The sequence below is a fragment of the Pinus tabuliformis genome, chromosome J (genome assembly GCF_031772625.1).
Source record: "Pinus tabuliformis cultivar Carrire ecotype Pingquan chromosome J, CPIR1, whole genome shotgun sequence".
Lineage (NCBI taxonomy): Eukaryota > Viridiplantae > Streptophyta > Pinopsida > Pinales > Pinaceae > Pinus > Pinus tabuliformis.
In genome coordinates, this window is record NC_142295.1 from 744,065,321 (window position 1) to 744,137,409 (window position 72,089).

Sequence of the window (72,089 nt, forward strand, 5' to 3'; positions counted from 1 at the left end):
TATATTTTTCTTTTAATATATATTTTAATCTATGTTTTGTTTTTTTGTTTTTACTTTTTTTTGTGTTTTTCATTGTTTTAATTTTTTTTATTTTTTTTTATTTTATGTTTTCATTATTTTTTTAAATTTAATGTTTTTTCGTGGTCATGATAAAATATTTCATGCCATTATTTCGAAATGTTGAAATTTTACTTTTGAAAAAAAAAAAAAAAAAAAAGTCTTCTTCCAGAATTAACCCTTTTCGTGGGTGTTTTTTGGATAATTTTTGCGCAAAAAATTGGTTTTCACAGCCATTTTTAAAACATGTTGAAAATTTACCCAAGAAAAGAAAAGGTGTTATTCCAGCATCAACACTTTTCACTTTTAGCACTGTTTTTGATGTTTTTTCGGGGTTTTTTGGCCAGAGTTCCCGTTTTGAGTTTATAGTTCCCGTTTCAAAGTTTACATTGTTTTAGCTCGATCATTTTAGAATTATTCAAAAACATGAACAAAGCATAACAACATCATTTACTTTTCTTAATAGTATATTCAGTTTTATTTTAACTTTCTTTACTTTCAGAAAAATGTACATATAATATGAAAGTCATATACAAAATCAACGCTAATTAATTCTCAACTTAGCTCAATCATCTTAGAATAATTAATTCTCAACTTAGCTCGATCATTTTAGAATTATTCAAAAACATGAACAAAGCATAACAACATCATTTACTTTTCTTAATAGTATATTCAGTTTTATTTTAACTTTCTTTACTTTCAGAAAAATCTACATATAATATGAAAGTCTTTTCATAAGAAATATTACTTTTAGAAAAATCTACATATAATATGAAAGTCTTTTCATAAGAAATATACAAAATCAATGGTCATAATTAATTCTCAACTTAGCTCGAAAACATGAACAAAGCATAACAACATCATTTACTTTTCTGAATAGTATAGTCGCTTTTATTTTAACTTTCTTTACTTTCAGAAAAATCTACATATTAACTTTCTTTACTTTCAGAAAAATCTACATATAATATGAAAGTCATTTACTTTTCTGATATACAAAATCAATGCTCATAATTAATTCTCAACTTAGCTCGATCATCTTAGAATTATTAAAATCATGAACAAAGCATAACAACATCATTTCTGAATAGTATAGTCAATAAAAAACTGACTTATAACAACATCATTTACTTTTTAGGGATCATTTACTTTACTACTTTTTAGGAATCATTTACTTTTCTGAATAAAATACAGTGAAAAACTGACTTGAATTGTTGGTCTAGAAAATTAATGCATGAAAACTTGGTCCCCTCATTTTTAATATTGCAAATTAACAAGGAGCAAGGAGTTACTAGCTCGGCAAAAACAACACCGCATCTTTTACGACACCCTATCTTTTACGGAAACAACACCCTATCTACTTTTATGGAAACAAGTCTTTTACGACACCCTATCTTTTATGGAAACAAGTCTTTTACGACACCCTATCTTTTATGGAAACAAGGAGTTACTAGCTCGCCAAAAACAACACCCTATCTTTTTTGGAAAAAAACAACACTCCTAAGGAGTTTCTAGCTCGCCAAAAACACCCTATCCTTTTTGGAAAAAAACAACACTCCTATCTTTTTTGGAAAAAAAAAAACACTCTTTTTAAGGAGTTACTAGCTTGCCAAAAACAACACCCTATCTTTTTTGGAAAAAAACAACACCCCTTTTATGGAAACAATTAATTGACCAATTCCATAATATCATAATAAATCTAAACTCTAAAAATCTATAAAACAGGAAACAATTAATTGACCAATTCCATAATATCATAATAAATCTAAACTCTAAACATCTATAAAACAACACTCCTTTTAAGGAAACAATTATTGACCAATTCCATAATATCATAATAAATCTAAACTCTAAACATCTATAATGTAAAAGAATTAATTAATTGACCAATTTCATAATATCATAATAAATTTAAACTCTAAACATTTATAAATTAAAAGAAACAATTAATTGACCAATTCCATAATATCATAATAAATCTAAACTCTAAACATCTATAATTTCATAATAAATCTAAACATCCAGATTACACCCTATTTTTTTTTAGGGAAACATCTATAATGTAAAAGAAACAATTAATTGACCAATTCCATAATATCATAATAAATCTAAACTCTAAACATCTATAATTTCATAATAAATCTAAACATCCAGATTACACTCTATTTTTTAGGGAAACAATTAATTGACCAATTCCATAATATCATAATAAATCTTAACTCTAACCATCCATAATTTCATAATAAATCTAAACATCCAGATTAGGTCCTAAATCTTAGCTCTAAACATCCATAATTTCATAATAAAACTAAACATCCAGATTAAGTCCTAGATGTCTAGGACTTAGTTAACATTGATTTCCAAACCTCTTAAATATCATAAACAGGACTTGTTACTCGGTAATTAATATTCACCATCACATTACAGCCTCATCTATTTTCATCCAAATGCATTCTAACGTTGATTTTCTAAACTTTTTAAATTTATCATAAACATCATAAATACATATTTGAAATCACTCACTGTCATTAATAAAATATTAATCGACCAATTCCATAATTTCATAATAAATCTATCTAAACATCCAAAAATACATATTTGCAATCACTTACTATCATTAATAAAATTGATAGTAATAAAATGTTAAACATCCATAAATACATATTTGCAATCACTTACTATCATTAATAAAATATTTTTTTGACCAATTCCATAATTTCATAATAAATCTATCTAAATATCCAAATTAGATGCTAAATGTATTAATTGACCAATTCTATAATTTCATAATAAATCTAAAAATCCAGATTAGATGCTAAATGTATTAATTAACCTATTCCATAATTTCATAATAAATCTAAACATCTAGATCCTAGATGACTAGGACTTGTTACTCGGTAATTAATATTCACCATCACATTACAGCCTCATCTATTTTCATCCAAATGCATTCTAACATTGATTTTCCAAACCTCTTAAATTTATCATAAACATCATAAATACATATTTGCAATTAAATTTATCATAAACATCATAAATACAAATAATTACATAAAAACTTCAAATTAAGAGATAGCATACAACCCCAATCCACGCTCAACAAAAACGCGACCTCGACCTAGGAAAAAAGAACATTGATTTTCCAAACCTCTTAAATTTATCATAAACATCATAAATACATATTTGCAATTAAATTTATCATAAACATCATAAATACAAATAATTACATAAAAACTGCAAATTAAGAGATAGCATACAAACCCCAATCCACACTTGACAAAAACACGACCTCGACCTAGGAAAACCTTTTTGAGGTCTTACAGATTCAAAAAGAAAATGGCATGAAAGGGCCTCTAAAAGAAGAAGTTATGAACCTTCATATAGAAGGGGAAATCAAGAAGTTATGAACCCTGATATAGAAGGAGAAATCAAAAATCTAGAGAATAAATAGATTCAAAAAGAAAATGGCAAGAAAGGGGCTCCAAAAGAAGAAGTTATGAACCCTCATATAGAAGGGGAAATCAAGAAGTTATGAACCCTGCTATAGAAGGGGAAATCAAAAATCTAGAGAATAAATAAAAAAGGAGACTTTACAATCGCAAGAAGCAATCATATCAGAAAAACTGCATAAGCGAAAAGAGATCTCAGAGGAAGAAGTAACCCTAGAAGCGGAGGAGGAAACCCGTGATAAGGAACCTACAGAAGAAACAACTTTAGGGCTCGGAGGAGGAGCAACCCCTATCCAAGGCTCGGATGAACAAATAGTACTCTCTAGTTTCAGAACAAATTGACAACTCCATTGGGAATAAGGAGCAGAAAATAGGAAGCACACCTACAATACTAAAGGAATCATAGGCAAGCACCGAGAAAGTATTGACTAGACAAACAAAAAAAAAATGATGAATTGGAGAGATGAAAAAAACAGCCAAGCAACAGAAATTCCAAAATAGGACAGGGGAGATACTCTAAGAAGGAAATCGGACAGGAAGAAGTAAAATTATTAAGAAAAAAAAAATTGTAAGTCAATCTCAAATTGATGACATATTTCAATTATTACACAGTAAATAATTCAAACAGTGAAAATGGAATGTAAATGTATTTTGACCTTGGGAGTGTTTTGGAAAAAATTTACTTGGAACAAAACTGAAATTTTTGTATCATGGAGTAATGATTTGAGAGATTGGATTAAGCTTTTGTGCTCAATGCAGCAAGGATTATTGGTAATTTTGAAGAGATGCAATGGTTCTAGGCCAAACCCCAGTTTGTTTTTTAAAGAAAATTCTCATAAGTCTCTTTGAAAAAAAAAAAATCAATTATTACATAGTAAACCCCTCCAGTCAATAATTCAAACAGTGAAAATGGAATGTAAATGTATTTTGAACTTGGGAGCGTTATGGAAAAAATTTACTTGGAACAAAACTGAAATTTGTGTCATGGAGTAATGGTTTGAGAGATTGGATTAAGCTTTTGTGCTCAATGCAGCAAGGATTATTGGTAATTTTGAAGAGATGCAATGGTTCTAGAAAATTCTCATAGTGAAAATGGAATGTAAATGTATTTTGAACTTGAGAGTGCTATGGAAAAAATTTACTTGGAACAAAACTGAAATTTGTGTATCATGGAGTAATGGTTTGAGTGATTGGATTAAGCTTTTCTGCTCAATGCAGCAAGGATTATTGGTAATTTTGAAGAGATGCAATGGTTCTAGAAAATTCTCATAATCGTCTCTTTGAAAAATAAAAAAGGAAGATGTGTAATTCATTCAAATTTGTAATATTAATATGTTGCATTTAAAATATTAATACTGAAAAGAATTCAATGTAGGTCATAAATGAAAAAATTCAATATGCGGAGTTATATAATTTAAAATGTATTTAAAAATGTATTAATAACATGAGCATATAAAGAAATAATTATTATCGTTAGTACAAATCAAATAATCCACTAGTTTACATTTTAACCCCCTCTTCAAGCATATTTTTTTGGTCAATTTCATCTAAAATCTAGCAAATATTACACCATATAGATTACACAATCCAAGTGCCCAAAAAGATTTTCAAGGCATTAAGTCCATTTTAACATTCAAAAATGCAACTTAAATAATGAAATATTTCAGATGATGTGTGTATTGTTGATATATATATATATATATATAGAGAGAGAGAGAGAGAGAGAGAGAGAGAGAGAGTTGGAATTGCAAGTTTAATTTATGTAGATTACACAATCCAATTGCCCAAGACAATTTTCAAGGCAATAAATCCATTTATACATTCAAAAATGCAATTTAAATAATAAAAAAATTCACATGGTGTGTATAGATAGAGAGATTATCATGAACCTATCATGTGTTGCCCAAGACGATTTTCAAGGCAATAAATCTGTTTATACATTAAAATGCAATTTAAATAATAATAAAAAATTCACATGGTGTGTGTGTGGAGAGAGATATATTAATCATGAATCTATCATGCATTAAATACAGAGAGGAATCAAATCTCTTGATATGCAAAAAAAAAAAAAAAATCAAGTTTTACGCTATAAAAATAGTTTGTACCTCAAAATATTTGATCCTTCTCGACGGATGCTAGATTTGTGGTTAGAATGGATCTATGATTCTGGTTTTTTCAAATTCATGCTCTTCACAAAGGCTTATGAATTTGTAATCATGAATCTATCATGCATTAAACACCGAGAGGAATCAAAACTCTTGATATGCAAAAACAATTTCAATTTTTGCATTATAAAAATGGTTTGTACCTCAAGATATTTGATCCTTCTCGACGGATGCTAGATCTGTAATTAAAATGGATCTATGATTCTGATTTCTTTTTAGATTCATGCTTCACCCAGGCTTATGAATTTGTAAAGGGATGTTTTGATTTTATTTTGTTTTATCTTTGGGCATTATGTTTTTTTGCCCGTAAGTCATATTTATGGTAATAGCCAATCACGTCCCTTCTTTCGTAAGATGCATAGTCACGCTGATAATTTTTGTATCAATATAATTTGAAGCATTAATGTTAATGAAATTTTCTTTTATGAACTTTTGATCTTTCACCTTTTCTCGTCATGTCTGTGCCAATTTTAAATGATATCCCTTCTGCCCTTACTGAGCTCTTCAGAAGTCAAGTTTGACAAAAACTTGCATGAAGCACTAAGGTAGATTGACCAGCCATTAATGACATCGTAAATGTGATAGGAGCAAGCGTTAGGAAAATAATAAGAGTATCCATCACTTAAATCAATGTCACAAAGATAAATACAACATTATTGGTACATTGCACACAAACAACTATTGAAAACTTATCAATTCAAATACAATGAACATAGAAAAAGGTAGTGACTACAAAATTCAGAAGTTCTAAAATATTGAGTATTTTAATGAATTATTTGGCATCCTCGCAACAAACAAAAGCTGACAGCAAAAGTAGGGTAGGTATTCTTCTAGTATCTGACGTAAAATAAGTTTAATACCTTTTTGGAACCATTCGAAATAGCAAGAGTTAATATAAATGCTTGAAACTTCAAATTCAAACCTGTCATCACTTCAACAATGTATATGTTCATTGCATAAATTTCATCATATGGCTCTTCGATCCCCAAGTTGTATTTTTTTCTTCCTAGTCATCTTAAAAAAATGTATATTCTTCTAACATATCCATCCGCCGTTCTTGTGGATGTAGAGCAGTAAGCAATCTAGGCTTCGCAATGGAATATAATCACAAAAATGATAACGGGGGCATGACACTATAAAAAAGGTGTGACCAAATAAATTTTTGTTTTAATTGCCTCTATTGAAAGTTTCCAGAATTTAAACATTTTCTACACATGGTCAACTTTGTTGAACAATTTTCTCAAATTTCCAAAATTATAGAACTTTCACCCAAAAGCAAGCACAAAACTATAAACTCTGAAGTGCATGACGCTATTAGTTAACGTTAGGGTACATACAAAATTCCTACTCATATGACACCCAGCAATAACAATCAGAGCAAGGGTAACTCCTCGTACTCTACATGATGACACAAATACTACCTAGGTCAGCTTTTACTGTTAGACTCTAAAGCAATGGACATGCGCGTAGACAGCTTAACAAGGCTATATGTTTTCATGTTTACTGGGGAATCTACTGTAGTTCTTCCACGTATGTTATCACTAGGGTGTGTACCCTTCAGAATTCCATCATTCTGAATGTGGTGATTTGGTACATGATCACATCAGTTCTTTATATATTGTTGGATACAGCAAGAGCCCTCCAGGGTCATATCACAAAGTGAATCTAAGATCTAAATAAAATACAAGCCAAGGGAAACTACGTAGAGGCACAGCCCTTGAGTTACTTTAATGACTGCACAAAAAATTGATTCTAAGATATTTATTAAAAGGCTCACATTTACATCTTTGCTTATATACTACTTTATGATATGATTCTAATCCCATGAGCTATAACCATTGCAAACATTCTCTGTTTGCACTGTACCTTTTATCTTCCAGCAAATGAAAAATATTGAATATCACAAGCATTTCATTGATTATTTATCAACTAAATGGCACTGAGAACAAACTTGCACATAGAAATTTGATGATCCATCATATACAGCATAAACGTCTAAAGCCTTGAAGCTGATATGGTAGAACCCGAAATTTTATTACCCAACTCCAGTGTACATTGTGTCACTATCAAAGAGAACATGAGAGCTGCATGCAAGCTTTTGCATGATAGATAGATTACTGATCACCGAACATTTCTTACTCTACTTTCCTCTCCTATCCCCAGTGATTTTTGGGCATTTTCTATACCCTTCGGATCTGCCAAAACAAAAAAAAAGATTTACGTCACTATAGAAGAGAATGCTCTTAAAAATATATCTTCAAACAATGTTGATGAAGTCACATTCAGAAAACAAAATGAAATAAAAATTGTTGCTTGTGCAAAAATAGATATGCATTGCCAAGATACTTTGGACAAATGCTAACGATTGATAAAAGCATTACAATTCTTTTTTATTCTAAGCAGTTGAGACTTTAGACATACCTCAGAACTTTATATGTTTCCAAATTCTAATTACAGCTGTGAAGATCCACACCTGCCTGTGTGTGTAACAAGGATGATCCTAACAATCCAAGGCATATTGAATCATCCTCTCTTACAAGAAGACCAAACAAAAAACACTCATTAATCTTTAGGTGCTTTGGGCAAGCCCTGCCCTTATAGGCATCAGGCTTATTATAAATGACTAAATTAAGTTGTCTTACAACAAAATATTGCACTTCTCAAGATAAGGTCCATTAGCCTAATTGTGAGACCCATTGTAATCAGGAGGAGAGCCATTGTCACCTCACCAACTGTCCTCCTGTTTCTGGCCAGCACTCATCCAGCTCAAGGGAGCTTCTCCGTAGTAGATCTTAGTGATCAAATGGACCAGTCAAATCAAGTTGAGAAGCCACCTAAGGCTTCTTGTACTACCACCAATCAAAGTACTGGAACAAAGTGGATCTTTGAGAGAGAATTGCCAGGGTTTATTTATGGATTTGAGTTCAAAGGGAAGATCCCCCAACACAAACAACCAGATATTACAAGGAGAGTAAAACCTAATAAAACTTAAAAGGAAAAAGTGGTGTTGAAGGACAGAAAATCAGTGCCTTAGCTTGAAATATATTTTTGGGGCATATGGGGTCAAGGATTAACTCACAGAAAGAAGATTGGAGTAGATTTAGGTCCACTAGACTAGGGAAGTTCACTCATTGTCCCTATGCCTTTCAATCTTCAAGGACAAGATATGGGAAGGAACCCACTTGCTAATTCTTCAAAGACCTGGGAGAAGGCTAAGTTGCATGGTACAGGGAAGCAGAAACACGTATATGAAATGAGAACGCCCTGGAAATGTGACCCCCCAAAATTTAGGAAATGGGGAAGCATGATCATCCTAGATATTGGCAAAGAGAAACAGTTGAAACCTCCAAAACTCCCTATTAGTCTCATGTCTTCGTTAATAATGGTTGAAACCTCAAAAACTCCACCATATCAAATTGTGGGTCTACTAGAATCCACTCCAACATGTATTTTATTTCAAAGCCAATTTTATGACCTGTAAAGGCCGGCCCTCCTAAATATTGCTGGAATATTATCATTTACAGGCTACTTCTGTTATAGTTCCTTTAGTGCATAAGTCAGCCATGAAATTCAACTTTAATGTTGCAGAAATTATATATATATATATACATCCATACACATACTGTTCATCAATACCTTGCCTTGCTGCTAGAAATGACTGCAATTAGAATCATGCAGTGCTTCACAGTTACATTTTCTAGGTGCAGTTGCATACAAATCATCGCAGTTCTCTCATACAGTTTTTTTTTCACAATACCTCTGTGCATATTATAGACCTCCGTAATAGACTGAATTAGAAGTTGCATACTTCAGAATATTTATACAAGGAATATTTCAAATTGTATTTCCAATTACCTCTCTCCAGAATGAAGGAAAACAACCGGAATGGATACAACCGTGTGGAGACAGATTCCAACAACTGAAGAAATTGCTCATCACAATCTTCAAATTGCAGATCCATGCAAAGACTTTGTTGTGTACACAAATGCTTATGAAGAAGGACTTGGTGGAATTCTCACCCAAAATGGGCATGTAGTGTGCTATGAATCTCGGAAGCTTAAAGAACTTTGAGAAGAATTATGTCACACAAGGTTTAGAGCTTAAAGAACTTTGAGAAGAATTATGTCACACAAGGTTTAGAGCTTGCTACTATAGTGCATGCATTAAAATGTGGAGGCATTATTTTTTATTGGGAGAAAATTCCAGGTAAGAATAGATTATAATGGTCTCAAATATTTGTTTAAGCAACAAAATCTAAATGCCAAGCAAACAAGATCACTAGAGTTTTTTTGTGAGTTTTATTTTGACATCAAGCACCTTAAAGTAAAAGAAAATAAAGTCGTTGATGTACTCAATAAAAGATTACATGTAACAGATGCTACAGTAATTAGCATTTGTAAGTCAAATTTGTATACAAGAACTCTTGAAGCTCTTGTGACAAAAAACACTCATTAGATCATCTTTGCATGCTTTGGGCAAGCCCTGCCCCTACAGGCATCAGCTTATTATAAATGATTAAAATTAAGTTGTGTTACAACAATATATTGCACTTGTCGAAATAAAGTCCAATAGGCTAATTGTGAAACCCATTGTAATCAGGAGGAGAGTCATTGTCACCTCATCGACTCTCCTCCCGCTTCTGGCCAGTTCTCCAGCTCAAGGGAGCTTCTCCCTAGTAGATTTTAGCAATCAAATGGCCCAGTCAAATCAAGTCAAGGGCCACCTAAGGCTTCTACTTCTGCTACCACCAATCAAAGAAACGGTACAAAGTGGATCTTTGAGAGAGGATTGCTAGGGTTTTTAGGGTAATTTCTGGATTTGAGTTCAAAGGGAAGATCCCCAAACACAAACAACCAGGTATTACAAGAAGAGTAAAACCTAATAAAACTTACAAGGAAAAAGTGGTGACGGAGGACAGAAGATCAGTGCCTTAGCTTGAAATATATTTTTGGGGCATATGGGCTCAAGGATCAACTCACATGAAGAAGATTGGAGCAGATTTAGGTTCACTAGACTAGGGAAGTCCACTCATTGTCCCTAGGCCTTTCAATCTTCAACGACAAGATAAGGGAAGGAACCAACTTGATAATTCTTCAAAGACTCAGGAGAAGGCTAAGTTGCATCATACAGGGAAACAGAAACACACATATGAAATGGGTCGCCCTGGAAATGTGACCCTCCAAAATTTAAGAAACGGGGAAGCGAGTGTTGAAAACTGTAGCTAGGTTCGGTCTTCATAATGTCGTGTAATTGTGATTTTTATGTAATTGATGAAAAGAAGAAAAAATAAAATTATTATTATGCTTGTCTCATGGGTTTCATGAGCAAAGAATTTTATTTAGTGATAGCTCTCATTGTGAGCTGTAGGATTTGTCATCTAGTCATAAAAGTCAATTTGAGTCTATGTCATGTATGAAGGACCCTTCTTGGGCATATTACAGTTGTGTATGAGTCATTAATATGTATAGGATAAGCCCTCCAAGACCAAGCGAAGTATCCACCTCATGTCGGCTTGATTATGATGGCAAACAAGTATAAATAGGCAGCTCAGCCTATTTCAGAAAGTCAGATTTTCGGAAAACACAGTCTGAAGTGAGAAGTACAGAATTTCAGAGAATTTCGGTGCATGGAGTCTGAAGTTAATCAGTGCGAAGGTCATCAAATTGAAGCCCTATAATCAGCGAGGAAAAGGGAAGGAGTAGCAAGGTTTTTAGCTCTGTTTTTGGGACTGTTAGCTATAGGAAAAGGACTGAATTGCAGAAGGACTGTTAACCAAATTGCAGAAGTACTGTTAGCTGAATTGCTGAAGGAGGAGAAGCCGAGTCAAGATAGGAGAGTCTCTACCATAAGCGAAGGAAATCTAGGTGCACAAGAAGGCCACCTACATGTACTAGGGCCTCTGAAATAGGGCCGAAGAGCTGCAGGTCTGAAGCAAAGACAAGGAAGCCGAGATCTATAAGGAAGCCGAGGCAGAAGTAGAAGGAGCAGGCAGTTGATTATCTTTGGTATCTTGGTCTTGGAGAGGTTGAATAGGTCAAGGGTCTTGGTCTTCGTATTCGTCAATTGGAATCTCTATAAGAAGAATTTGTGCAGGTTTTCCTCTCAAAGAGTGAGAGGTTTTGGCCCTGGCTGATAGCCTATATCTTGTGTCTCTTGTCTCTTTATGGTTTATGCATTGGTAGTTGTTTAATGAAGAAGAACACTAATAACCTAAGTAAAAGAACTTAATTTAAAAAAGTAAAAAGTACTCACAAGCAGTTACTAGTTGAAGAGAAAACACTTAATTGCTATGCCCTAGATTTCTCAAAATGTTAACGGAGCTAAGGTGACTAAGACAAGGAAGGGCATCTTATCAAGGGGCACTCAACGATCAAATCTTAAGGAAGGCATCAAAGCAAAGATCATCTTGAAGTCAAAGGAAGCATCATAACCCTAGATCAAAGAAGTCTACAAAGAAGTATTGGGGTCATCATCAAGACAAGAAGGCCAAAACCCTACATCTACTCAAGTTGAAGAGATCTACAAATCAAGTTAAAAGACTATTCATCCAAAGGAAGCTAGATCAAAAAAGACTCTCTCGTTGAAACAAGTTCCTTACCATTAAATACATCACCAAGAAGTCATCACTGATCTTCATCAACAAGACTTCACCATCAAAAGGGATCTCCCTCTCTGTGAGATCAAGGATCATTATTGAAGAAAACTATCTTCAACAAAAAGAAGTTTTCTATTCTCTATATCATCATCAACATCAAGGAAGCAGCAAGGAGAAAGAAGCATCCTATCAAGTAAGTATATGACCTTATCTGAATCTGTCAAAATGTATTTTTGCAAGGAGAGCAACAAATTGGTTGGGGCTTCAAACTATCTTGCATGGAAGAAAAGGACAGATCTAAATCTCATTGAAAATGAGGTCATGGATCATGTCAAAGGATCTATCACAAAACCAGGAGAGAAAGATGTTCAAGCTCTTGCCAAGTATATGAAAGGGGAAGTTAGGGCTCAAAGGATTCTCAAATCCATCAAAGATCCCCTCATCCAATATGTATCTAAACCTACAACTTCAAAAGAAATCTATGACAAACTGGTAGAGTTGTATTCCGTAAGCAGTGCTGGAGAATTCATATCACTAAGGCAACAACTCTACAAGCTGAAAATGTCTAAGGAAGGTGGAATAGCCTCATACTTTATGAGGATATTTGAGATCCAAGATCAACTACAAGAATTGGGAGAAGTCATGTCTGATAGTGAAATGACTATAGTGGTATTAAATGCACTACCGGAGGAGTGGGGTAACTTTACTTCAAGTATTTATGGGAAGAAAGAAGCTACTCCATTCCAGGATCTATGGTCACTATGCAAGATTGAAGAATCTAGACTAAAGGCCAAATCTGATGTGGGAGCAGGTGAGCAAAATCAAGCTTATGCTGCAATGACAAGAAGAAAGGGACAATTTGGAAAGTTTGGTCCTCAGAAAAAGAAAAAGAACATGGCTAAAATCCAATGCTATGGGTGTCAAGAATATGGACACTACAAAAGTGTTAATTTTTGGATAACAATGTTATGTTCTATGCTTAGAGCAATTTTACTTCAATTTTCTTTATTAGCCCAATATCATATCCAGTATAGCAATCACATCAACATGATAGTAAAATGCAAATAGAACATAAACAATAACAGTAGAAGACAAGCCAACACAAGAGGACACAAGATATGGCACCAGCCAAGGACAAACCCCAATGTGGGGAAACCCTTGATCAATTCTTCTTATAATTTTTCAAAAGTTCAACAGAGGGAGAGTACAATTTACAATATTCACTTCCCCAAACTGATCAGTCAAAACAGCGGAAATAGAAAGCCCTAATCGAAAAGTCAATGCTAGTCAACAGGACTGAAATTGAACTCCAAAACAGCTCGGTCAACCTTGGTCAACTCGGCCTCCAACAACAAGATAATGTAGCCCAAAACAGTCTGAAAATGACTAGTCAAATTTGGCCAACAAAAGTCAACGCAACCTAAATTAGGGCAGTCAACGTAGGGGTCAAACTGCCTCTATTTTTGTGCCCAAAACAACGGTCTTCCCAAATAGAAGTCTCCCTCACAAAATCGAAGTCAAACAGGGTCAACACTAAATCAAAGTCAGCCTCCTGAAATTTTGGCCTCCTGAAATTTCGGTCAAATATGGTCAACGCAGCAGCTAGAAAATCAAACCTTCCTTCGCACGTGTGGAGAGAGAGAGAGAAGCTGATAAATCTGTACCCAATCAAGAAGAGAGAGAAAGATGAATGAGAGTGATGCCAAAATGAGGAGGCTCCTTGTATTTATACTCTAACGTTAAGGATGAATAGATGTGACTATTAGGCTTCTGAGCCTACATGAGATTGCTGGCCGACCTTGACACTTTGTCCATAATCAAAATAAATTCATAACTTCATTTGTACATGTCAAAATGGAATGATCTTTAGATCAATCCTACACCTCTCAAAAAGAGTAATCCAAGAAAAATATCAGCTGCCTCATAAGAGCCGTCCAAAGTGATGTTTGGCCCTAGTTGCCAAATTTAACAAAAAGAAACTGTCCTAAGATCAAGAAGGACAATAACAAAAGAAAAAGAGAAGAAGCTCATATGACTGAAGAAGTGGAGGACGATGAAAAGAAGAAGTCCAAGATAAAGGAAGTAAGAGATCTCTACTATGACTGAGATAGTCTTCCTCACCTTAGTTCTTTGCAAAGTCCTAAGTCTTTTATTGTAAGATATGGCTATCATGATTCACTGAGTAAGATGCATCAAGGCATCATAGAAGCATTGGGAACAAGAGCTCATGACATCATCATAGGGAAGCATGAAAGATGGTTAGAATCTATGGCAGTCAAGGATATAGATCTTGGGAATCTCATTGGGAACGCAAGTGGCAAGGTCATCTAGTACAAGGTTCATCACACATTTGTCAAAAGGAAACATCTGCTGATGGGGATACTTTAGATCCTCAAGAATCTCTGATGGAATCTTCATTGAAAGGTTCACCGATCATGAGGGGAAGCAAGTGTTTCATCAAAAATTTCAAACTTGTGGAATTCATGGGATAATAGTATGATGACACAAAAATGAAGCAGTTCGAGGGATTGAAGCTCTTTCAATCAAGGAACTTGCTACAGGGAGTTTGGATGACCCAAAGGAAAAATGAGATATGTATGCTTACATATGCTATTGTGGAAGTCATGTCATATGGTTGCAGGTAACATGGATCAATGCTCTATCTTGAGAGCATGATCAAAAGTAAGGATCTCCTCCCTCAAAGGAATGCAGCTCTTGGGAATGTAATGTGAGAAGAAAGGAAGGAATAGATCATGGAATATGCAACCATGGTAAAGGCAATCAACATCCGAAAAACCAAGAAGATTTGACTAGGATATCTCCATGAAAGATATGAAGACTTTGATGAAGTCTAAAAGGAAAAGAGACCCTTGACAATATATATCTTTGGGAGATGTGTTGATATGTATGCAAGATGCTAATGCAAACTAGATGATGTCATGATGAAAGACCATCACAAAGGTATTGTTGATTTTAATGTTCATTCCTTTATTTTTATATCTCAATGGGTTTATGCAGGGCTTGCCAAGGGAAGATCTATGGATGTCTTCCACCACCGATGCACATTTAGTACGATGAAAGATCCTTAAGTAAACATGGCATGAAGAAAGCAGAATGGCATGAAGGAAGGCCAGATATGGACTAATGGATCACTTTTCGATGATGACATGATTGACTCATGGATGAAAGTGATGGATTGTTGGTGCCCTATGTAGAAGTCCCAATCATGAAGACTCCTACATAAAAGAAGTTCATGACAATGTGAGGAGGAGTTCTTCAAGTAGTTGGTTATCCCATCATCTCCACCTGAAGAGTTGTTGTAGGTCCCTAATAAAGAGGGAACCTGGAAACAAGTTCTTACTTCGAAGAAACTTGGAAATTCCTAAGCCAAGAGGGAGCTTAGGTACATTACTTCCATAGGAATGAGTACATTCCTTTATTGGAATAGATATGCCCCCCCTAATTAAGAGGGAGAGATAGACACATCATTCTTGTCTTCAATTGGGAAGACAGAATGGAGGATTGGGTAAACATCTGACACCTGATGCTCTTTGAGGATGTATTAGGGCATCCAAGATAAGAGTAGTCGTAGAGGACCAATATTATTTGAAGACTAGGAATCCAAGATAAGAATAGCCCTGGTGGAATATGTTGAAGAAAGAGTAACTAGGTTCGGTATTTGTAAGTGTAACTTTGTTCTTTGTACTTGACAAGAAAAAGAAATATTATTTTTGTAAACTATTCGAATGAGTTTCTTGCTCATTCCATAGGTCTAGGAAAGTCAAAGCATCTTGAAATATTATTTTTGTAAATTATTCGAATGAGTTTCTTGCTCATTCCATAGGTCTAGGAAAGTCAAAGAATCAAAGTCATGTTAAAGAGCTCATCTTAAGCATGAATATGGGTCAACCTGGTGTCATGTAGCCCTCTAAGATAAGCACAATCCTCCAAAGAAGAAGACTGCCAACAAAAGATGTGAAAGACAGTCAAGTCAGCTTCAAGGTATATATAGATGACATGTCAGCTCAATAAAAGGAAGCAATGGTTCAAGTCGGCTTACATACTGTACAGACCACTATATATATACCCAATAAGGTCTTTGCAAAAGTGAGATAACATATCTCAAATTTTCTCTGTAATTCTTCGTGGGTACAGAACAGTCTCGGACATCTCTACAGCGTTCGATGGTAATCAAAGTGAGTGAGGACAGTTCTAAGACCTCGCAATCTCATAAGGTCTCTATCCTCCGGATGGGAAAGATAATGAAGATCTCGGTGCAGTCAGAAGAACACGCTCACTCTCGGCATACTAAACGAAGTATTTGATCTCAATAATCGCACAGTGCACTCTCAACATGTTATCTAATCACACACTCTAACAAAACATACAATCTCGGCATTACTTCTGAGTCAACGCATAACCATGATCGCTGATATAATCTCTGTCTCAACATAATAGAGCCTCGTTAACTACGATGAAAAGAATCTTGATGATCTCACAAAAGCATACTGAGTCTTGGTATATTCACAATGAATAGAATTCACAGTAATACACTATGGCACATCATACATTCTAGACGAAGTTATAATCTCAGTCTATGTTTTACGAAGACTTACTAACAAGTATTGATTATGAAAAAGATCTTCGTGCAAAGATCTCATCGTTATAGCGTTGATTCAAGTGAAGACATGATCTCAGTAACAGAACAGTGCAGATCACAGTAACAATGGAGCAATATTCATGATCTCATTGTTAGAATTAATATCTCACTGAAGATGCAGCAATGATGACCTCCATGAAGCAGCAATGATGATGATGATCTCAACAACAAGAAGAGGATTGGTGTCTTGGTCTTGGAATGGCCTAGCAGGTCAAAGAGTGTGGTCAAGAAGAGGATTGGTGTCTTGGTCTTGGAGTGGCCTAGCAGGTCAAAGAGTGTGGTCAAGAAGAGGATTGGTGTCTTGGTCTTGGAGTGGCCTAGCAGGTCAAAGAGTGTGGTCTTGTTGTTCGTCAATAGGAATCTCTATAAGAAGAATTTTGTGCGGGTTTTCCTCTCTAAGAGGGAGAGGTTTTGGCCCTGGCAGAATGCCATATCTTGTGCTCTTGTCTCTTTGCTTTGATAGCTATTTGTTGAAGTAAGAAATATACACACTAATGATAATAAGCAAAAGGTTGTGCTAATAATCTAAAGACAAAATGCCTCACAAATAGTTATTATGCAAGAAGAATCTCATTAACTACATCAAACCCTAGATTCTTCAACATGGTATCAGAGCTATGGTTGCAGTCGAAGGAAGGGCAGAAAAAAGACATTCAAGGATCAACTTTCTAGCAAGGCATCAAAGCAAGCTAAACAACATCAAGATCTACATTGCAAAATCAAACCCTAATCTTGATCAAACCCTAGATCAAAGAGCAGTCTACAACAACAAGAGCTCGTGTCTCCATAGTCATCATCAAAAGGCCATCAAGACACTCATCAAGTTGTCCACAAAGCAAGGTAGCTTGAAGGACCTCAAAATGAAGATCGCATCAGCTTGGAGAAAGTCGAAACCCTAGAAGTAGTTCTGATCTACCAGGCAAAGCATATTAAAAGCAAGAAAACGTTGTCGTCATCTTCAAGAAAGCAAGGATCATTTCCTTACCCTAGAAGAAGATCATTCAAGAAGAAGCCCTCTTCAATCTTTATCAACATGATCAAGGTAAGGATTTTGTCTTCACAAAATCAAGTATTTTTTATTAATCAATTTGGTAAAATGACTTCATGATTGCAAGGAGATCTATAGGTCGATAAGTCATCAAAAATCCCTACATAAAATAAGGAGGATTGTTATAATCCTCATAAAAAAGAGAAGTCATTGATGTCTATGGAAAGGTCTCTGAAAGTCAAGCATTGTTTGAAATGCAACAAGAGACTCATAGGAAATCACTCAAAGGTCCTCTCATGCCTATGTAGCAGAAGAGGAGACATAAAGAGAGATATATGAAATTCTAAAAGATATACTCTCTGAATTATAGTAAAGAAGGTCACATCACTTAGACCTACACAAAAATAAAGGTATCAAAGAATGAAGGAATATCTTCATGAGATCTCAATTGGGAGATCTGGGAAATATGATAAGAAGGTAGTCATCATTGAGAAGCAAGGTAACAAATGTCAGTGAACAAGAAGGTTACCCCATCCGGCAATTTGTGGTCTCTATAGAGAAAGACAAGTTGCAGACAAAAGTATTTCAATCATGTGCAGAAGGAAAGGAAAGTCCTCAAATATTATAACGTTCAATGTTGTGAAAAGAATATGGAAAGAAGTTCATATCACCGGAAAGATGGACGAAGCTTAAGAAAAGGGCCAAGGAGTCCCATCATAATCTCCTAAATCTTTAGATATGGCTATGAAATTAAGATACATCCTGGCATCATGAAAGCATTAGAAGCAAGAGCTCGTGGCATCACCATGGAAATCATGGAAAACAAAATCCATGACAATCGAACATGAAGAACATAACTATTGAAACCTCATTGGACATTAAAGTAAAGGAAGAAGTCATCTAGGACAGGTCTCATCATACATCAAGTCAAAGGGGAAACATTTGCCATATAAGGATATACAAGATCCTCAAAATTCTCTGATAGAGTCCTAGTCGAAGGATTCACTAATCAAGAGAGGAAGCAAGTGTTTCATCAGGAACTCCAACTTATGGAATTTATGGGATGATGGTATAATGTCATAAGAGATAAAGCAGATCAAGGGATTGAAGAGACTTCAATCAGGGAAGCTGCTGGAAGAAGCCTAGATGGGCTAAAGATAAAATGAGGTATGTATGCTTGTATTAATTTTTATAATGTCATGTCATATGGTTGCAGGGAATATAGACCATCACTTCTATTTTAAGAAGCATTATCGAGAGAAAATGATCTCCTCCTCTGAAAGGATGCAGAAAGGCATAAGTCACACTAAATGAAATCAACATAATATGTCATCATATAAAGTATGAGGTGGTTGACTACGATTACTCTGATTAGAAACCCCTGAGAATGGAATGTGTGAGGAAGGAAGAGATCGTGAGCTTTGCAACCATGATGAAGGCAATCAACATCCAAAAGACCAAGAAGAGTTGACTAGGAAATCTCCCTGAAATATGAAAAGACTCTGATAGAAGTCTGGAAAAGATAGAGACCATTGACAATGTATATCTTTGGGAAATGTGTCAACAAGTATGCAGGATGTTGATACCTACAGAAAGATGTCATGATAAAGAGCCATCTTGAAAGGTACGATTTGATTTAATGATATGTTTTGATTTCTTGAATAATATCTGGATGAGTTTATGCAGGGCCACTGGAACAAGAGTTGTAAGCGCAAGTACAACTAAAATTTCATGTGGTGGTTGGAAATTCCTAAAAGAAGCATGAGAAAGAAGTAGCCATATCATGAAGGTTCTAGATATGTATCAAGAAGGCCACTTCCCATGAAGAAAGGAGTGACATGACGAACCAAGAAGGAAAGTGATGGATGGCCAAAGCCCTACAAGAAAGAAGCTCAACTAACTTTCATGACATTGAGGAGAGAAGTTGATCAAGCAGTTGAAGGACCCACGAAGAAGAAGTTGTTGATGTATTAAAGAGTCCCTAGCTAAGAGGAAGCTCTGACAGGTCCCTAATCAAGAGGAAGCTTGAATTAGATCACCCTTGATTACAAAGGAGTGACAGTTGTGTTTTTCTATTTCATGTGTCATGCATTAGACTGGGACTAACAGTTGTAAGTCTAGGTGAAGGCCATGAATGGAAATGTAGACACGTGATAGACACAACATTCTTGTCTTCACCTAGGAAGAAAGAATGGAGGGTTGGGTAATCATCTGGCATCTGATACTCTTTGAGGATGTGTAGGGCATCCAGGATAAGAGCATAGTATTAAAAATCAGCCCAGCGAACCAGTTACCGGTCTAACTGGCCGATTAGCAGGCCCACCGGTTGGAACCAGTCAAAAGACCAAGTTAGACACCCTTTGTGGCGAAAAAAGTGACCTAACCAGCCGGTTTAGGACAAAACCGGCCGGTTACCGGTCAAGCCCACTGTGAGCCCAGTTAGCATTTTTTTCAATGTCTTTTAGGGGTTTTGGAGGGAAACTAAGGGTGTTTTCCCTCCAAAAACACCCTCTCCAAGCCTTTAGGAGGCCCCTCTCCCTCTCATTTGTCTCACACATCTGATTTGGAGTGTTTGTGAGTTTGTTTGTGAGCTTAGAGAGTGTTGAATTTTTGTTGGAATAGTCATCTTGGAGTTGGAGTTGGAGCTATTTTGGAGATAGTTTGTAGCTATCAGTGGAGTTGCCATCTTCAAGAGGAGGTTAAGGAAGCTAGTTTGCATTTCCAGGTAAGGATTTTCACTTGAAAATTCCTCATTTGACTGTTGTCCATGAATTAAATTTTTTTATGTGTTATAAATTTATAAACTTCTCACTTCTATCATCTATGCTATCAAATCTCTAGCTCTATGCTATCAAATTTTGTAGCTTGCATGTGCATTTGTTTTCCTACATTTAGCTTTGCTTTTCCATGTTGCTTAGCTGCAATTTTTTTTTTAAATGCAGATTTCTTTGCAAATTGTTATTATTTCAAGCAAACATGGCTCCAAAAGGAAAGGACAGTGCATGGGCTCATTGTGATGTAATTGATGGAAAAATGATATGCAAATTATGCCATAAATCTATTGGAGGTGGGGGTATTCTTAGATTGAAACAACACTTGGCTGGGGTAAGAGGCCAAGTAAAGCCACGTGATGCACCAAATGCAGTGTTAGGTCCTATTAGCGCAGAATACATTGCCAAGCTTGAAAAGTTTTATGAGGATAAGGCTAGGGAGAAGGCCATCCAAGATGACATTGCAAGGAAGAGGGAGTTATTAGAAGCCATGAAAGAGAGTGGGTATGATGATTATGAGATTCAAGACTCAACTTCTATCCCTTCCACCAATGACCCCTTTCACTATCTTCATCCTTCTTGTGGCCAACCATCAAAAGGAACAAAGAGAACAAACATCCAAAGTTTTTTCTCATCTTCTGCCAACATTGCCTCTTCTAATCCCATTTCCTCCCAGCCAAGTCGTCAACCCACTTTGGATCAACATTGGAAAAAACAATGCAAAGAAACTTCTCATCAATACATTGCTAGATGGTGGTATGATTCAGATATCCCATTTAATGTTGCTCGCTCACCTTATTACCAAGCTATGTGGGACTCTGTTATAGCTGCAGGAAAAGGCTTCAAAGGCCCCCTAGTCTACATGACTTGAGGGGAGCTCTTTTGCAAAAAGAGATATCTTCCATTAATGAGTATTTGGTTGAGTTTAAAGATTCATGGCTCAAAACAGGTTGTTCCATCATGTTAGATGGATGGACCGATGGAAAGAACCACACTATCATTAATTTCCTTGTTTCTTGCCCTCAAGGAACCATGTTTGGAAATCAATGGATGCATCTGATAAGGTGAAGGATGCAACCCTTCTATTTGAGCTTTTGGATAACATTATTCAGGAAGTTGGGGAGCAGCATGTTGTGCAGGTCATCACCGATAATGCCTCAAACTATGTTCTTGCTGGAAAGATCCTTGAAACCAAATATAAGACCATATTTTGGAGTCCATGTGTTGCACATTGCATAGACCTCATGCTTGAGGATATAGGCAAAGTGGAGTGGGTAAAAAACATTGTAGAGCATGCCAAGTGCATTACAAAATACATTTACAACCACTCATGGGTATTGAGCCTAATGAGGAAAAACACTAGGGGCAAAGAGCATGTTAGGCCTACAATTACGATATTTGCAACTCACTTCTTCACGTTGCAATGTCTCAATGGTCAACATAAAAACTTGCAGAAAATGTTTTCCTCTAAAGAATGGTCTGAATCTCGGTGGGCTCGTAGACCAGATGGAAAAGACACTAAAAAGAAAGTGTTAGACAGTTATTTTTGGAAAAGGTCTGTAGAGCTTGTGAAAATTACCGAGCCCCTTGTTAAGGTGCTAAGTATGGTGGATGGCGAAAAATTAGCCATGGGCTACATTTATGAGGCTATGGATCAGGCAAAGGAGCAGATATGGGCAGCTTACAAGGACAGGTTAGCTAAATATGGCCGTATATGGGAGATCATTGATAACAGATGGAACAATCAACTCCATCGTCCTATACATGCAGCTGGGTATTTTTTGAACCCAAAGTATCATTATAAAAATCGGCAAGGAGATCTGCATGATAGGGAGGTCAGAGCTGGATTGATTGATTGCTTGGAGCGCATGGTCCCTAGCCACGTAGACCTGTTGGAAATACATAAACAACTTACTGTTTTCACTATGGCAGGTGGTACTTTTGGCAAAAACTTGGCAAAGATGGCAAGAGATGTGGACCAACCAGGAAAGCAATTCCAATTTCCAATTTGTTTTTCTTTTCAAGTTAAAATTGTTTACGTTCTTTACAATTCAAATTATAAACTAAGTTACTAATTAATTTCTTTTACACTAGGGGCAAAGAGCTTGTTAGGCTTGCAATTACGAGATTTGCAACTCACTTCCTCACGTTGCAATGTCTCAATGGTCAACATAAAAACTTGCAGAAAATGTTTTCCTCTAAAGAATGATCTGAATCTCGGTGGGCTCGTAGACCAGATGGAAAAGACACCAAAAAGGAAGTGTTAGACAAGTTATTTTTGGAAAAGGTCTATAGAGCTTGTGAAAATTACCGAGCCCCTTGTTAAGGTGCTAAGGATGGTGGATGGGGAAAAATTGGCCATGGGCTACATTTATGAGGCTATGGATCAGGCAAAGGAGCAGATACGAGCAGCTTACAAGGACAGGTTAGCTAAATATGGCCGTATATGGGAGATCATTGATAACAGATGGAACAATCAACTCCATCGTCCTGTACATGCAGCTGGGTATTTTTTGAACCCAAAGTATCATTATAAAAATCAGCAAGGAGATCTGCATGATGGGGAGGTCAAAGTTGGATTGATTGATTGCTTGGAGCGCATGGTCCCTAGCCACGCATACCAGTTGGAAATACATAGACAACTCACTGTTTTCACTATGGCAGGTGGTACTTTTGGCAAAAACTTGGCAAAGATGGCAAGAGATGTGGACCAACCAGGTAAGCAATTCCAATTTCCAATTTGTTTTTCTTTTCAAGTTAAAATTGTTTACGTTCTTTACAATTCAAATTATAAACTAAGTTACTAATTAATGTCTTTTTCTTTGCAGCACATTGGTGGGAGTCATTTGGTGGCCAGTGTCCTCAATTTCAAAGGTTTGCAATTAGAGTCCTCAGTGAAACTTGCAGTGCTTTAGGTTGTGAGTGCAATTGGTCTACTTTTGAACGCATACACACGAAGAAGAGAAACTGTTTGGAACAAAAACGGTTAAATGATCTTGTTTTCGTGCAATACAACCTTCGACTGAGGAGGAACCAAATGATGAGTAAAACACCTGATCTAGATCCCATTGTGTTGGACGATATTGATCCAACATCAGAATGGGTGGAGGTCACTAAAGAACCTGTGTTTGAGGCTGATTTTGATATCGACATGGCTTTAGCGGGGGATGAAGCAGATTATGTGGCGGCATCAGAACCAAGATCAGTAGCGACATCAAGGAAAGGCAAAGAATCAATGGAAGGCACTAGTCGTGTAGGTCAACAAACTCGTGCTTCCATTAGGTCCACTTCTATTGTTATTGGTGGCATTGATACTAAGGTTGCAGATCAGGCTGGGGCATCCTCAGACTCTAAACCAGATGATGTCTATGTATCTCCTGATGATGATCTTGTGGCTAGTAGTGGTGATGAACTTGATAATTGATCATGTGTACACTGTAGACTTGTAGTAGGCCAATGGCCTCATAGCTTGCAGCATTGTTTTTGGACTTTATAGGCCATTTAGAGCCTCAATGCTTATGTATTTTGCTATTTTGTCGATGATATGTATTGCACTCGGTGCCATTTTGATATATTCACCTTTACATGGTATATAGATGAGCAAACTTTGCATATTTTGTCTCTATTGGCTTGGAATCATGGTTTTAAATCTTAAAAATAGTTTTTTCATTAAAAATTAATTATTTAATGTATTTTTTCTAAAACTGGTTCGTTTAGACCAAACCAGTCCCGGTTAGACCAATTCCGGTCGGTAAACCGGTTCATTAGGTGGACCGGTCCGGTCACCAGTTCCAGTTTTAAAAACATTGGATAAGAGTAGGCAAGAGGACCGATATTCTTTGAGGGCTAGGAACCCAAGACAAGAATAGTCCTAGAAGGTCATACTCAGTGAACATCCGGGTGGGTATGTACCTTGAGAGACAACGATGAAGGTGTCTATAAATCATTGGTCTCACTAGCATTGTAGATCATGGTCTCGTGGAGAGATGGAGCTGTTAATCAAGGCCTTGCACTGTGACAATATTCGTTCTGTGATGCTTTACAGATGGGATTACCAATCCGATTCTTCTTATGAGAAATTCTTCAGATTGAGAATGACCAAGTACCATTGTAAATACCTCCCTCGTTAAGAGGGAGTGTTGAAGAAAGTGTAACTAGGTTCGGTATTTGTAAGTGTAACTTTGTTCTTTGTACTTGACAAGAAAAAGAAATATTATTTTTGTAAATTATTCGAATGAGTTTCTTGCTCATTCCATAGGTCTAGGAAAGTCAAAGAATCAAAGTCATGTTAAAGAGCTCTTCTTGAGCATGAATATAGGTCAACCTAGTGTCATGTAGCCCTCCAAGACAAGCACCATCCTCCAAAGAAGAAGACTACCAGCAAAAGATGTGAAATACAGTCAAGTCGACTTCAAGGTATATATAGAAGACATGTCGACTCAATAAAAGGATGCAACAGTTCAAGTCGGCTTACGCACTATACAGACCAATATATATGTATCCAATAAGGTCTTCGCAAAAGTGAGATAACATATCTCAAATTTTCTTTGTAATTCTTTGTGGTTACAAAACAGAGTCTCGGACATCTCTGCAGCTTTCGATGGTAATCAAAGTGAGTGAGGACAGTTCTAAGACCTCGCAGTCGCAGAAGATCTTTGTCCTTCGGATGGGTAAGATAATGAAGATCTCGGTGTAGTTAGAAGAACACGCTCACTCTCGGCATACTAAACGAAGTCTCTGATCTCAGTAATCGCACAGTGCACTCTCGACATGCTATCTAGTCACGCTCTGACACGACATACAATCTCATCATTACTTTTGAGTCAACGCATAACCTTGATCACTGATATAATCTCCGTCTCGGCATAATAGAGCCTCGACTTAACTACGATGAAAAGAAACTTGATGATCTCACAAAAGCATACTCAGTCTTGGTATATTCACAATGAATAGAATTCACAGTAATACGCTATGGCACATCATACATTCTAGATGAAGTTATAATCTCAGTCTATGTTTTACGAAGACTTGGTAACAAGTATTGATTATGAAAAAGATCTTTGTGCAAGATCTCATCGTTATAGCGCTGATTCAAGTGAAGACATTATCTCAATAACAGAACAGTGAAGATCACAACAACAATAGTGCAGTATTCATGATCTCATTGTTAGAATTAATATCTCAATGAAGATGCAGCAATGATGACCTCCACGAAGCAACAATGATGATGATGATCTCAACAGCGAGAAGAGGATTGGTGTCTTGGTCTTGGAGTGGCCTAGCAAGTCAAGGAGTGTGGTCTTGGTGTTCGTCAATAGGAATCTCTATAGGAAGAAATTTGTGTGGGTTTTCCTCTCCAAGAGGGAGAGGCTTTGGCCCTGGCAGAATACCATATCTTGTGCTCTTGTCTCTTTGCTTTGATAGCTATTTGTTGAAGTAAGAAATACACACACTATTGATAATAAGCAAAAGGTTGTGCTAATAATCTAAAGACAAAATGCCTCACAAATAGTTATTATGCAAGAAGAATCTCATTAACTACATCAAACCCTAGATTCTTCAACAGAACACACCCTAGGAACCCAGGTCGGGTATGTTCCGCGAGAGACAATGATGAGGGTGTCTATACATCATTGGTCTCGCCAGCGTTGTGCTCAGATCTCGTGGACAGATAGAGTTGTTAGTCAAGGGCTTGCTATGTGACAATGTAGGTTGACATGATGTTATACAGATGTGTTACCAATCCGATTCTTCTTATGAGAAATTCTTCAAATTGAGAATGACCAAGTACCATTATGAATACCTCCCTAGTGAAGAGGGAGTGTTGAAAAGTGTAACTAGGTTCGGTCTTCATGATGTTATGTGTAATTGTGATTTTTATGTAATTGATGAAAAGAAGAAAAATAAAATTATCATTATGCTTGTCTCATGAGTTTCATGAGCAAGGAGATTTATTTTAGCGATAACTCCCATTGTGAGCCTTTAGGATTTGTCATCTAATCATAAAAGTGAATTTGAGTCTATGCCATGTATGAAGGACCCTTCTTGGGCATATTACAGTTGTGTGGGAGTCATTAATATGTATAGGATAAGCCCTCCAAGACCAAGCAAAGTATCCTCCTCATGTTGGCTTCAAAAAGATTATTGCGAATTCCAAATGACACGTCGGTTGAGCTTACAGTCATGTCGGCTTAATTATGATGGCAAACAACTATAAATAGGCAGCTCGGCCTATTTCAAAAGTCATATTTTCAGAAAACACAGTCTGAAAAACAAAGTACAGAAATTCAGAGAATTTCGGTGCATGAAGTGTGAAGTTAATCAGTGCGAAGGTCATCAAATTGAAGCCCTATAATCAGTGAGGAAAAAGGAAGGAGCAGCAGGGCTTTTAGCTTTGTTTTTGGGACTGTTAGCTATAGGAAAAGGACCGAATTGCAGAAGGACTGTTAGCTGAATTAATGAAGGAGGAGAAGCCGAGTCAAGATAGGAGAGGTCTCTACCATAAGCGAAGGAAATCTAGGTGCAAAGAAGGCCACCTACATGTACTAGGGCCTCTGAAATAGGGCCGAAGAGCTGCAGGTCTGAAACGAAGACAAGGTAGCCGAGGCAGAAGTAGGAGCAGGCAGTTGATTATCTTTGACTCTAAATACTAAATAAAGGTCAAATCAAGAAGCTTGGTATCTTGGTCTTGGAGAGGTTGAATAGGTCAAGGGTCTTGGTCTTTGTATTCATCAATTGGAATCTCTATAAGAAGAATTTGTGCGGGATTTCCTCTCAAAGAGTGAGAGGTTTTGGCCCTGGCTGATAGCCTATATTTTGTGTCTCGTCTCTTTATGGCTTATGCATTGGTAGTTGTTTGATGAAGAAGAACACTAATAACCTAAGTAAAAGAAGAACCTAATCTAATGAAGTAAAAAGTACTCACAAGCAGTTACTAGTTGAAGAGAAATCACTTAATTGCTATGCCCTAGATTTCTCAACAGCGCGATCATCCTAGATGAGAAACAGATGAAACCTCAAAAACTCCCTATTAGTCTCATGTCTTTGTTAATAACGGTTGAAACCTCAAAAACTCCACCATATCAAATTGTGGGTCGACTAGGATAAACTCCTACATGTATTTTATTTCACAGCCAATTTTATTACCTGTCAAAGTCGGCCCTCCTAAATATTGCTTGAATATTATCATTTATAGGTTAGCTATTCTATATTTCCTTTAGTGCACAAGTCGGCCATGAAATTGAACTTTACTGTTGCAGAAATTATATATTTACATCCATATGCAAATAATGTTCATTAATACCTTGCCTTGCTTCTAAAAGTGACTGCAATTAGAATCATGTGGTGCTTCACAGTTACATTTTCTAGGTGCAGTTGCATACACATCATCACAGTTCCTTCATACAATATTGTTTTCACAATACCTCGGTGCATATTGTAGACCTCCGTAATAGACTGAATTAAAAGAAGTTGCATACTACAGAATATTTATAGAAGGAGTTTTTCAAATTGTATTTCCAAATACCTCTCTCAAAATGAAGGAAAACAACGGGAATGGATACAACCATGTGGAGATAGATTCCAACAATTGAAGAAATTGCTCATCACAATTCTTCAAATTGCAGATCCATGCAAAGACTTTTTTGTGTGCAAAAATGCTTATGAAGGACTTGGTGGAAGTCTCACCCAAAATGGGCATGTAGTGTGCTATGAATCTTGGAAGCTTAAAAAACTTGAAAAAAATTATGTCACACAGGGTTTAGAGCTTGCTACCATGGTGCATGCATTAAAATGTGGAGTCATTATTTTTTATTGGGAGAAAATTCCAATTAAGAATAGATAATAATGGTCTCAAATATTTGTTCAAGCAACAAAATCTCATGCCAAGCAAACAAGATCACTAGAGCTTTTTTGTGAGTTTGATTTTGACATCAAGCACCTTAAAGTGAAAGAAAATAAAGTCGTTCACATACTCAATAGAAGATTACATGTAACAGATGCTACAGTATTTAGCATTTGTAAATCAAATTTGAATACAAGAACTCTTGAAGTTCTTGTGACAATTAACACTACCTTCAAATAAGGGAAGGATTGCAACACCAAAATGTTTAGCAGAAACATGGAGTATAATATAGGAAATGATGGAATTCTTATGCACAAAAATCAGATTTATTTTCCTAATTCCTACGAGTTAAGGAAATCCATCTTGAATGAAATGCATAATGTTCCATATTTTCAACACCCTGGGTACAAAAGGCAATCTCAACAGTGAGGCAAAAAACTTTTGCCCAAGAATGAAAAGAGATGTCATTGAATACATAGCAAGATATATGGGGATGCCAGGAAGTAAATATTAATCATAGTCCATTGTTATCAGAACTGGACTGGCACCAGTGGAACCAGCCGATTTGACTGGTTTGGAGGCAAACCCAATCCAAATCAGTGCTCTGGACCATTTTAGGCCAGTTTGGTACCAAATCAATTTTTTTCACTGAACCAGTTGTTCCTGTACAGTGCCTTATTGTGCAGCTAGGGACCACAAAAACCTAAATTTAAAAAAACAATAAATTAAGTTATTTGCAAGCATAATATCCAACCCTAGGGCCCTACTAATGCCATTTAGAAAGACCTTCCCCCCTCCATTGCACTTACCCTAGTAAGTGAAAGTGGCATTCTCCTTTATCTTTCATTTTCATCCTCGTCACTTTTAATCAAATTTTTAACATTACCATTTATTGTCTCGGGATGTTTGAGAGTAGTTCCAGTCTCATTGGATTTCACAAAGAGAAAGTAGAATTTTAGATCCCATTCAAAATTCAGCAAAATTGACAGTTTTTAAGATTTCATGATTGGTAGGATTTCAATGTCTCCATAGGATTCTGTCATGTATGAGGGTATGGAACTGACATTTTATCAATAGTATGAAGCCCTCTATGTACTCAATGTTGGTGGCATTGATTGTTGAACTCCTCTATCATGACCCTAGTAAAAATGTGCCTTTCACTCAAGCAAATTCACTGATTCGACGTGTCTAGTTTTTTCTATCTTATTTTAATACTTAGAGGATGGTATTGACAATAAAGATCTCAACATAGGCAAGATTTTGAGTGTTTGTAGTTATTTGTTGTAGCAAGATTTTTTGGACTCTAGAGGACATTTAGAGCATCTTTGTTGTTGTATTTTTGGTTCGGGGATGGATTGCACTTGGTGTTATTTTGGTTATGTGCGCCCTTGCTATATGCACTAGAAACTATGCATATTTATGTATAATGGTTTGGATTCATATGAATGCACATGAATATATATGTTTTTTTTACAAAATTTGAATAATATATGTATCTTTGGTCCACTATTTTTTTTCTTGGTTCCAGTCCGGTTCACATTTTGGGATTGACTAGTTCAATGAAGATTAGGTTCACATTTTTGGGATTGACTGGGTCAATGAAGATTAGGTTCAAATTTTTGGGGTCGACCAGCTCAATAACCAATGCAATTCTGATAACATTAGTTGACAACAGAGGATCACAGAAGCCCTAGTGTTAGCAATTTGGCATTACTTGATTTTAAGAAAGTACTTTGTGTGGAGTGTCATGCAAGCTAAGAAACCAGATTTGACCTAAACCCTCTGCGTATCCCAAATCAGGCGAATCGGACACAATGCGGTGGGACGTGTCCTCTGATCATGTCCGGGGACCAAGTCCATCGTGTCCCGACTCTGGGACACGTGTCCCCTTGATTGGTGTGTCGCGCGTCCCATAAAGGACGATTTCGGGCCATTTCACCTCCACTTTTCACTGTCTCTCTTGCTGTGTGTGTGTGAGAGCGAATAGCAAAGGGTTTGGCCCTTGGGAGCATTTTGGAGGCAATTCAAGCAAAATGTAAGTGCATTTTGTTTCTATCTTTTTTGCATTTTTGTACAAGTTTGTGCATTTTTTCTTTATTCTTTTACAGCTCAATCAAGGGCAATGGGGAACGGGCAAAGGAAGGGGAAGAATGTCCCCATTGGAGATGCCCCTAACGTTCCAATTTCATCAGAGTCTGCAAGTGTTCCCTCTATTGGAGGTGGGGCTGCAACAGCAGCTTCAAATGTTGAGGGAAGACAACAAGCTCAAGATAACAAATATCCCTTGTGGAAGTATGTCACAAGAGAGCAAAGGGTCAAGCAGCAAGTTGAAGGGAGGAGGAAATGTTGCTTGGAAATGCAGTTATCAAAGTAAGAGAAATCACCTAATATAGTTGCCCCTAGATTTCTCAACATGTATACAAGGTACCTCCTTTATCAAGTCGGCTTACCCATCCTTTATGTCAGCTTAGATGAAGAGATTCGACCTCATTGGGAGACTATATATAGACGGCTCATTCGACCTAATGTGACACATCCCCAAGTATTTTGATTAGCAATTCATATGCAAATGCAAAGGTGAAGAAAAGAGGTGTGGTAGGGTTGAAACAAGCAACGAAATCCTAGCGAAGAAAGGAGGCATCCAAGCGAAGTTGAAGAAGCTATTTTTCTTGTATTTTTGGCTCACATGTGAATTATAGGACTGATTAGGGTTACTGTAGGTCTGAAGTATTGCAGGACGAATTTCAGAAGTGCAAAGACGGTTGAGACCCTGGTTGACAAGTATTTTGGAGAATTGACTTATGTTGACTTTTGACGAGTTGACTAAAATTTAACTAGTATTCTTGGGAGGTTGACTTGATGGATTAGAGGGGGTCTTTGTATTGGTCAAGGAGTCTTGGTTGTCTCATTTGATTTAGTTCTAAAGGAGGAGAAGAGAATTTATGGATTTTCCCCTAGGAGAGGGGTTTTGCCCTGGCTTGGAGCCTATATCTTGTGTTCATGGTTGTGATCTTGTTTTTTGGCATTTAATTGATGATAAGAACACACACATAATAATCTAAGAAGAAGAACATAATCACAAATAACCGTCGAGAATGGAAAATAGAATAAACTTGTTGCCCTAATGGATTTTCCAACACATGGAGGGGAATCTTCAAATGTAAATAAGAGATAAGCAAACTAAATGAACAAGGTTGTCACATTTTGTTTGATTATTAACACAACACTACATCAATCTACCACAAAAATGACCCCCTTATGGCTATGAACCACCATCACCTATGGATTGGACCATTCAAAATGTTAAAAGTACCCACACAATACAAGAAATCCAAGGCATATTTAGAATCCAAAAGGACAACTTCTCCATGGAAGCTATCATAATGAAACAACAAGGTGACCAACACTAGCTATTAAGACACTTTGGAATTGGAGATATGACCTTTATTCATTGATATCCCTACAAGAAAACAACTCTCTGGGCACAAAGTGAGAACAAATTTCAACCCAAGTTTTGTGGAACTATGGAGTGTGAGCAAAAGTGGATGACTTAGGTTATGTTCTAGAAATTCCTAACAAGGGAAGACCTTATGATGTCTTTCAAACCTAACTATTTAAAGAAGACACTGGGGTGAGGTAGTAACTCAAATAGAGATCCCTCTCTTTAATAGAGCAGGTAGCCTTGAACTAGAGGGCATCTGTGAATGCAATGGATCTCAACAAAAGGAAAGTCATACAAGATAAAATGAAAGGATCTCCTAGAAAAGGAAGCCACTTGGGAGTAAATGCATTTCTACAAAAATACCCAAATTTGTCAATGTTGTAGGGTACTCACCCTCTCAAATAGCATGAAATTCAAAAAAGGTGCAATTTCTCTTTTTACTACCTTTTGCCACAAATCAAGACGTTCCTTCTACACCTTCTCTCACCCTCCAAACCAAAGAACCCTAACTCTTTTCATGCAAGAGGTTTTAGGTCACAGATTGAGGATTTAGCATTGTCTTCCCTTACCAATCTCGTCATAAGTATCACTTCCTTCCTCCCCATTTTCATGTCCACCAATAATAGCAAATTGCAGGAAATGGACTAGATCACTTCAAATACTAGATTCAGTGCAGCCTCAAACTTCTTATCAACCACACCATCTGATCAGTAGAATGGCATCCACAAGACTTTTCAAGTGATCTAGTCAAAAATCCCAATACAGATCCCACCAACCCACCAAACAAAAGAGCACTAGAAAGTACCAAGGCCAAATTCAATCGACACACAACATTCCTCTACATGTTTGCCCACATAAGCAATCTTCCACTCAAAGATTCTTCCCCTTAACCTTGGTTGTTATGAGTGATGAACCTCATTGATCCAAGTCTTTCCCCAGGTTTTCACAGCTAGGGTCCTCAACCTTGAATATTCATCAAACAACATCATTAACATGTGCATTGGTCTCATGATTGATGAATCCCACGTCTCACCCCAACACTCCTTGACAAACACATTATATGCTCGACACAATTTTAATCTTTGTTTTGTATTTGCACTACTTGTGTTTCCATTGACTAATTAGCGAGCTCTTTCTCTTCTTTTAATGAAGTAGTGATATGAATTGCTTTCACACTCCCACTATTTATTCACATAATTTGTACTTCAAGTCTCACTAACGAACTTTGTAGTCACTTGTTGTAAAACAAAAAAAATCATCTTATCTTATTTTATCTTTCATTCTTTAGACATAACAATGCCTTCTAGTATAGATTGTCCACATAATATTTTGAATAAAGTATTTTTGAGTTCAAATTTAGTTCTCTATTCATTCATTGACTTAATCATAAAGTGCACTTGTATTTTCTTTTGCAATTGCACCTCTAAAATCATTTTAGAGGCCAAAATGTTGTTTCCACTATTGAATTCAAGCAATATGATGCTTCCTTTGTTAAAATTGGCAACTAGGGCCAAACTCCATGTGGGTCATCTTATTAATGGAAGCTAATATTTTTCTTGGATCCCTCTCATCGAGAGATGTAGGATTGATCTAAAGAACATCCGATTCCGATAAGTATTCATGGAGATATGAATTTATTTGTGTTTATGGGACAATTCGTCAAGGTCAACCAGCAACCCAATAAACCCCACTTGTGCTCAACATTTTAGTCATTTCAACACCCTTGGGATCTCTTCCTTTCTACTTGTCTTTGGGTTTTAGTAGGAGGAGAGATCCTAAGGGATAACACTGCCCTAATGCAAAGGGCAGAAGCCGGAGCTGTCGGGAATAGCTGAAATTGTCGGAACTGCCAAAAACTGCCGGAACTGCCAGGAGAAGCTGGAACTGTCGAGAAATGTCGGAACTGCCGGAACTGCCAGGAATAGCCGGAACTGCCAGGCACTTCCGGGAATAGCCAGAATTGCCGGAACTGCCAGAAATAGCCGAAACTGCCAGGAATAGCCAGAATTGTCGGAACTACCGGACCTGCCAGAACTACTGGGAAAAGTCGAAACTGTCGGGAATAGCTGGAATTGTCAGAACTGCCGAAACTGTCGGCAACTACCAGAACTGTTGGGAATAGCCGGAATTGCCAGAATTGTCGGAAATGCTGGGAACAGCGAAAATTGCCGAAACTGCCGGAACAGCGAGAGCATCTGTCTCTGAAGGAGAGCAGCATGCAAGGGACAACTAACTAACATTGGGACAGTTGTATGGTACTTAGCAGCAAATACACCAAGCATGCAATGTTACAGCTAGCATGCAAGGGACAGCTAGCATGCAAAGGACAACAAGCAAGCTAGGGACAACAAGCACGCAAGATGCAACCAGCGCATAGGTCAGTATGGCAACATGGTGCAGCAATGGCACATAATGCAGTACAGTGATGGGTACAGTCATGATTAATGAAGCATGATGAGATGCAGCATAGTGATGATGGGTGCAGCATGGTGCAGCACGGTGAGGTGCAGCATGATGACGAAATGCAGCACAATGATAGATGAAGGAGTCACCTTGGAGAATTAGTTGAAGCAGCATGTCTTCAACTGATCTCATGTATCATCTTCTTAGAGATGATCTACGCTCTTATCTAGATAGTCAAAGTGTTGACTTCTGTTGTAAACGTACTATCTTTCTCTCTCTGCTGAACAATTGAAGAACATATAAGAAGAATTGATCAAGGGTTTCCCCACATTAGGGTTTGTCCCTGGCTAGTGCCACATCTTGTGTCCTCTTGTCTTCGCTTGTCTTCTGCAATTTATGTTTATGTTCTATCTACAATTTACTTTAATGCTGATGTGATTGCTAATCTGGAAAAGATATTGAGCTAACTGTGAAAATTGAAATAAATTACTCTAAGCATAGAACGTACCTAAAATTAACATCCTTTATATAGAAAGGCATGTTTCTACATCTTTTCAGTTATTATATTGCAAACTTTAAAGCTTATATAGAGTGGATAGGCATATTTTCAATTATTCCAGCCAACATTTGGCCCCTAACTCTATAAATTGTTTTTTCACTTTGACAACAAAGCTTTTTTAAGGAGAAAGGCTTTGTGTACCTAACCACAACACCTCTAATAGGCATTAGTGCTAAGCCCTATATGAGCCCCATGTGAACACTAAAACCCCTTATTAAGCCCTAAATATTGAGTGATTACATTTCTATTGTTATATTCTTATGTAGACTAGAACCTTTCATGGTCCCATTTTACTATAATTGTACTCCGTCTCGACTTTCCTATATATACACTAAGGAAATCTAGTCTTAGGATCATCATATCTTGTCTTATACATTGTATTCATTGTAAAAGGAGGTTTACCCTTAAAAGTGGATTGTAATTATTGACTTCTCATCATTTTTAAGGCGCATGGTTCACAACATTTGGTATTAGAGTATATGATCTTAGGGTTTTGCTACTTCAAACAAGTCATGTCAGCATTTTCGCTATATATTTTTTTGGGGATGCTTTGGATGGTGAAATTTTGAGCATATTGAGGGGAAAACCCAAGGAACATTTGGCTAAAATTTTAGATTTTGGTTCACTATACTTTCGGAGACATGTTGTGGAAGTTAGGGTTTGTGATTGGTTTTGAAATCTATTTCAAATGAGTCATTTCAAAAAATTCACGATAATTTTTTTCTAGGTTGTTGCAGACAATGAAATTTGGAGACAACCAAGAAGACATTTCAATGTACGTATGGTGAAAATTTCAGATTATGATTTGCTAAACTTTCAAAGATATACCTTGTGGAAGTTAAGGTCTGTGAAAAGTCTTGAAATCAGTTTCAAACAAGTGATTCCAGCATTTTCGCTATAACTTTTTTCTGTGATCCCTCAGACTGAAATTTTCAGAGATCTGAGAAGACATAATGAAGTAGCTTAGGTTAAAATTTCATAATTATATTTGAAGAATTTGACACATGGAACACTATACATTTTTTCTCTTGGGAAGAGGCCAAAAAACAGCAAATTTTGAAAAAGTTCCCATAATTTTCACTTGGCACATCAAATTCTGGTCAAACCTGTGGAATTGCTGAGAAGACATATCAAAGTATTACAGACCAAATTTTCAGATTTAGAAGCGCTTAAATATCAAAGATATATCAAGAAAAAGTTCAAGCATTTAGATATTCTCCAAATTAAAGTTTTAAAGGTACATAACTTACAAGTGACATAACTTTTGATTAAAAGATACAATTTTTTGGGGTCATTGAAAGTTGCGATAAAGATGAGTACTATTATTATTTTCCAACATGCTTCCAAAGAAAGATACCACACCAATTGAAACTCCTAAAGACTCATCCAGAACTCGTGAATAAAGTGAAGACTTAGAATTTAGCTTCTTCCAATTAGAGAAAAAGTCAATGAAATGGATGGTAGTTTGTTGGAAAAGGTGGATTTATCAGGTTTTCAACAAAACCTTAAAAGAGAAAAGATGGACGAAATAGAAAAGAAGATGAATGAAAACAAAGAAGAAATACAAAAATCCATGAATACCATGGAAAAGCGCCTCTTGGAGAGACTTCTTAAAAGGGATATTGAGATCCAAGGAAAACATGAAAATAAGTAAAACAACTATGCTGAACTCAATCACCTATGGGGAGTATTTTATCACAATTGGAGCGAACAAATATTGAATTACAGAACCATAATCATATTTTTTCACTCCAAGTTCCTTATCATCAGGGTTTCAAATTAGCACCAAGGAACTACTACATTATGAAGATCAATATGCGGAAGTGTGATGGTAATAATCCTATAACATGGATATTACAGATGAAGCAATTCTTTGATCTACACCAAGTGGCAACCTTACAAAAGGTAAATATTGCAACCATGTTTTTAAAATAAGATCAAAAGGTATGGTATCAACGGCTTTGTGAAAGGAAAAAAGATTTTGTTATATCTTGGTCCATTTTTAATGAAGAATCGATAATGCGTTATGGGAATATTAAGAGCAATGCATTCTTTAGTCAATTGGTAAATATTTGACAAAAAGGTCCAGTTACAGAGCACATTCAACAATTCCAAAAGTTAAGTCTCAAGGCAAAGAACATTTCAAAGGGTAATTTGTTAGAATTATTTATGGGAACTTTAAAGGAAAGCATCCAACATGAGGTGTGTCCCTTTGAATCTAAACCTCTAGAGCATGCTTTTAGTCTAACAAGGAAAGTTGAAAGTAAAACTATGGCCATTGGAAGATTGGTCACCAATAACTATAAAGAAAATCATGCTCCCTCTCATAAACCGACAAGTTTGACACCTCAACAAATGGATGAAAGAAGAGTAAAGGGATTGTTTCAACTGTGACACCAATCACAAGATCTAGAGCTAGAAGAGACTACTCCAACAATATCTTGTCATACATTGGTTGGCATCAGTACTCCATAAACCCTCAAGCTAGAAGGATATATCAAAAAGAAAAAAGTAGCAATGTTGATTGATTCAGGTAGTACCCATAACTTCATCAATTACAAATTGGCAAAACTTCTCAATTGCTTCGTATATCCAGCACCAAGATTTTGAGTAATGATTGCGGATGAAGGTACCATAAATTGTTCAAGGAAATGCCATAGTATTAAGTTGAATATGGGGGAGTATTTGTTGGATATTCCCATGATTGCAATACATATGGGTGGTGTTGATGTTGTGTTAAGGGTCCAATGGTTACAATCATCAAGAATAGTGGCCCTTAATTGTCAAGATCTTTCCAAAATATTTTCCTCATAATGAAAGAAAATTGAGCATAGAGGTATCCAAGGGAAACCTAGTAAAGTAATAAGGTCTAATAATATTATAAAATGGTTAAAAATGGGACACCAAGGTGTAATTGCATAATTGTGTTCATTATGTGTTTAAACATCTATACCCCCCACACCATTGGATCTCCAAAAGGTTATCAACAATCATTCCAAGGTATCTGGAGGGATGCCTAAGGGTCTTCCACCTACTCGAGATCATGAACATGTTAATCATTTGCAATCTGGAAGTGCACCACCTAACATTAGGCCTTACAAGTATCTATATGCAAAGAAGAGTCTAATATCCCTCTTGGGAAAATTACCCTTTTGGATGAGATTTTGGGATAGGGTTTCAATGAGCACATTGTTGAAAGAAGTTGTCATTGATGTCAAAGGCTGTCCAAATGAGAGAGAAAGTTACATATTCAAATAGCATATTTTGAAATATTGTTTTTTTATTTTTGATGCCCCATTTGGATACCCTATCTTTGAATGTGTTTTTACTCTATTTACCTAACTCAAATGGAAGCATAACATATATGGTCGGAAAGCTTATTTCGAGACCTTTTCAACAATATATGGCACTCCCTATACTCCTCACGATTGAGGAGAAACAACTTTCGAATATTCACTATACATTCTGCCAATTGCACAAGTCGGCCCATCCAATGGACAAGTCGGCCAAATCTAGATCCCAAATGCACTATCCATAGGCACAAGAAGGAGCAATTCAAGCCACTCGCTCAAGCAAGTACAAATCTGTTCAAACAAGCGAACAAAATAATGAGTTATGAGGTTCATACCTCATGAACCAGAAGTGAAGAAGTGTTGATTTGGAGATATTGTTTGGAGAAGGATTTTGGCACACTTTTGAAGGGTTTTTGGCTTATTTTGGAAAGGTTTTTTGGCTCATTTTGGAAGGATTTTTGGCACACATTTTGAAGGTTTTTTGTCCTGGTTAGAAGGTTGACTGCAGACCTGTTGTTAAAGGCCAAATTTTTTCCCCTTTGAAGGCCAAATTTCAGATCTATGTAGAGGGCCAAATTCCAGTGTGGAAGGTTGAGTTTCAGGCCTATCCTAAGAGTAGTTGTCTGTCCCAGTTGAGGTTGAATTTCAGGACCGAAGTTATGGTATAAAGGCCAAACTTAGGCTTGTTTTGAGGGCTAAATCCTGGTGTGCTTGAAGGCGAGATTCAGATCTGTTTTTGAAGATATAACATTGTTCTCCGTTGAGGAGGCCAAACCCTGTGGAGGAGGCAGAGTTCTCAAAGTTGAGTTTTGATTGCTTGAGGGATAAGTTTAGGTGCATTAAAGTCTAAGTTTCAATCCTGCTTTGGGGCCTGTTAAGGCCGAGTTCAAGGATCTTTTGTTGAGGGAAGTTCTATTGCTAAGAAGGTTGTGTTTGGGAAACCAAGTGCTTGTGTGAAGGATAGAGAAGCAGCTACCAAGAAGATGGACTTTCTTTGACTAATATTGACTCTTATACAAGATTTGGTGTTGATAAATCAGGGAGTTGGTGCTTCCTTTCAATTGGTGCTAATAAACCATGGAGTTGGTTCCTTTCAATTGGTGTTGATAAACCACGGAGTTGGTGCTTCCTTTCAACTGGTGTGATAAACCATGGAGTTGGTTCCTTTCAATTGGTGTTGATAAACTAGGGAGTTGGTGTTGCCTTTCAGTTGGTATTGATTAACCAAGGAGTTGGCGCTTCCTTTCAGTTGGTGTTGATAAATTTGAATCTACTTTTTATATATATTAAGAAAAGCATACCGTGGTTTTCTCCTGCTTTGGACTTCCACATAAAAATCGTTATGCTCTATATTTTTATGTGCTTTGTTTTATATCTATGGATGCATTTACAAGTTTTGAAGTTAAAAATTGTTAATATTGATACACCCCCTTCTCAGTATTGTTGAATATTCCAACACACATGGCAGAATTGTATTTTATAGCAACATTACAATACTTCTTCAATCTTTAAATAGTGATGATCATTGAATGCACAAATAATGCAAACAAGAACAGTTGATTTCACCAACAACACTATAAGTAAGTAATAAGGAAAACTCAACAAGTACTTGGCAGACTTACAAATCCACAATTTTTCCAACAACACCATGTAGTTTCTAGACTTATAATTGTATTTGTCACACCAGTAGACCCTGTTGCTATCCTATATTGTTATTCTAACCTTGATTTCTTCCTTAGCTCCTCGCTTCCAGCCACCACCAGCCTCAGACCCCTGAGTGACCCCCTTGGTCACTTACTGCCTTGAATCTGACCCTATATCGGCTTGAAGTAGGTTAGCATTTAACTTCCAACAGTCACTACCCTCACAAACAACTAGTCGTTGCCCTTCCTCCAACCTTCTATGCCTCGAAACCAAGTTCCAAACCATGTTTGCCTCAAAAAGAAGGTTTGTTGCCTCAAAGGGATTGATCCTAGCCTCGTTGCCTCAGTAGGATGATTCACTGTCTCAGAGGGATTGATCCCACCCCTTATTGCCTCTGAGACAATGATTTGTTGCCTTAGGATGTTGATCCCAACCCTCACTACATTAAAAAACCTTCGCTACCACAAAAAGTAAGCTTGTTGTCTCTAGGAGGACCTAACAAGCTTGCAGATTAACAAGTATTACCGCAATTTTGTCAGGAATTATGGTCAAATAGCAACACCCTAACAACATTATTGAAGAAAGAAGCATTTTCTTGGACTAAAGAAGCAACCAAAGCTTTCGAAAAACTTAAAGAGACTATGTGTACAACCCTCATCCTCGTCACACCTGACTTCACAAAAACCTTCGTTCTGAAGTGTGATGCCTCAGGCCATGGCATCGCACTCATGTTGGAAAAATGCAATGTGGCAGCTTTTAATTCAGACTTTCCTTAACCTTAAAAATTACTTGTGAACTTTATTTATCTTCTTGTGTTTTCTTTATTAGTTCTTCTTCATCAAACAATTATCAAGAGCAAAATAGTAAAGACAGTGGGCACAGAAATTAGGCTCCAAGCAAGGGCAAAAACCCCTCCAAGGGGAAAACCCAACAAAAATCTCTTCTTATAGAATCTACTTCAAATGAGACAACCAAGACCCAAGCTCTAAACCAAGTCCTCCTCCAAGAAGCCCTTCCAATATGATTAGATCAATAAGGTTCAATTATGTTTCAACCGGCTTCGAGCTTCAACTTTGACCCCAACTTCAACCTTGCAACTTCGATCCTATAGCTGCTGCAAAAACCCTAAATTTCGGCATAAGACAATTCTTCAAGAGATCCTCCTTTGAGCAAGATAATGCCTTGCCAAGGTCAATGAAGTCAAATAAGAATATTCGCTCTTCCCACAATTTGACCCTGCAACTTCATCTCCTACAATTTCGGCCTTCCTTGAAGCTGCAGAAACCCTAGTTTTTGCACGTGTGAGAGAGATAGAGCCCAAAAACAAATGTTCATTTTTTTGTTGGATTCTCCTTGCCTTCTATACCTTCGCTTCTCCTTTCTTGTTGCTCCTAGCGTTAATTTTAGATAACAATGGTATGTTTTATGCTTGCAACAATTACTTCAATGTACTTTTATTAGCCAATGTCAATTCCACTTTAATTTCCAATAGTAATCACATAAACCATTAATTCACATTGATAATAATTGTAGATAAAACATAAACAATAAATGCAAAAGACAAGTCAAGACAAGAGAACACTAATATTTAGCTAAAGAAAAGGAAAAGCCCCAAGATGGGTAAAACCCTTAATTAATCCTTCTTATTATCAAATATCAAATGTTCAGCGGAGAGAGAATGCCCAATAGAGTACAATGATGAAAGTCAAAGTCAATGAGACTTGACTTTTGCAAATTACCCAAACTAATGTGAATCTAATCATCTTGATGAAGTTCTACAATTCTGAAAAGTCAACAGCAATCAACTTGCCCTAATCAATGAATGGTCAACGCAGCAGTCAAACTTCTCTTCTTGAGCTCAGTCAAAGTTAGTGAAACTCAACATGCCTTGGTGGTCAAACAGCAACAAACATAGTCAACAAAATGGTAGTCAAACCCAGTCAAATGATGAAGACAACCTGCTGTCAAAACAGTCCTACAACTTTGCGGTCAACCCTAGTCAAACAACTCCTCTTGCCTCAGTTTTTGTGCCAAATAATGCGGCATGCTAAGACAAGTCTTCTCCCGGTCAAAGCACACTCAAATTGCCCCTCTAAAGTCCAAAAGTCAATGTTGGTCAAATTTTCCTCAAACAGAAAGTCAACACAGGTCAAAACAACTCCAAGAACTCGCACGTGTGAAGAAGCATAGATTGCCTCAAACTTGTATGAAACAATTAATGAAGGAGAGAAGAAATGTTTTGAGTTGAATGTGTCAAATGATGTTGAGGGTCTCTAATATTTATATGTGTTGGAGGGGGATCAATTTGTCTAATTTGACCCCAAGCCAACCTTGACCAAATGTGCTCTTGTGGGCTTGACATCAAAAACATATTTCTCCTTATCCGAATTCAGTGCTTCCAGGGTCGATTTTGGTCCTCTAAAAAAGAGGAATTTTGTCCAAACATAATCTTACGTCAATGAGCTACCCGAATTAATATTTGGCCCTAGTTGCACAATTTAATGCCTAGCTTCAAATTGAACTTCTTACATGAGAGAGATCAAACGAGTGACTAATGAGGCTGAAGTTGCCTATATTTATAGCCTTTCCAATGGGTTGAATGCCCTCCTTTAGGCCGACTTGTAATTTGGAGGTTTCTAGGACTTTGTAGACTCAAAATAAATTCTTTTACAAGGCACATTTTGCCTAGAAGGGTCTTATAATCATGATGTTGACTCTCTTGACTCATGACAATAAATCCTATGACCTAACAAACCCTAGAAGCATGAAGAACATGCTTTTACCTAGAAGACCATCAATAAGAAGCATGAAACTCATGCTTTAAAATAATAATTTTTTCTTCTTTTGTTTGTTACATAAGATATACATATTGAAATGAGTACAATAACAATTATGAAGACTGAAACTAGTCACATTTCCAACAACTCAAACTATGTACATTAGATATTTTGTGCATAAGTGTTAGTTTTTTAAAACCCAAACCTAAACACTGAATTTATTGGGTTAAGCAGCTGAAACTGAAACTTTAACTTAATTCAATGTTATGTTGAGTTTCCTAACTTGCATGAAGAGCGGAAGGTAAATAAATCTAAAGACAAACAAGCATCAAAAACACATGTACACAGTATATACCCAAAAAACCCCAACTAGGGAAAACCTGCAGTGCGTGAGTGTTCTTTTTATTTCTTCTCAACAAATGTTATTTCAGAAAATTACAATGGATAGGGAAAACTTCCCTTCAATCTCCACAACCCCTAAAATTTTCATTGCGCCCAAGCTAGTCTCTACACAATCCACTCATCCTTTCTTCCTGAGTGAGGCCCTCCCTCAGCTTGCGCACTGTACAGAGTCCAAATTGGTCTATACAATCCTATGTGTGGCCTTTCTGAGCTGAAACTCAGCCTGGTTGTAGAGATCACTTAGCCGGAAAAATCTGATGGTCAAACACCCTTTGTCCTTCAAACCTCTTGCGCTGGAAATGACACCCTAGTGTTGGGTAAGGTGGTTGCAATAGCTGAGAAGAACATACACACATAACTGATTCAAATCGAACTACCCACCAATTTCCTTATCTCCCCCTTAAGAGCTCGACCTGGGCCCTCAAAGCACTCATAAAACTGGTGAATTGTGGGTCCCTCTGCAAAGTTTAGTGCACCTCTAAACTTAGTTGAACCCTTCCTTCTCTAACTCCATTCAACACTCCCTCTTAGAGAAGAACGTGTTCCATACTACACCCAATTTATCTTTGAAGTAGACAAATTTGCCCCTTGCCAATGCCTTGGTCAGAATATCTATTGTCTGCTCCTTTGTAGGCACATACTAGAGTCTAACTTTACCCCTCTGAACACAATCTCATATATGGTGGTATCGGATTTCGACGTGCTTGAGTAGTCATGAAACACTAGATTTTTAGAGAACTTGATGCAGCCCCGATTGTCACAGTGTATGACTACGGGCTCCAATTTCTGACTGAACAACCCAACAAGTAGTTTCCTCAACTATATGGTCTCACAGGCTACCAAGCTAGCAACCATGTACTTGACCTCAACTAAACTCAGTGCCACTAATCTCTGCTTCATGCTAAACCAGGAAAGAGTTGTTGATCCAACTCTTAAGGTACAACCTGAAGTGCTCTTCCTGCTTGTTGAACCCCCTGCTCAATCTGCATCTATGAAGCCCTGAAGCCTCACTCCATCAACCTACCTATACAACAACCCATAATTTTTTGTGCCCCTGAGATATCTCAACACATGCTTGGCAGCAACCCAATGCACTCTGGTTGACTCAACCATGAATTGGCTCAATTGGTTAACTCCAAAGCAAATGTTAGGTCATGTGTTCACCAGATACATCAACGACCCAAATAGATGCCTGTAAAGTGTGGTGTCAACTTGCTCTGCTATGGTAGCGTCCACCTTCCTCCAGTTTGTGACTAGAGGCATGGTCATGGGCCTGCACTCGTGCACATGGAACCTTTTGAGAATCTCTTGTCCCAAGAAGATCTCCCCATCACCCTGCCATACCTCCAACCCAAGGAAATAGTGCATCAACCCTGTATCCTTCATCTCAAACTCCTCTGCAAGATCTCTCTTACAATCACTGATGAGCTTCTTGTCCCTTGTCAATATTAAATCATCAACATGTAACACAAGAATGAGAGGTTGCCCCCAACCACAATATAATACAAGTTAGGGTTAGCTTCACTCTTGGTGAAGCCCAATCCTAGAAGGTAGTTGTCTATCTGAGCATACCATGCCCTCGGTGCCTGCTTGAGCCCATAAAGAGCTCTCTTCAACCTACAAACATGTGTATCTCTGTTGAAAGTCTCAAACCCCTCAGGCTACTCAACATAAATCTCTTCCTCAACAACTTCGTTAAGGAAGGCAGTCTTCACGTCCATTTGGTGGACCTTCCACCCCATCTGCGATAGTAGAGCCAGTATGGTCCTAATGGACAAGTACTGAGCCACGAGTGCAAACGTCTCATCGTAGACTATCCCCTCAACCTGAGAGAACCCTTTGGCCACAACTCTAGCCTTAAACATCTCCACACTCCCATCAATTGTGTGCTTAATATTATACGTCCGATGTGAACCAACCATTGATTTTCCAACTGGTCTTGGCACAATCTCCCAGACATCATTTTGCATGATATAGGAATACTCCTCCACTATGGCATCTCGCCATGCTTGTTGAGAGGTTGCCTCCTTGTAGCAAGAAGGCTCTAAGTCTATCAACTCAGTCATCAGCGCCATGTACCCTGCATATCTTTATGCCTTTTACTCTGACTAAATGTGAAGTTGGGGGCTCCAACTCTCTCTTGAGCCTGCATGATATAGGAATACTCCACCATGGCATCTCACCATGCATGTTGAGAGGCTGCCTCCTTGTAGCAAGAAGGCTCTGAGTCTATCAACTCAGTAATCAACACCATGTACCTTGCATATCTTTGTGGCTTTTACTCTGACTGAATGTGAAGCTGGGGGCTCCAACTCTCTCCTGAGCCTCCCTGATCAAATGATCTGCCCACTTGACTCGATTTCTCCCTGTGTTGGGAGACACTGGCAGAGTGGGCTCCACTCGCTCTACTCTCTCCTCCTGTTCTTGCGCTTTCTCCTCATCTACATGTTGTTCGGCCTGCCCAATAACAAGAGATGAAGTCTAAGGAGTTGGATGAGTCTCCTACTTGGGAGCATGTTGCTCCTCCTCTTGTGTTGCACTCTACTCATGTTCCAAGGACTTCCTGACAACCCTTTCCTCCTCAAACTTCACATCACGCCTGATCATTGTCTTTCTAAGAGCTAGAACATACACCCTATATGCTTTAGGTGTCTCGCTGAAGCCCACGAAAATGCCCTTCTCCACTGTGGGCTCCAACTTCTTCCAATTATCAAAAGGCACATGGCAATAAACAAGATTGCCAAAAATCTGAAAGTAAGACACGACAAGCTTCTTTCCTGTGAAAACCTCCTTTGGTGTGACTCTGCATAGCACCTTGTGTGGGCCCCTATTTTGCAAAAACACTGCAATGTTGCATGCCTCTACACAAAGAAACATTGGCAGCCCCCGGTCATGCAACATGACCTTAGTCGCTCCAATAATTCTCCAGTTATTGCACTCAGCCACCCCATTATGCTAAGGGTTATAATGTGTGGTGAGTTGTCTCCTAATGTCCTCCTTGGCACACTAGTCCTTGAAGGCGTTGGAGATGTACTCCCCACCACTATCTAACCTCACTGACTTGATCATTTTATCTATCTGGTTCTCCACCAAGGCCTTAAACTGCACGAACTTCGAGAAGACTTCATCAAGAAGATCCAAGGCCTTCTCAAGTGGTCATTAATGAAGGTGACATAATATTTGTATTCCATAAGTGATGGAGAGGAAAATGGTCCACAAACATCTGAATGCACCAGCTCCAAGATGCAAGATTCTCCCGACCTTGTTGTCTCTGCTAGGGAAGGATGTCTTCGCATACTTGCCAAGTGTTCAACCCTTGCACACGTCATATTGGTTAACATTACATTGTAGCACTCCCATGGGAATCTCTCTAAGAATCTTCAACGCTTAGTGGTGTATGTGACCCATGCACCTATGCCAAAGCTCCCCAAGGTCACAACTCTGCTCACTAACCCCTCTCTTTCTCAAGGCTGCGACTGTCTCAAAATTGACGCCTGTAGAGGTTCTTCACCCTAACTCCAATCTACTTAGTTGCTCCGGTTGAAAGGCTTGATAAAGGCCTTTCCACTATTGAAGATAACTTCATAACCCTTGTTCTCCAAGGTTGAGAATAAAACAAGGTTTTTCTTCAAACCTGGGACATAGAGAATATCTCTAACATAGAGAGGATTCTCGGACTCCCTCCCAAACTTGACAGTGCCCACGCCCTTGGCTAGGTACCTGCTATCATCTCCTAACTCTATGTGAAATTGCATGTCCTTTTCAATCAACTAGCTAAAATACTCCTTATTCCTGGTCATGTGACAGGAAGCTCCACTGTCAACATACCACACCTTGCTAGCCAATGAGCTTTCCATGCAAGCTATGAGCGATAACTCCCTCTCAAAGTGAGAAGTGAACTCCTCCACCTCTACTGATGCTACCACATGGTCCTTCTAGGGCCCCTTCTTCCTGCTTGGACACTTGATAGAGTAGTTCCCAAACTGATGGCAAGAGAAGCACTTTATCTTGTTGAGATCTTTCTTCTTCGTCTCACCTCTGGAGCTGGACTCAGCCCCTCCTACACCTTTCTTGCCTTTGGCCTTGCCCCCTTTGCCAGCTAGGGAAAAATTCTCCTCTTCCTCTTTCTTTACATGAGACTCAGCTTTGGCCTGCTTCTGGATCTCCTCTTGTACACAATCACTCCACAACCTCTCCCATCCTGGTAGTTTTTCTCTGCCACTAATAGCATCAATAAAGTTTTCCCATGACTCGAGAAAACCCAACAACACAAAATTGACTAGGTCTCTGTTTGAGACGGTCTCCCCAACTCTAGCTAACTCATTCCTCATATGGATGAATTTGGTGAGATATGAAACCACGGACTCAGACTTTCGGCATTTTGATGTTTCTGAGTTTGTCTTTGGGTACCAGCATCCTAGCCTCACTCAAACCCAGTACATCCCTATGATGGTTGCCCACATAGCCTAAGTTGTCTTCTTACTGGACAAGTGAGGAATTATGTGATCCTTGACTCTTTCAAGGATCATTCTTCTAACCTTTGCATCCTTCTTATTGTGTTGGGCCAGTTGTTGAGGGTCTGTTGGTTGGGCTGGTGGACTGTCCACAAACTCCCAAACTTCTTACTCCTCTAGCACTACACCAATCCTCTCCCTCCATGAACAAAAGTTTGAGGCCCCATCAAGGTTGTCCTCAAATCTCAGCCCCAAATACGCCATGTGGTAGTTCAAATTGCTTCGAAATCCTTGCGCAAAGCAACTTCAAGAAAAAACCTAGCACAAGTCAACTTCTGCAAAAAAAAACTAGGTCATGCTGCCAGAAACCCTAACGCAACCCCTAAACTGGACTGTGCCCTTTTCCGCGCCCTTAACCTGCTTCTGAGATCGTAACAATGATGTTGGTCTTCAATCAAAGGCAGAGCTTTAATACCATGTTAGTTTTTCTAAAACTCAAGACCTTAACTCTAAGTTTTTAAGGTAAAGCAACTGAAACTAAAACTTTAACTTAATTCAACGTTATGCTGAGTTTCCTAACTTGCATGCACAGTGAAAGGTAAATAAATTTGAAGATAAACAAGCATCAAAAACACATGTACACAGTATAACCTAGGATACCCCAACCGGGGAAAACTTGCAATGCATGTGTGTTCTTTTTATTTCTTCTCAACAAATGTTATTTCAAAAAATTACAATGGATAGGGAAAAATTCCCTTCAATCTCAGCAACTCCTGAAATTTTCACTGCACCCAAGCTAGTCTGCACAATCCACTCAGCCCTTCTTCCTGAGCATGGCCCTGTTTCAGCCTGTGCACTGTACAGAGTCCGAATTGGTCTATACAGTCCTCTGTGTGGCTTTTCTGAGCTGAAACTCAGCCTTGCTCTAGAGATCACTTAGCTGGAAAAATATGATGGTCAAACGCCCTCTTTCCTTCAGACCTCCTACACTGGAAATCTTTCCTTCAAACCTCCTACACTGGAAACGACACCTTGGTGTTGGGTAAGGTGGCTACAATAGCTAAGAAGAATGCACACACAGCTGATGCAAATCAAACTGCCAACCAGTTGCATTATCTCCCTTTTAAGAGCTCAACATGGGCCCACAAAGCACTCACAAAACTAGTGGACTATGGGTCCCTCTGCTACGTTTAGTGCACCTCTAAACTTAGTTGAACCCTTCCTTCTCTTCTCCAACTCCATTTAATAGGAACCTCGTGATTTTATATTAATGTTTAGTCATAAGACCTTTGCAATATGATATTCAATTATTCTTAGAGGTCAATTTTAACAATAACTTGAGCTTTAAGTTGTCAATTGGGTTCATCTCAGGTGGTTGGCAGAAACAATTGTTATCCTCCCCACCTATGTCCAATTCCCACAAGTGACATGATTAGCTTTGTTGTAATGGCTTCAAGCCTTGTTGTTGAGTCTGAGTAGTCCCTCGAAGACCAAAACATGCATATTCCTTATATGGAATATAAAGATATTTCTGAAGGGAAGAACAAAACAAAACAAAACAAAACTTTAACGTTAAGTTAAAATTTTTACCTTCTTTTGCAATATAGAAAGTGTCCCCCTCTCATTTATAACTTGTTATTTTATCAACACAATCAACAAGCCTATTTGGAGATGTCTACCTCCATTACTCAGATTTGTAAGTTGAATATGCCCTAGGATATGTGGGAGTCCCACTATTCTTTGCTTATGGCTCTTTATCTGTGTTGCTCTTGGCTTCACTTTTTCAAGTTACTTTTATGGTTGTCGCAGTCCTATTCAATAGCTAGGACGTTTTATTCTCATAAATTTTCTCCAAAAGAAAAATATGAGCATCAATTGAGGACTATATGTATATCTTGATTCTTAAATCATTTTAGTGGCTGGAAAAGGACTAACAACAAATTGTCCACCAGCTCGAGACAATGGCCTATTTTTCAATCTACAAACCTATGAGCTTTATAACGGGCATGCTTGATTTTAGAAATTAAGCAAACAGGGAGTTGGTTCACTAGTGAGGTCAAAGAAGTTGGATCCATGTTTCCATTACCGCTGGGTCTGCCCTACCTCTGTACCATGAATTCAAGAAGGGCAAGAAGGGCAAGGGTCGTTGAGTTTGATTATAGTATAATACAAACCCCTGAAACATGAATTCTCAGAAGAAGAAGCCCAATCTTTTGGCACCTTGGGGCAATGACTCATGCAGCATTTCACAAAATGGGAGATTAATTGTATCCTATAAAACATGGGCTATCATCTCATTGAAGTCCCCACCTGATACGAAATCATTTCCATCAAAGGATAAATATTTAGTACTACCTCACTACCCTGCTTTTTAAATTATAATAAATTATTTTGATTTCCCTGATATGTATGCTGCATTGAACTCGATCCCAGGAATTTCCTTAAGATGGCTCAAATTGAATTCGATTAAACTATGTGCCCTCTCAATGTTTTCGCTCGTTTCACTTTCAACCAACTTAATTTCTCTGAAAATACCTAGCATAACTTACTTACAGGTCGGTGCAAAATATATACGAGAAAGACAAAATACGGAAATAACGGAGCCCAACCACTGATTCGCTTCTCAAGAAAAATGCAAACCAGTGAATGTAAGACTTACCGAAAAATTGAGTGAAAATGCGAGTAAAAAATCCCAAATTACGCGCAACGCTCTGTCCCAGTGGAGCAGGAAGAGGTTCCACGATAGTGTCAATGCTGAAAACCCTCCTGAGGAACTGCAGATCGTCATAAAGGGGTTACAAAGAATCCGAATATGGAGCAAATATTCCTGCACAAACTTTTTCGGGAAGGAAAACTTACTGATAATAACAATCCAAATATATTCATAGAAGCCGAAATGATAAATTGATAGCAGATACCTGGAAGTTTCTCTGGAAGGTGTAACGGAGTTCTGGGTCGATATCAAAGGGGCTATCGCCCTTGTAATGTGACTGGGCTCGGCGGGATGGAGGAGGAGGCGGCACGTACATGGTAGGTTTTTGCCCAGGCTCGTTGGTGGCCCTCAATCTCGCACGTTCATACTTGTCCTTCTCCTTTGGTTTCTCCCTCCATGGCGGAGATGCCACTGATTTCCCCATTCCCTTCGTAGAGACTAACCAGCAGAATGAAGGGGCAGAATGTATAGCTGGATAAACTGGTAGCGGGCCTTAGCCCAATACGCTCAAGCGATAGACTTTAATGGTTCAGAGCATGTAGTTTATTTTTAATGATTGCAAATCATTATATGATGATAATAAGAAGAGTCAGCTAAGTCCGTGAGTTTAGTTAACACTATTGTTTTTCTGCATGTGACAACTAATATAATGTTTACCTAAAACAAAATTTGGTTATATTGCAATGATTTCGAAGTCAATTCATTTTTATGTTTTTAAATAAAAAAATTAGGTTTATGGAAATTTAAATTTAAAGTAGAAATAATAATAACAAGGCTGTATAGTTAGTGTTTATTATTAAATTTTGAAAAGTATCAACAAGTTTTTAAATTCGAACAAGGGCTATAGAGTCGTTACTCTAGATTAGTTTAAATATAGTTAAATTAGAGTAAGAAACAATAAAAACAAACAACTGTATGCTAATAACAATTACAATTAAAATAGATAGATAATTTATTATTGCATTATTTTTTGCTAAGCAAAGATAGTAAGAATTATGTTTGTACATGATTTTTTTTATAAACTTTAATATCATATTTGTTCATTTTAATCTATTATTTGTGTAGATTTATATCTAAAATTTATATTTTTTTGACAAAAGGTACAACTACTTTCTAAAAACACTCTCATGGAAAATACGGATGTGTGGTGTTAGATTAAAATATAGTTAAATTAACCCAGTTTAAATATAGTTAAATTAAAATATATGTTAAGAGAGTGGTGGAAAATTGAGTCTACTAGCCAAATGTGAGACAAATATCACCTAGTTCGTGACTAAGGGAGCTTGAAGTACTCCAACAAATACATTGTTTTGAATTAACATTTCAAACTTCAAGTGAATGTGTAGAGATAGTTTTATTATCTTAAATAATTGTATAAATGTTGATTAGATAGTGATTCTAGCAAAGATTGGTCTGAGAGCATGTGCCATTCGATGGATCATGGCCTACGTAGAAAACGTAAATTACGCAGTCATTATAAACGGTATTCCTTCCCATTTTTTTCAGGCAGAGAGAGGCTTGCGTCAGGGATGCCCCCTCTCGCCACTTCTTTTCATTCTGGCCATGAATTCTCTAAGTATCCACATCAACAATGCGGTCGCTGACAACAGATGTAAACCTATAAAGATCTGCAGACAAGTCTACATCTCGCATAACCTTTTCGTTGATGATGTGCTCTTATTTGCAATGCTTTGTAGATTGTCGTGGATTTGTTTGAAAGACATTCTGGACAGATTCCAAAAGGCTACAGGACTCTATATCAACAAAGGGAAATCCTCTCTCTATCACAATGGTGCCAACCTGGAGATGGTAAAATCGATATCTGAATTATTTGGTATTGACTCAAGACCGCTCAATGAGGGCCTTAAATATTTAGGCTTCCATCTCAAAGCGAAGGGGTATTCCAAACTTGACTGGCAATGGCTAACAGAAAGATATTATAAAAAGATAGCCGCATGGGAACATCGCAGCTTATCCTTGGCGGGTAGGGTCATCCTTTCTCAATCAGTATTACTTCAGATGGTCGTTTATTGGGCTCACCTCTTCTTTCTCCCGGCAAGTATTATTCACAAGCTGAACAAGGTCACAGCTAATTTCATCTGGGGCGGAAAATCAGAGAAGACAAAGTTCCACCTTTCCAAAATGGACAAAATTTCTATGCCCAAGCACCTGGGAGGATGGGGCCTAATGGACCTGAGAACATTTGGTAAGGCTCTCTTATGCAAAACGCTTTGGCGAGGGATCTTTGGGGAAAGCCCATGGAGCGCCACAATTAAACTTAAATATATGAAGGGTAAAAAATTGGAATTCTGGTACAGAACTGGATCAATCGGCTCCAAACAGGGATCAACCATTTGGCTTAGTCTCCGAAAGGTTGAGCAACACTTCCTAAAGAATCTAAGGTGGAGGATTCACTCTGGACATCGCATCTTTATTGGTATCGATTCCATTGCCGGCTGCCGTGGAACCATTTCATTTCCTGAATTTCTTTTATTCTCCCTCCATAGAAATGGTTTTTTCACATGGGATAAACTCATCTCTGAATGGTGTGGTCCTGTCCCTTCATGGAAGGATGTCGTTGATCTCTTCCTTCCTGTCGAGCTACGCTCCTCATGGAATGTCGTCCAATCTGCTCTCAAGGACAGCGGGATTCAACGATATGGCACGTCTGATCACCTGATATGGTCAAATGCTCAGGTAACAGCTCGAGTGAAAGACATCTATCTTGACCTTATCTCTTCAAGGGCTCCGCAAATCAACTCTATCTTTCCTTCGTCTCTTTGGAAATCGGGATGCCCCCCTAGGATGATCTTCTTTGCGTGGCTGGTATATTACAACAAGAACCTGTCATGGGACAACCTAAGGAAAAGAAGTTGGCACGGCCCAAGCAGGTGTTCGATGTGCGAATCCGACGAAGAATCAAATCTCCACATGTTCTTCCAATGCAATTCCTCTCAACAAATCTGGTATGATCTGGCCATTATTTTTGGTTTTCCTCATATTGTTTTTGTCTCTATCCATGCAGCTTTCGACTGGTGGCGCAACCAACGGAAGCCAAAGTGTCTTCTCATCATCATCATGATATGGTGCGCCTGGAAATGGAGGAACCACAAAATTTTCCGTGATTCCAAAGTTCCCTATACTTACATCCTCCATCGCATCATTGCTATTTATGATTCAATTTCAAAACAGCTGGCCATTTAGCTTCAGGATTGTCTCATCTCAATGGTTTCTGCTTTTTGAAAATCGATGTTGTTGTCTTTCAATAAGGCACTCCGAATATGTACATGCTGCCTACTTTTTGAGACTTGTTTTAATACTGCTTCAAATGTGATGGAATATGTCCACATGATGCCTACTTTTTGAGACTGTTTTGATCATCTGCCCACAGATGCTTTCTCAAACATCCTGGAAGTGGCTTCATATGCCACCATTATGTATCTTATGATGGCTTTTATATTGTCGTAATATAATGCATTTCTGCTTTTTTTCCTCTGAAAAATAAATAAAGTTTAAATGTCAAAATAATTGAATGCATTGGATTTAAAAACTATTCTATAATGTTATTACACATTAGAAATTGATCAAGGCTAGTTCATGATGTACTATATTATAATGAAAATCAATAGAATAAGGCTCTCCTTTCAAATTCTAGTTTATGGTTATGATATATTTAATTTTGTTGTTTATCTATTCTATAAAATTATTATTCTTTGATTGGATAAGTTATTGCATTATTGGTTAGAATGATATTTTTAGAAATATTGGTTATCAATTAACTCTTTAACTAAGTTAATCATTTACATTCTAATCAAATTATTTATTCAAACGAAATAAATTAACTAATATAAAGGTCAGAAAAACAAACACATATGATATAGTTTATATATACTTATCAAATTATCCTCGACATGGTGATAACAATTTAGAGAGAGAATCTTCGGCGAAAATCACATGGAAAATCATTTGTCAAATGATTTTCCATGTGATTTTCACCGAAGATTCTCTCTCTAAATTGATATGGATCACAGAAGCCTGAACTCTACCATGGTGATAACAAATTTTAGAAAGTTTATCATGTCGACATCCGCAATGCCCTAAAGTTTCATAATATAAAATCCAAAACTTGTGAGGCACCTTGCAAACACTTACTTTACTAAAATTTAATTTCAGTACTCTTTTATTACGATATTAGAAGTTAGAAAAGGTGTGGCCAACTTGTAAATGAAAACATTTTGGGCTAAAAAACGGGTCACATCATCATGTCATCAATATTAATTGAATGTTAGCAATGTTTTTACTATAAATAATAAATTTTATATTTTAAAAATGTCTAGTGACATTAAACATCTATTACAACATTACTTAACCTTAAGCATCTATGTTATGGATGTGTATAAAAATCGTCGACGTAAGCATGGATTCCCCACGTCGTAGTCTCTGCTCTTCATGGAAATCGAAATGGTCTTAGCAAAGCTTATGTTTCATAAGTCACAACAACGATATGTGCGGCATGGATAATAAGGGTGGTTTTCAATAAATTTAAATTGATGTTCATGTTTTTCAAGAAAATATTTTAATTTTATTCAATATGTAAACAAGGAATAAAACTACATATGTTGTTAAGCATTAGAGTATATTAAGCATTCAGCTTATGAAGAACAAAAGAAACTATAAAAAGATATAAATTTTCCAAAGTTAAATATAATAATAATCCTTTAACTTTTTTTTTTCTTTCTTTTTTTAACTTTTTGCTAAACCCCATGGTTAGAGTTAGCTATTACTATACCAATTTATTTCCAATTGTCTCTATAGTAGAGCTTTATTTCCAATTGTCTCTATAGTAGAGCTTCTGCTAAGTGTTATATTTTGAGAGGCATTTAAGAGATAAACAAAATAAATTAAAATATTACAAATAAATAAAAATAATAACTTTACATATTGTATTTTAACAAATAAAAATAATAACTTTACAGATTGTATTTAACAATTTTTTTATTAATTTTATGAGTAAATGTAATAGTCTAAATGAGAGGGAAATGCTTATTAATTCCATTGAAGGCATTTTCTTAGTATTGTGGCTTCCTTATCTTTTTTTTTGTTGTTTGTTTATAATATATGGAAAACAACTATGTGTTATGTTTGCCTCAATGTGCTATATGAAAGGTACTCGTTCATGTGTTATGTTATAATCTACAAATCATTTCCTCTCTCTCTCTCTCTCTCTCTCTCTCTCTCTCTCTCTATATATATATATATAGGGTGGGGACAAAAACAAAAACTATTAAAAATTTGAACCAAAACTCAAAAGAAAAAAATCAAAGTTTGGGGAGTTTTGGCAGCCTCATGTAGAGTTTGACATGGCAGGGTACGTGTTAAATCATACCACATAACACTTAGATGTGAATAAGACAAGATGAATTAGCAGGTTGCTCAGTTATCGTGAAGTCCAACATCGACGAAGATGGAAAATTCATTAAAAAACAGTTAATCTTGAATGAAGGTTGAAAGGGTGCGAAGTTGCTTTTCCTAAGTTAGTGCGAAAATTAAAAAAATCACGTTTTATTCGAGTTGGGCCCCTATTCAGGTATTTGGCCCCTTGTTAAATATGTTAGTCACAATCACCCTGAACCCCATAAGCATTGTGCGGACCTCAACTTGTTCAAGCCATTTCCCTCGTTCGAGCCTTTTCCCTTGTTTGGGCACCAAGCTATGAAATACTCCTTAACTCAATTGTTGGCCCCACTTGTTTGGGACTTTACTTGTTCAAGACTATTGGTTTGTTTGGGGCCTCCGAGATCCTGAATGCCCCAAACTCCCCAAATACTCTGAACCCCGATGTAAATGCATTACGCAAAGAGATATATCAACGGATTCGGCTTTGGAGCTTTTTCATCGGATGCAGCTCCCAAAGTTAACAACATAGACATAAATTCTAATGAACGAGGAAGTTGAAATATTTCATTTTTGATGTAATTGTGATGCAATGAATTTCAAGTTAATTAGCTAACAGTTTCAGTTATTTATTAGTTAATTAATCTCAGCTTGGTTATTAAGAAAATTATTCACAAGGATGTATAGAAAATGATGAAGAACCCATAGAAGGGGTTCGGAAGTTTTGGTTCGTAAGCACTATTTTTGCATCAAGAAATATGTGTAGTCTGTAAGACATTTTCATTAACCAAAAAGGATTCTAGCTTTTTATATGTTTACAATATGTTTCCTTTTTCTATTGTTATGTTTTCTTTGCATCACTATGTGCGTTCTTATTAGTACTTTAAAATCTGAATGAGTTTTGTGCCCAGAAATACATAAAGTTGTCTCTCGACAGAGAATTTGATTTATGTAAGTAGTTAGATTTGTGCAATCAATCACATATGTTGCCTTATACAGTAAACTCATTACATTTGGGACTTTTATCATAAGTATTGTTACATCCCTTTAAGCATAATTGTTTAAAGTGGTTATGTTCAAGTTCTGACTTCTCGAATTCAAACATCTAAGGAAGTTGGTTTCCTTTTAATTTCATCTATCACCCTTTAAGTTTTGAGTCTATAGATATTCAAGGCATAGCCCGATGGCTATAGAAAATAACTCTTTGACTTCCATTTAAACGGAAAGTATGCTTCCTAACAAATATTGCTAAAAGAACACTTAGATGTTTAGTCACTACTCTCCTCAACCAGTATTTGTCTTTAAGAACAACATGTCACATCCCATATCTAAGTTATCCCCTCCCATATGTTTTGTCTTTGTTATGCTTACAATCAACTTTATCCTTAGTATCTTTTGAATAGCTCACAATGAGAGGGTATCAAGACTCAATGAACTCTTCACTTCGGTTTAGTATGGGTAAACTTATATAGGAGGTTGGCAATTTGATTCAAGACTTTGGTAGTTATGCAGGAAAATGTGGAAATTATGGTGTAGATTTGCAACTGCTCATGAAGTTTTAATCAGAATCACAAGACACAAACCTACTCTACTGCTCTACGGAATTCAATTCACAATTTAGAACAAAAATCTCAAACATGCAATAAGAAATAACACACATGCACACAATATTTTTCTTGGGGAAAGCAATACACTAAAAACCCCAATGTCCGATTGCATTAATCTAATGAATAGAGATGTATTACAATTGCTTTTCTCAACTGAGCACAACCTACAAGTGAATAAACTCTCTCTCTGCTCACTGAAAAGCTCTAACCTAGACTTAGTCAATTTTTGCCTATGCCTGGACCATTATTTCCTTGTGCAAGTCCTTGAGAAATTAGGCCCCTATTATTTAGGAATTTCTCCTAAATGGATTGCGCAATTCCCAAGGTTGATCATCTGATTACATGAAACACCTGTACACTCAAGACTAGTCTACAACTGATGTTACATTGCCTTGGAATCTCCACCACAACCGGGGAACTTGAATTCTCTACATACACTAGTTATTTTGGGTTGGTTGATTAGTTAATTGGATGATCATTGAGTTAGAATGAAGTCCCACTGCACAAATTACCTTCCACTAGTTCCTCCAACAGTGGAACTAGTTTAACTGAAAACAACTTGAAATAACTGACCTTGATTGCTACAAATTAGAAATCACACATGCTTAACTGAACTCTAACTCCTCCAACTCGAATTTACTGAGTAAACTAGGTGACACAACCCAAGTCACACAAGTTAACTGCATCCAAATTGTTTGTTGATGTGGAAATTCAAATTTTCTAAATTTAATCAAGGCAAAATCAAATTGAGAATTCCTTGTTGTGTTTTTCAACACTCCCTCTCAGCGAGAAAGGGATTATCAACCACCCTTATCTTGCACCTGTGGAACACAAACTTCCCTCTTGACAAAGCCTTTTTCAAAATGTCAACATCTTGTTCCTCTGTACACAGTCCCATAAATGGTGATATCGAATATCTATATGCTTGGATCATTATGAAATACAAGATTCTCAGAGAGCTTGATGCAACTCTGATTATCACAGTAGATCATAGTTGGATCCATCATCTGATCAAACAGTCCAACAAGTATCTTTCTCATCTAGATCGCCTCATGTTGCTTGACTTGTAACCATGTATTATGCTTCTGTTGAGCCGAGCACCACAGATCTTTGCTTCTTGATGTACTAGGAAAAAGTTGTGGACCCATCATTGAAAATTCCACCTGATGTACTCTTTCAGTCTGATGGACTCCCCACCCAATCTGCATCTATGAAGCCACACAACTTCACTCCCTTTGTTCATCTGTACCATATTCCAAATTGGGTAGTGCCTATGAGGTATCGTAAAACATGCTTATCTTCCTTCCAAAGCCTAACCATATCTTGGCTTAGTTGGTCAACTGCATAACACATATTTGGTCGTGTGTTCACAAGATACATCAGTGAACCCACTAGTTATCGATAAATAGTAGCATCCACTTCCTCACCTGAAGTGGAATCTCCCTTCCTCCAGTTGGTTACTAGAGGTGTCTCCATGGGTTTACAACTCTCCATGCAGAATCTTTGTAGTATCTCATTTGCATACTTTCCTTGAGACACAAATAGTTCCCCATTTCCTTGCCATACTTCCAACCCGAGGAAGTAGTGCATGAGACCCATGTCCTTCATTTCAAATTCCCTTGCAAGGTCCTCCTTGTAAGATATGATCAACTGCTCATCACCAATCAAAATCAAATCATCAACATATAAGACAATAATAAGCAATTTACCTTCTACCAAGATATGATAGAGGTTTGCATCTGCTTCACTTTTGGTGAAGCCCAAACCAATGAGATAATTGTTGATCCTGATGTACCAAGCACGGGGTGCTTGTTTCAGATCATACAATTCTCGGTTGAGTCTGCACACATGAGACTCTCAATCAGATGTCTCAAAAACTTTCGGTTGCTCGATGGACACCTCCTCCTCAATAAATACATTGAAAAATGTTGTCTTTACATCCATCTGGTGGATCTTCCACCCCTTCTATGCAACTAGAGCAAGAATTTATCTAATGGATGAATACCTTGCTACAGGAGCAAAGGTCTCCTCATAGTCAATTCCCTCAACTTGAGAGTACCCCTTTGCCACAAATCTGGCCTTATAATTCTCTATGCTTCCATTTGTTGCCTGCTTCACCTTGAAGATCCATCTCGAACCCACTACTGATTTATTTGCTAGCCTTGGAACCACTTCCCAAACAATGTTCTTTACAATGGATTCGTATTCCTCCACCACTACATCAACCCATACAAGCTTCTCAACTACTTACTCTAAAGTAGATGGCCCAGTCTCTACAAGCTCAGACATTAGAGCCATGTAGCCAGTGTACCGATTAGGTGACCTTCTCTGAACACACAAATTTAAAGGAGCTCCCACATCCTCGCATCTTGCTCACGTCTATCAGCTTCCATGGTCCTTTTCCTGCCTTCTCTAGATGGTTCTGCTTGAGTGGGTGTCTCCACTCTCTGCTCCTCTACTTGTGACTACTCCACAACTTCCTGAGGCTCCTCCTTTAGAGCTAAAAGTCTTCTGGTGGGATCTGAAGCTCCCTCTCAAGAGAGTGTCACATCACTTTCTCCTCATCAAGCTTTACATCCCTTTGCACAACTGTCATTTTGAGGGATGGCAAGTACACATGGTAGTTGTGGAGAGTTTTTGTGTAACCCACAAATACTCCAAATTATGTTGTCAGCTCAAGCTTCTTCCTTGATTCTTTAGTGACATGCAGAGGCTCCAAAAATCCTAAAGTGCGACGCATTTGACTTTCTCCCCGAGAAAGCCTCCTCTGGTGCAATCATACCAAGAATCCAATGAGGACTCTTTTTTTGCAAATAGACTGTTCTGTTGCATGCCTTAGCCCATAAATGTAGGGGTAGGTCTTGGTCATGCAACATCGCCCTTGCTGGTCCCACAATGCTATGGTTCTTTCTCTTAGCCACCCCATTCTGTTGTGGGTTGTGGGGTGTTGTCAAGTCTCATCGAATGCCTTCTTTCGCACAATTTTTTTTGAATTCATTCGACACATACTCACCTCCATTAGCGCTCCTGAGAACCTTCACCTTCTTTCTAGTTTCTTTCTCAACCAATGCCTTGAATTCTACTAACTTGGAGAATGTCTCATCTTTCTTCTGCATTAAGAAGATCCAACACTTTTGTGATACGTCATCAATAAAAATGACAAAATATGTGTGTTTGGTAGTGGAGGTTGTTGAGAAAGGTCCACAAACGTCAGAGTGGATCCTTTATAAGACTGCATGTGCTTTGTTGTCCCGATCATGGAATGTGGATTTTGTGTACTTCCCTAAGGTACATCCTTTGCATACATCTTGTTGCTCAAGTGCTCCTTTAGGGAGTCCAGTGTTTATTTGTTGCATAATCTTCAATGCACCATGATGCAAATGGCAAAGTATTATGTGCCAAAGTTCACCAACATTGTGGCCCTGCACTTTCTCCACCTTAGTGCTTAATGCAACACAATATTCCACATCTAGCTTATACAGGTTCTTCTCAGGAATGATTTTCCTTTACTGAAGATCACATCATAACCATGGTCTTCCAAAACTACAACAAAGATGAGATTTTTATTTAGGCCTGGAACGAACATGACATCTGTGAGCCTGAGAGGGGAGCTCGAATCCCTCTGAAAGGTGACTGTACCAATCCCGGTCATGTTATACCTTATATCGTCCCCCAGCTCGATGTGCATCTGGACATCTTTCTCCTCCAGGTCACTGAAAAAATATCTACACCCTGTCATGTGGAACGAGGCACCTGAGTCCAAGTACCACATGCTCCCCATCATTGTGTTAGTCATGCATGTGATAAGGGTAAAGTCAAGCTTGAATTGTGAAGCCAAGGCTTCACCTGTTGCTCCTCCTAAGGTCTTCTTGCTTGCCTTTTTGTGTGGACACTTTGTGGCATAATGCTTGAATTCATGACAATGGAAACATTTAATTTTGGACAAATCTTTCTTCTTTCCCCCTTAGCTGGATTCTGGTTTGGTTTGAGATTTCTTCCCTTTTCCTTTCTTTCCCTTTCCAACCAATGTAAATTTTTCTTCATCCCTACCCTTGGATCAAGCACCATCTCTAGTATTCCGCCTTATTTTCTCCTATACCAAATCGGACCAAAAGTGTTCCCAATTCGGTAGTTTCTCCCTCCCGTTCACTGAATCTTGGTAGTTATGCTAGCTCTTCGGAAGGCCTAGAAGGGCTAGGCTTACCAAGTCATCATCTAGAATAGTAACACCAAATACTGCAAGCTCATCACAAACTTTTGTGAACCTTCTCATATACTGTTGAATAATGTCATTCTTTTTCATCTATATATTTCAAAGTTTATCCTTGAGCATCAATATCCTATGGTTGCTGCTATTCTGGAACAGATCTGTCAGTGCCTGCCACATTGCGTAAGGAGTTTCTTTCCCATGGATATTGGTGACAATGTGGTCCCATACTCCCTCCAATATTCTCCTCGCCTTGGCTACATCTTTCTTCCACTGAGCAAGGTCTTGGACATCAGATTCCATTGGTTTTGCAACATCTCTCTCGATGTATTCTAGCAATCCATTGTCATCTAATGCCACCTCCATGTGATCCTTCCATGTGATGAAATTAGAGTTTCCTTCCAAGGCATACTCTAGCCTTAGCCCATTAAAGCTCATCTTCTCAGCTCTAAAGAGATCCTGCTACACTGAGCTGCAAAATTGAACCTCTTGAGAAACAACTTCGAAATTCTTGTTCTAATGTGAATCCTCCTCTGATACCATGTAGAAATTATGGTGTAGATTTGCAACTGCTCTTGAAATTTTAATCAAAATCACAAGACAAAAACCTACTTTACTGCTCTATGGAATTCAATTCACAATTTAAACAAAAATCTCAGACATGTAATAAGAAATAACACACATGCACATAGTATTTTTTCTAGGGAAAGCATACTGCCAAAAACCCCAATCTCTGCTTTGCTCAACTGAGCACAACCTGCAAGTGAATAACCTATTTCTCTGCTCACTAAGAAGCTCTGGCCCAAACTTAGTCAATTTCTACCTCTACTTGATCCCCTATTTCCTTGTGCAATACCTGGAGAAACTAGGCCCCTATTATTTAGGATTTTCTCCAAAATGAATTGCGCAATTCCCAAGGTTGATCATATGACTACATGCAAGACTTGTACACTCAAGACTAGTCTACAACTGATGTTACATTGCTTTGGAATCTCCACCATAGTTGGAGTACTCGAATTCTTTGCATGCACTAGCTATTTTGGGTTGATTGATCAATTAACTGGACAAACACTAAGTTAGATTGAAGTCCCATTGCACCAGTGACCTTCCACTAGTTCCTCCAACAATTGGAACTATTTTAACTGAAAACAACTTGAGACAACTGACCTTGATTGCTACAAATTAGCAATCACACATTCTTAACCGAACTCTAACTCCTCCAACTCAATTTTACTGAGTAAACTGGGTGACACAAGCCATGTCACACAAGTTAACTGCATCCAAATTGTCTGTTGATGTGGATATTCAATTTTTCTCAATTTAATCAAGGAAAAATCAAATTGAGAATTTATTGTTGCATTATTCAACAAAAAAATCCAAAAGATCTGCAATGTTGAACAACTACCCTTTTGACACTTTATCATTGTTCCTCAAGTTTCAAATAAAGTCATGTAATTTTCACTATATGATTAGTTGATGTCCTTAAATCATCTTAGCTACAAAAAAGATGTAGCCACCATTAGTTCCACCAACTTTGGCTAAGAGTTATAGAGGATTAACTCTAGATGCAAGCCCTAGCAATGCCACCTTACTAATAATTGCATTGTTTTAAGAACATTGACTATTTCAATAGTCTACCCTGCAACAATGTAGAAAATATTTCCTATAACTAACATCAAAATAATGCAGACATTCATAAATCTAGTCCATATTGATTTTGCTTCTAAAATATTTTGGAGTGTGATTTCTAGATGCATCAACCCTCCATTGGATTTATTTGATTGACATATAAATTGTGAGAATCTTCCTACTAAAAATTAAATGCATAATGCAATGTGTGCTTTGGTTGACCACATTCTCTCCCTATTCTAGATATTTTCTTCTCCTTATAGTGACTTGGAATATATTCTAAATTATTTCCTCCCTTTATAGTGACTTGGAATATGTTCCAATATAATGAAAAAGAAAAACACATTTTTGTACACATCCTTTAACTTAAATTTTGTAACATTCACATGATTTAATCATATATTTTATTTGATGGGAGAGAAATAAAGCAAGTGTTTCATGTATGGGAGAGAAATAAAAAACAAAAGCTGAGGGCATATCTAGTTTGAATTGAGGTAGAGATGGAAAATACAGTCAAACTTATGGACCCCAATGCCCTATCCACAACTCATATGGCTCAGATGTAGGAACTAGAATTAGATAAGTGCCATATTTTAAAAATTCACGAGGCCACCTGATGTCTTAAGAGTCGTGTGATTTGGATCAAGGAGGGGGATAGGAACACCTGTTTCTTCCACCATTTTGCCTCTCAAAGGAGAAATGCAAATTCAATTTGGGAATTGGAGATTGCTTCTAGAGGACGTGTCTATTGTACAAAGGACATTCAAAAGGAAGTTATTTCATATTTTCAAAATATGTTTACGACTCGAGCTAGAGTGGAAATTCATGACCAACTATGGGGGATTGAGGTTTTCCCCAATATATTCACAGAAGCTTCAAATGCCAATTTGGGTTGTCCAGTCACTATGGGGGATAATTCCAAGGCCCTGAAGTCCTTCAAGAAGGACAAGTGCCCTGGGCATGATGGGTCGACCATACACTTTTTTTTATCCATTTCTTTGATTTAATGGAGCCGAATTATTGGAGATCGTGTAAGATTCGCACACTACTAGTCATGTATATGGTGTAATCAATTCTACGTTCATCGCTCTCATTCCCAAGGCATCCCAACCAACATCCTTCATTGATTTTCATACAATTTCCCTATGAAATATCTCGTATAAATTAATTTCTAAGAGCATTGCCCTCATACTCAAGCCCTTTCTTTTTTAACGTATCTCTTTGGAACATTTCGACTTTCTCGCAAAGTGACAAATACACAATGTTGTTGTAATTTCCCAGGAATTTATTCACTCCATCCATGGAGATGGGAGGCTTTGATCATGAAGTTGGATTTGCACATGGTGTATGACATTGTCGACTAAACCTTCCTAAGTTTGATACTCACGAAGATAGGACTCTCTGTGGAAAATGTTTCTTGGATTATGGCTTGTATCTCATTTGTTTTTTTATGTTGTTTTGATTAATGGATCCCCGTCCAAATTTTTTAGGGCTAGCAAATAGCTTCGTCAGAGCTACTCCTTAGCCTTGTTACTTTTCATTATAGTCATGGATGGTTTTAGTAGAAGAATTGCCCACGCCCGCAGAGGTGGTTTATTTCATGGTTTTCAAGTAACTCGTTGAGTCTATGTCTCACATCTTTTTTGTTGTTGATGATGTGCTCATTTTTGGACAAGTTTCTTGGTCTCAATGGAATGTCTTACATTCCATCATCACTAGATATGGTGTTGCATATAGTTTAAGCCTAAATGGAAAATAATAAATCAACATTAATATTTTCTTCTAGGGATGATGAGGAGATTGCCAATATTGCTGAGCTCTTTGGGGTCACTATTTCACATATTGAGGAAGGTTTTTCATATTTTGGGTTCAGGCTTAAATCTAACAAACACAGGATAGGGGATTGTTTTTGGCTACTAGAGAAATTTCAGAAGTGCTTATCTTCATGGTCCCATAGATGGTTATCTCTAGGTGACAAATTCATTCTCATACAAGTCGTCCTCTAGTAGATGTTTGTTTATTGGATGCATCTCTTCATGATTCTCATGAAGATTCTATAGAAAATCAAGGCCATCATTGCTCATTAATTATGGTCAGGAGCCAGAGGTAAATATAAATTCCATCTTGTTCGACTGGACTCAATTTCCATTAATAAGAAATTTGGGGGTTGGGGTTTATGGGGTCTGAAGAATTTTTGATGGGTGCTTCTTACAAAACCATTTTGGAGGGTATTTTTTGGATCAGGGATTTGGCAAGACATTATTTGTGATAAATACCTTGGTAACATTTCCATTATCGAGTGGTATAGATGGGGCAGGAAGGGTATCAAAGGGGCTCTCAAATTTGGAATAGGCTCTTAAAGGTCAACAAGTGGTTATTGGAAAATCTTCATTGGTCCTTTGGTAAAGGAGACAAAATATTGATTGGGTTTAATTATATTCAGGGTATGTGTTTCCACCATTTTCCTTCTTAGCAGGTCATTGATTCCCTGCATGCAAAGGGTATCTTCTTCCTTGACCAAGTTTGTGGGCATAACTATGTGTCTTGCCCTTATCCGATTTGGAAGGATAAGTAGGAGATTTGTCTGACTGGTATTAATGTGATTCACTGGAACCGGTTCATTATGGATGTTATGCAACCATCTCACAAAATAGAAGAAGAGATAGATCAACGAATTCAAATTAACCTCTTCGAGGGGGCAACTTCCTTTATATTACACAAATGAACCATTCTTGGACGATTCAAATGACAAAACCTCCTTTCTATATATAGATGTTTAAGGGGTCAAATTATAATTAGAGCCGACATAACAAGAATAATGTAAGGGCACAATAATAACAATAGTGGGCTTCTATGGGGCACAATAATAACAAAATATGGGGACAACATGGGCACAACAATAACAATAAGGGGGCTACATTGACAATAACAATGAGGGAATACACTAGTATTATAGGGACGTAACATGCCCCTTTCCTTCAAAAACGTGTTGTCCTCAATGCTTGAGTAGTTCTGGATGCTTCTGTATAAAATTCTCATCCTCCCATATGGAAGCTTCAACAGGTAACTTCTTCCAATTAATGAGATACTATGAAATTGATCGATTTCGTAGATGTCGAGTTCTTGTTTCCGTGACTACTTTAGGTTCCAATATTATTTTTCTTTCCTCGTCAAGCTCTGGAAATATTGTTTGAATTGGGAGCTTCTCACCTATAACCTTCTTTAAGCATGAAACATGGAAAACTGGGTGCACTCGAGAAGATGCAAGAAGCTCCAATTTTTATGCCATAGTACCAATCTTTTGCAACACCTTCTAAGGACCATAATACTTTGGTTATAATTTATTATACTTCTTACCTTGCTTGAGGGACATTTGTTTTTATGGTTGTAGCCGTAAAAATACTGAGTCATCGGCATCAAAACTTCTTTCATTGCGATGTTTATCTTCATGTTGTTTCATTCTATTCTACGCCAAAGTGAGGTTATCCTTTAAGAGTTGGAGAACTTGTTGTTGATGCTCACTGTGATCTTCCACTGCTTGAACATTAGAATGTTCTCTTAAATATGATGTGATGGATGGTTGATGATATCCATAAAGTGACATAAATGAGTTCATTTTCGCTGCAGTATGGAAGGAAGTGTTATACCACCTTTGAGCCAGAGGTAACCACTTGACCCATTGGCCTGTTTATCAGATACAAAGCAATGAAGATATGCTGCCAAACATTAATTTTGTTCACTATCTCAATTTACCTATTAGATTGACAATGATAAGATGAGCTATGAGTTAATTGATTACCAAGACAAGAAAATAATTTCGTCCAAAAATTTCCTGTGAAAATGGGATCTCTGTCTCTTACAATAATCTTTGGGTTTCCATGTAGCTTTTGAATTGTTTCCATAAATGAAGTAGCAAATGTACTCGCTTTAAATGGATGAGATAATGCAAAAAAGTGTGCATATTTGGTATGTCTATCAACTACCACCATGATGACATTCTTTCCTTCAAACTTGGGTAAACCTGTGATAAAATTCATTGAAACCTCCTCCCAACATTGACTTGGAATGGATAAAGGTTGTAACAGACCCGGGGTCTTAATTGTCTCAACTTTATTTTGTTGGCAAACCAAACATTCCGCTACAAACTTTTGAATATCATATTTAAGGCCATCCCAAAAAAATCTTTCTTAACCCTGTGGTAAGTTTTTAAAAACCCTAAGTGCCCTCCTAAGGGAGAGGTGTGTTGTTAGGTCCCTATAGTACTAGTGTAACCCCTTATTGTTATTAGTGCAACCCCCTTATTGTATTGTTGTGCCCATGTAGTCCCCATATTGTTATTATTGTGCCCCATAGAAGCCCACTATTGTTATTTTTGTGCCCTTACATTAATATTGTTATGTCGGCTCTGATTACATTATGATCCCTTAGACTCCTATATAAAGAAAGGAGGCCTTGTCATTTGTATCATCCAAGAATTATTCATTTGTGTAATGTAAAGGAGGTTTCCCCCTCAAAGAGGCTTATTTTGAAGGCATTGATCTATCTTTTCTATCTTTTTTCTGAGCTAGTTTCATAACATTTGGTATCATAGCTCTGGATTCTAGGGTTTTGCTACTCCAAATAGGTCATCGTGGAATTTTCGCTATAACTTTTTTTCTGTGACGTTCAGAAGCTAAAAAAACCTATTTGAGATGAAATCTCACTAAACCTCAAGACCAAATTTTAGATCTTTTCTCGCTATATTTTCAGAGATCTGATATGAGGAAGTTAGGGTTTTTGCAAACTCCAGAATTCCATCTCAAACAGGTCATCGTGGAATTTCCACTATAATTTTTTTTCTACAAAGTTTCAGACTATGAAATTAAAACCCATTTCAACCGGAAACTTGGTGAAGCTCGAGCCCGAATTTCAAATCTTGTTTCGCTATATTTTTGGAGATACAGTCCAAGACATTTAGGGTTCCTGAAGGCTCCCGAATTACATCCTAAACAGGTGACGATGGGAAAATAATCATAACTTTCTCTCTGAGCATCAGATTGAAATTTCGTAAGAAGTTACAGAAATAGGACGGACTGTGGTTTTCTGTGTATCGGTTTTAGGTCCTAAGGTCAAAATAGTGACGCTTGGCACTTCGTACAATTTCGCTCTACTAAACTAGTGTTAAAATTGGCAACCAGGGAAAACCTTCATGTGGGTCATCTTATTCATGGCTGATAATATTTTTATTAGATTCCTCTCGTCGAGAGGTGTAGGATTGATATAAAGATCATCCAATTCCGATAAGTATTCATGGAGATATGAATTTATTTTGATTATGGAATTATTATCAAGCCGACCTACAACTCATGTAGGCTCAGAAGCCCAACAGTCGCATCTATTCACCCACCAACATTGTGTATAAATATAAGAGGACTTTTCCTCATTTGGACTCACTCATCTCATCACATCTCTCTCTCTCTACTGTGCAGATATGAGTCTCTTCTCTACTGCGCTGAAATGGGTCTCTCTCTCTCACACATGTGAAGCTGGAATTTGAAGCTGCAACTGCAGAAGTAAAGATTGACTTGCGTGGCCTAGAAGATCTCCTCTTTGGAACTGCGTTGTAGGTTCATCTGAACCTCCTTTGAAAGCCGCAACTTTTGGTGGTGGAATGAAGTCAATCCGACGAACGGTTTGCAAGATATCGACTGCCCTAGTTTGAAGCCGGAAACTGCTGAAACTGAAGCTGCAACTGCAGAAGTAAAGATTGACTTGCGTGTCCTAGAAGATCTCCTCATCTGAACTGCGATGTAGGTTCATCTGAACCTCCTCTGGAATTTGAAACTTTTGGTGGTGGAATGAAGTCAATCCGACTGTCGGTTTGTGAGATATGGTTTGCCCTAGTTTGATAATGAAGCCGCCAAAGCTGATGCTACTGATCTAGGGTTTGCTACTGCTGATATGAATCAGATTTATTGTACTATTTCTCTCTGCTGAATTATTGAAGATAAAAGAAGATTTGATCAAAGGGTTTCCCCACACATTGTGGGGTTTGTCCCTGGCTAGCCGCCACATCTTGTGTCTCTTGTCTTGGCTTGTTTTCTGTCGATCGTTTAATGTTCTATCTGCACTTTACTTTATGTACATGTGATTGCTAATCGGTGGAATATAATAAGAAAAAGAAGTAAACTGTTATAAGCATAGAACATACCATAACTTAACATGGTATCAGAGCTGAGGTGAAGACAAAGCCCGAGCAAGAGCAAGAGCAATCATTGAAGAGAAGATTGGCAAGGCTATCCTAAAAGAACTATGGGGTCCTCAACACTCTTTCCTGCCGAAGACAAGCTCCATGAGAAAGCTGACTATCACGGATGCAAGATGTCTATCGATCTAACCCTTGAAGATCAAGGAGTGCTGGACCATGTAAGAGGCAATATTGTTGAGCCTTCATCAAATGCATCTGTCGCTGCCTGGAACAAATGGAAAAATGGAGAAGTCAAAACAAAGAAGATCATCCGGGACTCTATCGACAAGCGCTTGGTGGCCTACATCTCTGATCTAGACACCTCCAAGGAAATCTACGACAGACTGGTGAGTTTATTTAAAGTTAATGATGCAAATCAAGTTTTGTTTCTTAGAAATAAGTTGAGGGAAATCAAGAAGGGTAAAGATGAAAGTATGCAAGCATACTTCTTAAGAATCACCGAGATCAAGAACGATCTCCTATCTATTGGGGAAACCATTACTGACAGAGAAATGGCGCTCACAACTCTCGGAGGATTACCATCTGAATGGTATGTGTTCAGGACTACTCTTTTGAACAATAATGTAATTCCTAGTTTCGAGGAATTAATGGCTAGATGCATTCAAGAACAAACAAGGGTAGAAGAGCAGGAAATCTCCTTGCCTAAAGGTCCTCCTGCTGCTTTTTCTTCTCATGCTAAGAAAAGAAATAATTCTGGGTCTAAATCGAAAAGAAAGGCTGGATTTAAGGGTGGAAGAAAAGGACGATGTTTCATTTGCAATAAAGCAGGTCACTATGCAAGGGAATGCCCTGATAGAAAGGACTCTCACCGTGACGATGATCAAAATCTCTCTCATGGCAATCGAAGGAATGGAAAATTCAACAACAAAGGAAAAAGGAATGCGGGAAATCAAGGAAGAGGGCAACCATTCAAGAAGGCTAGAAATTCCAGGTATGAATCAAACACTATTGACGATAAGCAGGCTGAATATTATCTACCAGCTGCTCTATCTACCTCCGCTCCTTCGGACTCAATGAGAATTTGGCTCATTGATAGTGGTGCCTCAAGACACTTCACTGGTTACAAAGAAGTACTCTATAATCTGGTAGAGAAAGAAACTAACCTGGAAATTGTCCTTGGAGATGGCATGAAATACCAGTGAAAGGTGTAGGCAATGTTTCTCTTAAACTGAATCAAGGTAATACGATTCACTTACAAGATGTATTATATGTACCTGATCTCAAAAAGAACCTGGTATCCATCTCGGCAATGGAAGACAAAGGCTATAAGGTAACCTTCAGCGATGGTAAGGTACGCATATGGAAAAATAATGTTAAAGATGCTTTCACTCTTGGGTTTCGAGTTGATTCTTTATATCAAGTCGGTGGAAGTCCGCTAGGTGTCATGTCTTGTGACACAACGCTTCAGTCCGAACTTTGGCATCGGAGGTTTGCCCACCTTCATTACAAAGCTGTACCTGATGTAAGACAGATGGTAACAGGGATGCCTGAATTCCAAGTAGAGAAAGAAGGTGTATGTTCGGGATGTGCCGAAGGAAAGCTCAAAAGGGGACCATTCCCTTCAAGTCAAAGCAAGACCTCCGATATATTACAACTAGTTCACTCAGACATATCAGGTATGATGCCTGTGAACTCCTTGGGAGGATACTCATATTATCTCATGGTTACAGATGACCATTCTCGAAAGACCTGGATATACTTCTTGAAAAAGAAGGATGAAGTGTTCCCTTGGTTCCGACACTTCAAAGCCCTAATCGAGAATCAAACCGAAAAGAAGATCAAGATCTTAAGAACTAACAATGGGACTGAATATAAATCTAATGAGTTCCATGATTTTTGTAAAGAGGCTGGCATCAAGAGGGAGACTACTACACCATATACTCTTGAACAAAATGGTATGGCAGAAAGGAAGAACCGCACAATTATGGAAGCTGTCCGGGCCATGCTACTTGATCAAAGTCTTCCTAAGTTTATATGGGCTGAAGCTGCAAACATTGCCATATATGTACAAAATCGATGCCCTCATCAAGCATTGGGTTCCAAGACTCCTGAAGAAAAATTCACCGGTAAGAAACCTGATGTTTCTCATTTTAAAATTTTTGGAAGCCCTGTATATTTTCATGTGCCGAAAGAGAAAAGAAATAAATTGGGAGCATCTGGAAAGAAGGGAATTTTCGTGGGCTATGGTGAAAATACTAAAGGCTATAGAATCTATGTAGCTGGTCAAAGGGAAGTCATAATTAGTCATGATGTCACCTTTGACGAAGATATGGCTCTCAACAAGGTGATCAATCTTCCAACTTTGAGGAGCTCTCAAGAAGCCGACACCAGGGAACTGAAAGAAAAGGATGATGAATCAATGCTTGATGTAGAAGAACCCTTAGATCCGATTGATCCTCCTCCATATGAGCCTTCCTCTTCTAGGAAGAGGCCTTCATGGCTTAAGGGGTTACTTGATGATGCTGAAGGACATGTTGCACCCTGAGGAACCTTTCGTGAAAGTAAGAAACCTAATAGGTATCAAGGATACTTGACCATCATGAGCACGATCATACAAAATGAGCCTTCGTCATTCTCAGATGCCGTCAAGCATCAAGTATGGAAGGATGCTATGACCGAAGAATATGAGTCTATCATAAAGAATGATGTTTGGAAGTAGTTCCCAGACCCCAGGACAAGACTGTTGTTACTTCCAAATGGCTTTACAAGATAAAGCATGCAGCAGATGGAAGCACAGAAAAGTATAAGGCTCATTTTGTTGCTCGAAAAAGGAAGGTATAGACTATGATGAGA

At 37.6% G+C, this 72,089-nt stretch overlaps 1 protein-coding gene across 1 annotated transcript; it reads right to left on the bottom strand.

The window, feature by feature from the left end:
• Positions 1-7,414: 7,414 nt before the first annotated feature.
• On the bottom strand, positions 7,415-50,763 carry LOC149228855 (zinc finger/BTB domain protein). Its single transcript, XM_089378413.1, has 3 exons — positions 50,418-50,763; positions 50,159-50,273; positions 7,415-7,863 (listed from the first exon to the last, which is right to left on the bottom strand). The coding sequence occupies exons 1-3, from the start codon at positions 50,634-50,636 to the stop codon at positions 7,790-7,792; spliced, it is 408 nt and encodes a 135-aa protein (XP_089234539.1). The 5' UTR covers positions 50,637-50,763; the 3' UTR covers positions 7,415-7,789.
• Positions 50,764-72,089: the final 21,326 nt, after the last annotated feature.

Bases quoted from the DNA above. Each gene is read 5' to 3' on its own strand.
- LOC149228855 (XM_089378413.1), bottom strand. From the start codon at position 50,636: ATGGGGAAATCAGTGGCATCTCCGCCATGGAGGGAGAAACCAAAGGAG. The intron at 50,274-50,417 runs GTATCTGCTATC...GACGATCTGCAG, and splicing joins CCTTCCAGAGAAACTTCCAG to TTCCTCAGGAGGGTTTTCAG. The intron at 7,864-50,158 runs GTAAGTCTTACA...TTGTTTTGGCAG, and splicing joins CATTTTCACTCAATTTTTCG to ATCCGAAGGGTATAGAAAAT.